The 60,948-nt window shown below is 41.4% G+C and overlaps 2 protein-coding genes across 3 annotated transcripts; both read left to right on the top strand.

Moving 5' to 3' along the window:
• Positions 1-758: 758 nt before the first annotated feature.
• On the top strand, positions 759-18,019 carry LOC148045620 (cytochrome P450 2K6-like). Of its 2 annotated transcripts, XM_087716759.1 has the most exons (9): positions 759-1,054; positions 5,620-5,782; positions 9,303-9,452; positions 10,312-10,472; positions 10,667-10,840; positions 11,333-11,480; positions 14,012-14,196; positions 15,541-15,682; positions 17,485-18,019. In XM_087716759.1, exons 1-9 carry the CDS (start codon positions 866-868, stop codon positions 17,667-17,669), a joined length of 1,497 nt encoding a protein of 498 aa, XP_087572885.1. In that variant the 5' UTR covers positions 759-865; the 3' UTR covers positions 17,670-18,019. The 2 variants fall into 2 exon arrangements, with proteins under 2 accessions (XP_087572885.1, XP_087572886.1); XM_087716760.1 differs by lacking the exons at positions 759-1,054; positions 5,620-5,782; positions 10,312-10,472 and having other exon boundaries at positions 9,329-9,452.
• A 14,127-nt stretch (positions 18,020-32,146) lies between these two features.
• On the top strand, positions 32,147-47,926 carry LOC148045619 (cytochrome P450 2K1-like). Its single transcript, XM_087716761.1, has 9 exons — positions 32,147-32,424; positions 36,640-36,802; positions 38,804-38,953; positions 39,813-39,973; positions 40,168-40,341; positions 40,834-40,981; positions 43,513-43,697; positions 45,715-45,856; positions 47,645-47,926. The coding sequence occupies exons 1-9, from the start codon at positions 32,236-32,238 to the stop codon at positions 47,827-47,829; spliced, it is 1,497 nt and encodes a 498-aa protein (XP_087572887.1). The 5' UTR covers positions 32,147-32,235; the 3' UTR covers positions 47,830-47,926.
• Positions 47,927-60,948: the final 13,022 nt, after the last annotated feature.

Raw genomic sequence — 60,948 nt, 5'->3', positions numbered from 1 at the left:
AGCTGGTGGACTCAATTGGCAAGCCCAATTCATCAAGTAGCAATAGCACAGATGCTTTTTCAACATGTAAAATTTCAGCATGAAATGAAGGGTTTTAACAATGTGACAGGAATCACTTACAACAGATCTTCCAGTCCTCAAAAACAGAAAGGTCTTCATAACGTTCAATACTTCTGTCCCACAAGTAACGGAAACATCTGTCACAGAAACCTGCTTGGCCTGAATAAGAGATCAGGCAAAAAATTAAAATATTTCCCTCTTCTTACTGACCTGAGAGACACAGAAATTGTTTAACACCATGGGAAAACATTAGCTGAATGGTTTCTCCTTTAATAATGATTAATTTGATTTCATTTCTTTACCTATGTATATATGCATTTATTTATCAGTCATACACACACACACACACACACACACACACACACACACACACACACACACGTCTTTAACTAAAAAGTAAAATATTTATTCCAGAAGGTTTTGTTAGATATTACTTACAAGCATGAAAATTTTGCAATTCGTCCTGTAATCCATAATTTTAATAGATCATTTATATATTTTATATTGATCTTAAAAACCTGGGTTGTTATGTAATATAAATAAGTGAAAATGGTTTGGTATGTTTTTGAAGCTTTTACTATTTGTGTAACACGCGCCAGGAAAAAATCAAATTCCTGTTGGGAAAAAAACCAAGGGAAAAGTTCAAAAGTTGTTTATTGAACAGAGCAGCCTGAGGATTCAGTAGAAAGAGAGCAATGCAGTAGGCTGGGCTCTGCCTACTGCATTGCTTTCAAATACATGCTGGAATCATTTCAGTTTTCAAAATTCCTTATAAATTTTACTGAAGACTGCTTATTAAAAGGAAATGGGCTTGACTGGACTTGACTTAATTTTAATTGTACTGCTATTTATTCTTCCAATTATGTTCCTTTTGAAAAGGGGCAGTTCCAGGAATAACAGTTGCTCCAATCTCCCCCCGGGGCCCAGGACTATACCCATTTTGGGAAATCTGCACATGATGGATCTGAAGAGGCCTCACAAAACAATGATAAAGGTAAAGCCTGATAATGAACAAGTCTCTTTACCATTCTTTGCCAAAACTTGTTGGGATGGGACAAAAACTAATAACTTGTTTGTGTAAATCTGATGTGCTCCCTGATAGTGTTTATGGTATAGAGAAATGTTCAAAAAGTGTAGATTTTGCTGGTATCAAAATGCATTTAAATATTCTGAAAGCATTATTTCAAGAAAATCTATTTGTTAATCAATGTAAAATGTAATTGAATAAATAATTTTCTGATTATTTAGAATTGCAGAAATGTTCAAATCTCAAGAACCCTTTGAGGAAATATAAATTCTCTTAAGCTTGAATGACTGGATCAGGGGTGGGTTTCAAAAATGTTTATTGCTGGTTCGGTGGGTATGGCTAGGTGGGGGGGCATGTAGTGGGTGTGGCCAACTTGACATCACTCACAGTCACATGACCCCACCACCACCAAGCTACACCCACCAAAATGGTGCCAAAATGTTTTGACAAGGGGGTGGGGCTCTTCGCTATCTCACGTACTGTGCTTGTGGCTCCAGCTGCGCCTGGGCTGGAGGAGCACCCATAACTGCCCTCCCATCCACCAGGAAGACTGCTGGCACTGCCAGGTCCCTCCAGGTGAAGGGGACCATGCTTGCCTGGGCAGGGGGGGGGTCATGTGGCTTCAGGCCCAGAGCAGGCAAGCACAGCTGCCCCACCAAGAGGAGTGCTTGCCTCTGTTGCCTCCGAAGGTGGCAGATAGCGGCAGGGGCTGCTGCTGCAGGTGTGAATGGAAAGCGCTCGGCATTGGGGGATGCGCGTCTGCCTTGTAAAAGTTGCCCAGCTTCATCAAGTAGCTAAAGCGCACCATGGCGCATGGTCAGAGTCCAGTGGCAGCACTCAAGATTGGAACAGGCTGGCTGGGCTGGCTAGTTATATCCGCCAACCAATGGGCATCTTGTAGCCTCCTCCCCGGCCTGACAGTTCCTCCCTGTCCCATCTTTGGGAGGTGAGCATCCTTCCTGGTTTGCAGCAGCACCGAGAAAACTGCAACCCTAAAGGCACCCTCACTCCCTCGTACAAGCTGGGATCTCTTTACCCTCTTGGCTGAGACCTGCTGGGTGCCGACCACCCCAATAATAATAATAGCAGTAGTAGACTTATATACCGCTTCATAGGCCTTTCAGGCCTCTCTAAGCGGTTTACAGAGAGTCAGCATATTGCCCCCAACAATCTGGGTCCTCATTTTACCCACCTCGGAAGGATGGAAGGCTGAGTCAACCCTGAGCCCTTGACCTGGTCTTCTGAAAGCCAGGAGGGGCATAAAGGTGCTCTGGCCCTCTACCATACCACAAAGGGAAAATTTCTGGATGGGACACCTCAACCACCTCTCACAATCGTTCTCCAGCAGGCATCATTAAAGCTTCCTCCCCTCCGATTGGTCTCCTGCAGCCATCTCATGGCGTGCAAGTGAAAGACTGCCTAGTTCGCTTCTCAGGCCCCGCAGACCCCCTACTTAAGAAGGTGACCCCCAGGAGCGTGTCAGCAGGTGGGGACAGAAAGTTGCCACCATTTTTCCACATGTGCATGCCTTGGACTTGCAAGTCCAAAGGATGCATATGAATGAAGATGAGGGCAATGGCAGTTCTTTCTTCTTGCCGGCCAACCAGAGCTGAAAAGTGCTTTGTCCTCATGTTGCCCAACTCCTGGAAAGCCATCCTGGTGATCTGGAGGGCAGGGGGAACTGGCTGTCACCTCCTAGCTTGGGATCCAGCTGGGGGCAAGCCGGGCAGGGGTGATGGCAATGGTGGAGTCTGGTGTTCAGGGAGGACAAAGTTGGCGCGCTCCCATCTGTGCCCTGCCTTGCCTCCACCAGCTCAGGGCAGCAGACTGAGGTGCATCCCATACGAGCTGAGGCTGGAGAGAGCCCCCTGCATGTTGCATCCCCCTCCCAGCCTTTGTCCATGCCTCCACACCATTTTCATGTGCCCAGCTTGCCAGGCTGCCTCCCATACCCATTTGTGGCTGTAACGGCAGAGGCTTCAGGAGATGCTGGCCAGCACAGAGGCCCAGGCAAAGGCTGCCCACACCTCTGCAAGATGCGGGAGGCTCCCCAAACTTTCTCGGTTCCTCCAGGTGCAGCTGACCCTGATGTCCTGAGCCATCAAGGGCATGACAGGGCGAGGCTCTGAGTGCACTAATCTTGTCTCCCCGCCGCCACTCACAGCTCAGGACAGCAGACCTAGCTGCAGCATAGAGGAACCAAGGAAGTATGAGGAGCTTCTTGCATGTTGTCGGGGGAGGGGGAAGACTTTGCACGCATGATAAAACAGCCTCCGCCACTAAAGGTGAAGGTGTGCACCCCTCCAGGCATCCTCTTGTCTCTATTATTGTGCACCTCTTTTCTTTCTCTCACCCCACTTCTTCCCTAGCTTGCCCTGACAGCACCCCAGTGATAGTGAGGGAAGGAGGCACTAAGAGCAAAGGAGCGTGTCACAACTAGCGAAGGTCACGCCGACCACAAACTGCCTGCATTCAAGTCAGCCCACCTTCTCTCTCCCTGCACAGGGTCTCTGGAGGTGGGGGGAAGGTTATTCCCAAGACCGGCTTATTTCCTGCCCTCATGCAACATCAGTCCACACATAGAGGCGACTGGGGGCTGCTCTTGACCTCAGGCAACAGCTCTGCCTCCCCACTCCTCAAGCCTGGCAAGGAAGCCCACTCCTCCAGCTCTCCTCCCATCACATACATGAGAGAGAGAGAGAGAGAGAGAGAGAGAGAGAGAGAGAGAGAGAGAGAGCGAGCAGGGGGAGGGAGGCTTGACCGATCTGTCTCCCCCTGAGCAAGAAGAAACAGTTAAGACTGTGGCATTCCCCAGCACGAGTGAGAAAATAAAGCTCCTTTTCACATGGGTGTGCTGTGGAGTTTAAGGCTAACCCAGAAAGGGTGGTCCCCTGGTGCTTGTTGCTTCTTCTGGCTTGGGGAGAAGCAGCTTGGTCAAGCTGCCGGGCTCTCTCTCTCTCCTTCCTTGGGTGGATAGATAGATAGATAGATAGATAGATAGATAGATAGATAGATAGATAGATAGATATTTTATTTGTATGCCGCCCTTTTCTCTGGGGGGACTCAGGACGGCTCACAGTTCAGGGGGAGGGAGGACAAACCATGTTAAACACATAAATAATACATCGTTAAAAGCACAACATTCATACAATTCGGGTGGGGTCAATATCTTTAACCCCAGGCCTGTCGGGACAGCCAGGTTTTAAGGGCTGTGCGGAAGGTCTGGAGGGTGGTGAGGGTACGAATCTCCACGGGGAATTCGTTCCATAGGGTCGGAGCTGCCAGGATTCAGGGATTTTCCCAGGGGAAGGGACTGACTGTGTCTCCTCCTCGCCAAATTGTCTCCCGCACATTCGGCGTACTCCACTCAGAGTTGCCGAAACAGGTGGGAGGGAGGCAGCCCCCCCACAGGTGTGAGGGGATCTAATTCCCTCAATGGTTTGTTTTCTTACCTCTAGGCAGCTATGCTGGCTTTGTCCTTAAATGCTGCTGCTCCATGCCTTTTGATCTTTCTTGGGCACAGAGAAAAGCCACCCTGCTGCCTGCTGGTAAACCTGGAAGCCGAGAGGCTTCTGTTCCATGCAGCCACTGTCATTGCTGCCATCTTCCCGCATGCACAGTATTCCTCTCACCAGCTGGAGGACATTTTGGTGCCCTGTGGCCAGTGGCTGGGTGGAAAAGAAGCCTCTGATCCTCCGGTACTCAAAGAGGTGGCTGAAAGCTTCCAAGCTCTGGACAGGTAGCTGTTTGATGGATGCAGGTTGGTGAATGAGTGGCGACTGGGGGACTGTTTTGGGGACGTGGCCTGCTTACTGGAACTACCAGTTTGGAGAGCCAGCCCCAATTTTTTGGCTGAAAGTGAGCCAAACCGGTAGTAACCCATCTCTGGACTGGATATGTACTTAGAGACACTCCCATGTTTGCACATTTTAAGCAGAATTATAAGTCATTAAATTGATTTCTACAGTGACCATTAAACAACAAGATGTAATGGGTGGAAACTTGTTAAACAGAGATACAACCTAGATATTAGGACATGTTTTCTGACAGTGAGAAATATTAATCAATGGAATAACTTGCCTCCTGGAGTTGTGGATACTCCCACTGGATGCTTTCAAAAATATACTGGACAACAATTTAACTGGGATGGTATAAGACTCCTGCCTTCAATAGAGGGTTGGAACAGAAGATCTCCAAGGTCCCTTCCAACCCTATGAGTCTATGATTCATAGTACGTCCTGCACAGATGATGTTGTTCTAACATGTTAGAAACCTTTTCTCAACTTGACAAGCATTTCTATTGTGAGGATCTTTTATTATATAAGCATTTTAAATGCTACATGTAGAGCATATCAAAATTTAAAAAAATATATAAAGAAGAATATACCATCACAATTCTCAAGAACAGAAAAAGGAAATAACATTATATGTGCCTCTGAATTTTGACATGTAGCTTCTTAAACATCTTCTATATATGTGATTCTAATTACTGATTTAATTCGTCTCTTTGATTCTCTTCTGCTGAATTTCAGTGGTCCAAAGAATACGGTCCCATTTTCCGCATCAAACTGGGATTGCAGGAGATGGTAGTGCTAACTGGTTATGAGACGGTGAAAGAGGCTCTAGTGAACCAGGCGGATGCCTTTGCAGATAGGCCCTCTATTCCTATTTTTGAAGATATAACAAAAGGGTTTGGTGAGTTATTTCCCTCTGGATTATAGGTGACAAATCTTTCAATTGTGTGATCAGTATAGATTCTTTTTTCATTTCAGACTTGCAGCAGAAGAATCTCAGGTGAGTGAAATAGCTTCAGCAAATCCAACTGGGTTGAAAATCCAACTAAAACCTTTCTTGTGCCACTGTGACTTTGTCCCTCAGTGCCAGTGGAGGTAACTGGCAAATAAAAAGCTGTGTCAATATTGCATCAAGCCCCTGAGCCTCACATGCTGCTCACCACTGCGTTTCATTCTGCATATTGGCAAATTTGGGTGTAGGAGATGGGTGTTTGAAGAATTCCATAGGAAGGATTTCTGCCTGTCTCTCTCTCCTTAAATCCATGGTTATACAAACCTTTTCTTTCTGCAATGTTTTTTCCAGTGGTGAATTTCTGCACCCTTAAAGCATGAAATCTTCTGTCTTTGTTGGAGGAAAGGTGGAGTACCGCAGGACATGAAGGATGCAAATATCGTCACACTGTATAAAAACCAAAGGCAACAGGGGTCACTATAACAACAACTGTTGCATCTCTCAGTGTTGTAGGGAAGCTGCTTCCCCATGTCATACTGAAAAGGCTCCAGGTGCTTGCAGAGAGAGTCTGCAATCAGCCTGAAAAAAACACAAGTCGTGGGTCAGGACATGGATTCACTTCCCTGTATTACAATCTTTGCACAAGACTACTTTAGCAAGGCCTGCCAAGACTTTGGACTAACAATCAGCCTGAAAAAAACACAAGTCATGGGTCAGGACATGGATTCATCTCCCTGTATTACAATCTTTGCACAAGAACTTGAGGTCATCCATGACTTTGTGTACCTTGGCTCAACTATTTCTGATCCTCTCTCTTTAGATACTAAGCTGAATAAACACATTGGTAAAGCGTCCACCACTTTTTCCAGACTTACAAAGAGAATATGGTTTAATAAGAAGCTGATGGAACATACAAAGATCCAGATCTATAGAGTGTCAGGGTTCCAAACAACATCCAAAATTAAATCAGAGTTCAAGGCAAATTATTGCTCAAAGTTCCAATCTATTAAGACAGTCATGTCGGCACATCTGGGGAAAACCTGAATCTGACAACTTCCCGGTTTTCCCCACCCAGGTGAAAGTTCAAGATCCTGCCCCTACACCCACATGGTCCAATCTTCCACTCCATGCTGGCAGTTCCACCCATCAAGTTCCGGTCAAATTTCATTTCATTTCATTTCATTTCATTTCATTTATTTGTATGCCGCCCTTTTCCCTGGGGCGGCTCAGGGCGGCTCACAATTCAAAAAGGGAGGGGGGGAAGACAAACAGTATTCCAATATGGAAACAATACAACATATTAAAAGAGAGCACAACAGTCACACAATTCGGGTGGGATTGGAATCTTAACCCCAGGCCAGCCGGGACAGCCAGATCTTCAAAGCGGCGCGGAAGGATTGGAGGGTGGTGAGGGTCCGAATCTCCATGGGGAGTTCGTTCCAGAGGGTCGGAGCAGCCACCGAGAAGGCTCTCCTCCAGGTAGTTGCCAGTTTGCACTGGCTAGTAGATGGAATTTGGAGGAGGCCTAATCGATGCGATCGTATCGGTCTAGTGGAGGTAATTGGCAGTAGGCGGTCTCTCAAATACCCAGGCCCACTACCATGAAGGGCTTTATAGGTGATAAGTAGCACCTTGAAGCGCACCTGGAGATCGACAGGCAGCCAGTGTAGCTTGCGGAGGATAGGTGTAACGTGGGTGAAGCGAGGTGCACCCACAATCGCTCGCGCGGCCGCATTCTGGACTAGCTGAAGTCGCTGAATGCTCTTCAAGGGCAGCCCCATGTAGAGCACATTGCAGTATTCCAGCCTAAAGGTCACAAGGGCACGAGTGACTGTTGTGAGGGCCTCCCGGTTCAGGTAGGGACGCAACTGGTGTACCAGGCGAACCTGGGCAAATGCCCCCCTGGTCACAGCTGACAAATGATGTTCGAAGGTCAGCTGTGGGTCCAGGAGGACTCCCAAGTTGCGAACTCTGTCTGAGGGGCGTATAATTTGACCCCCCAGCCTGAGAGATGGAACACTTGGCCAATTCGCGGGAGGGAAACACAGCAGCCACTCGGTCTTTTCTGGATTGAGCACAAGCTTGTTGACCCCCATCCAGTCTTTAAGAGCCTCCAGACCCTGGCTCATCACATCCATCGCTTCGTTGAGTTGGCACGGGGCGGACAGATACAACTGAGTATCATCCGCATATTGGTGGTATTTTATCCCGTGCCGTCGAATGATCTCACCCAGCGGTTTCATGTAGATGTTGAAAAGTAAGGGGGACAGGACCGAACCCTGTGGCACCCCACACGTTAGGAGCCTAGGGGTCGATCTCTGCTCCCCAACTAACACCGACTGGGACCTGTCTGAGAGGTAGGAGGAGAACCACTGTAGAACAGCGCCTCCCATCCTTTGTAGAGACAAAGGATGACCTGGATTCTAGAAAGGAATTTTATTTTGACAATATCACATTCTATTCCTAACTATTCTCCCTCCCATTTCCCCACTAATGAAACAGCATAGTAGAATAGAATATTAGTGTGGCATGCCAAAGATCCCAAAAGGAACCAGCTGGAGGACTGACGTAGAGGCTGCATCCTGAGCACACTCTTGTACTGCAGTGAGTCTTGGTCCCTTTATGCACAGTATGAGAGAAAGCTGAACACTTTTCATATGCGCTGTCTCCGACGTATCCTTGGCATCACCTGATATGACAAAGTTCCAAATAGCACAGTGTTGGAACATACTGGAATTTCTAGCATGTATACGCTATTGAAAAAGTGACATCTACTCTGGCTTGGGCATGTCGTGAGAATGGCTGATAGTCTCCAATTTGAAGAGAGACCTGTTTGGCAGGCTGAGGCAAAGAGGCAGTCCTGGAACCAGCAAAATTTGGGGGCTGGGCAGGGGACGGAACGTATCTGCCCTCAGTGTGGAAAAGATTGCCATTCTCAAATTGGCCTTTTTAGCCACACCAGATGATGCATTAGGATCTCTTTCCAGAGCACGATCCCATAGTCTTTTGAGACTGAAGGATGCCAATGTAAAGGATATTGTAAATTTAATTTTAAAAGTATTTGAAATATATGATTTTTGGACTATACAACAAAAAAAATGTATATAGTGTAGGAATTTTTGAAAAATACTAATGTAATTTTGAATTATAGTTTTGACCTATAGTTTTGAATCATTTAGAAGATATTTGCATGTGGAGAAACGATGATTGCTTTCATTTTTGCTTTGTTTTGTTTCTTTTGTTTTGATAAGGAGATGCTGAAGGTTAGATACCAAAGGCAGAGGATGAAGAAAATGGAGAGGAAATCTTTAACACAAACTTTGAAATATCTTTCAACCAAGTTCTTGGACAGACTAGAGACAACACTTGATCAAATTGATAGAACATGTTTTAATGAAGATGTAAAACAGGAATGAGCAAGAAAGGATAATAAAATTATATTTCATTATCTTACCCTTTTTCTCTTCAGGTCTTGTTTTTGCTCGTGGGGAGCACTGGGCTGTGATGCGACGGTTTACATTATCCACATTACGGGACTATGGAATGGGCAAGAGGACCATTGAAGACAAAATCACAGAAGAGTGTAGTGTCTTAACAAAGACAATGGAGACTTATGCAGGTGGGTCAGTGTCAGAGGTGGGTTCCTACCAGTTTGTACCAGTTCGGTAGAACCGGTTTGTCAAATCTACCGAACCGGTTAGAAGAGGTTCCACCAGTGGACCCAGAAAGCAGGCCACACATACAGAAGAGGTTCCAAAAAAATTTGAAACCCACCACTGGTAGTGCATTGTAATGGAACATCTTCTGGGATAAATGTAGAAAGGGAAATAATTTCTGCAGATTTTATCAAATGACCAATGAGTGTGTTGGGACTTAAACAATTCTTAAACCCATTGATTTTTTCCTATAAAAATTCTTCCTTGTCCAATTTATGCTAAGTTTATTTACAGAAAGGTGACTTGTTGTTTGCAAAATGGTTCCAGAGGACATGAATTGTTAGTTCAGTGTAATCCAACAGTCTCTCATAAAACACACTTCTAGACTTATTCTTCTTTAGAGACCCCTTTAAATTCTCTATTTAGAGCGGCTTGCACATCCTTCCTCTAAGCATGAAAATATGTTGCAAACTGGAGTTCCTGCTCCTCCCTGCCTTCGGTCAAGATGTATGATATTTAAAACTGCACTAATTTAATGAGGAGGCATTGCAATAACTTTGCCAAATATTTTATCCTCAAGGAGTTCCTCAGTTCCAAAGAAATATCACTGATACATAGTCAGATAGTACAGTTCTGATTCTGGGAAAATGAATTACCATTAAAATATTTTTAATATAAATACTTCCAATGTTATCAGCAATAGCTTCAGCTTTCAGTGGGTAATGCTCCCTTTATGTAAGCTTATTTTGAGTATAAATGCAGTAGAAAACAGATTTAATTCTAGCTTCATTTACAATTTTTTAATCTATTGTTTTTGTCCAGGAAAACCCTTTGATATCACCAGAATTCTCACTGCTGCTGTTTCCAACATCACAGTTTCCATTCTATTTGGGAAACGCTATGAATATGAAGATGCCACATTTTTACAACTACTGAAGATAATTAAGGACAATATTCAGCTTCTGGGAAGCCCTGCTGTGTTGGTAATCTAATTTCATATTTGGCAAAAATAAAATGCCACGAAAAACAGGCAACAGAATGTGTGTTTCAACTTTGTTGAAAAGCAAAGCATGTTCCTTCTCATAGCATTGTTTTGATAAAAATGTTTGAGATTTCCACCTAAAATATTCAAAATATTCAACTTCCATAATGTGTGTTTTCCTTTATCTTTTTTTAGCTATATAATTTGTTTCCCAAGTTGGGGTTTCTTTTGGGTGCTCATAAAATAATAATGAAGAATCAAAAGGAGCTCCATGATTTTATACAGACTACCTTCATAGAATATCTCCAAGACCTTGATGAAAATGACCAGAGAAATTTTATTGAATCATTTCTTGTTCGGCAAAAACAGGTAATAGTATATGTTATAAGTGTCTATAATTATTGATTTTTTAAAATATAAAGCATATTTTTAAAATATATTAAAAATATGCTTCCATATAAATTACTTCCTAAGACCCTTGTTTTGAAAATATGGAAGGAAACAAATTTCTAAAGCAATTTTAATCATTCGCTCTTCATTACTTTATTTCAGAATCTGCAGCTACTTAAAACTACACCCAGATTGATTTCTCTCTCCATTAAAAATGCCATAAATATTGATCTCTTTCTGGAGGAGTTGGTCCAAGTGGGGATGGGAATGGATGAATCCTTTGTGCCAATTTTTTTCTCTTTTTTATGCAACTGTTTGATTTTACAGTTTTCCTTCGAGAAATCCAGTAGTGTTGGAACAACTATAATTTCTCAGGCTATTACCCACACATAAAGTGTCAACTGAAATTTCAGGAATATGTGTTACTTGGATAGGGAGAGTTTCCTTACTAATATTTTTTATACACTTCAGGAGACTATGAAGATGACACACGGTGGATATTTCCATAATGGAAACCTTATAGGTCTTGTAAATGATTTATTTGTTGCTGGTGCCGACACAACGGCAAGCACTCTGCGCTGGGCCATACTCCAAATGATGAAATACCCAGAAATTCAGAGTAAGCACTTTCATTTCATTGACTTGCAATAAAAATTAAAAATGTCTGAAAAAGAATGGTTGGTATTTCACATGCTACATGAATGAAGGCAAAGTGATGAGCCAAGAATTAAGTTGCCTTTCAAATAAGAATAAGAATGGAAGGGAAAGGAAAGGAAGGGAAGGGAACGGAACAGAACAGAACAGAACAGAACAGAACAGAACAGAACAGAATATAATAGTTTTATTGGCCAAGATGTGATTTTGTATCCGGTTCATAAGGTCTCAGTACACATACAAATAACAAGATACTAATAACTGTGAAATACCAATGGATTAGGTAGTAGAAAAGATGGGAAGGATAATAATAATAATGCAGCCATACTACATGGATAGTATGATAGTATAGACAGTACTATGATAATTGGATATTAAGCAGAGTGTTGGCATGAGGGAAAAAATCTGTCTGTGTCTAGTTGTTTTGCCATGCAAGGTCCTATAGTTGCATCCTGAGGGGAGGAGTTGAAACAGTTTATGTCCAGGATGTGAGGGATCTGTAGATATTATCTCAGCCCTCTTTGTGGGCAGTGCAATATGCAGGTCCTCAGTGTATGGAGGTTGGTTCCACCCTCCCAAAAATACAGACAAGGCAACTTTGATCTCATGGAAGGTAAATAAGCTAAACTTACATCACAAATGAAAATGAGTTTTAATAAACTCAAAACATTTATACCTGAGAATGTTAATCTGCAAGAAAAGAAAACCTTGTCAACTTGGGGAAACATAGAAAACTAGTTCAGGAACATCCAGCATCGGGGAAAAAGAAAGAAAAATGGAATATTAATTTATAGCAAACCACCTTCCTGAGAAGTACTAGAACAATTAAAAGATAAAGAAGGAAGAACATTAATTTTGAAATTAAGAGAAGAAGGCAAGATTTTAACACTGATATCCAAGTAAGCTCCAAATACAGATTAGGAACAATTATATGGAAGCTTCTTTCGGACATTAATAAGAAATTTCAGAGAAGGAAGTTTTCATAAAAAATATGGACAAATGCTATACCTGAGCTTAGTCACATCATCTCTAGAAGAAGAAAAAATTTCAACAAAGTTTTTTCATGATATTGATATTTGACCAATGATGGGAGATTGAAAATCCAATGGATGAGAATATTGGAGAATATTGGAAAATCTGATAGAGGTTGAAAATACAACAGCAAGAGATTATGTTTCTTTCTGCAAGATGCCAAGTGTATTCAAGAATTCATATGTGCTAAGGTTCTCACTATCAAAGAAATGCAGATTTCCTCTGTGACATGGCCACGTGATTTCAAAAAGAACATTAAAACATGCCAACCAAAATCATTTTGGAAATGCAAACAAAGCAGGGAACCTTATAATAGCACATCAGAAAACAGAATGAAAGAAGGATGATGACAGCAAAAGATTAAAGGAACAAACTGTTACATTCATGATTAACAAAATGTAATATTTGAATAATTTGCAAAATGTTCAAGGAATTAAATATTAAGAACAAAATAAATGGAGGAAATAAGTGGAGGAATATCTCTTCTCTAAATGGAAATATTCTTACAAGGAGAAAGAAGAAGAAAAGTGTGAATACATGAAATTACAGATTAATATCATGAAATATCAAGCACAAATATACTTGGCTTCATGATCTTATTTTCTAATAGTGCAGTTGAAATATTTTTGTATGTATTCATGCAATTTTTGAACTTACAGAATATGACTTTTACAATTACCACTAATAATATTTTCTATATCTTTGTAATATTTCTCTCATATATGAATTTGTTCTCTGTATCCTTCTGATATTTCCTCTAATATCTGACAAAGTTCCTCTCTGGTTTAGCACCAGTTCTTCAAAAAAAATATTATTTTATTTTGGAGATTACATGACTCTTGGTGGTTCTGAGTTGCTTACATTTTACAAAGATCAGTAGAAAAAGGGGAAAAAATCATAAATGACCTAAAGATCTAGAAAAACTAAAAGTCATTTAATCAGGGCTCCAACCTCAGCCCAAAGTCCAGGGGAAAGCCAGGTCTTCAATAGTTTTCTGAATGACATCAGAGTGCCAGCAATCTGGACCTCTGGGTGATAGCTTTCCAGAGGACAAGCATCAGTTCCAAGAAGGCACGCTCCCTGGAGACACACTAGATGCTTTTAATTTATGGACCCAAAGTGTGCCCACTTGCTCAATCTCACCAGCACTCACATTGCACTCAGAAGCCTATTACAAGTTGTCCAATAGGCTCACATGGGCATAATGAGGCATGCAAATCACTATCTATCCTGTCACATACTATGTTGAATATAATCCCTGAATGGCCTGCAAGAGTTCCAGGTATACAGTAGTACATTTGTAAAGAGAATAATATATGAATGACCACCTGAAGGGCATTCATCCAAGGATCACCATCAGTGTCTATTGTATCATTCAGAATTTAGCATTTATGCATTAACTCCCATTTAAAACAAAATTCAAAAAATGAATCATCTTGATAATTCATAATTTTGTTCTCCCAGGTAAGATCCAAGCAGAAATTGCAAGAGAGATTGGTGATATTCAACCAAGGACTGAGCACCGAGTCAAAATGCCTTACACAGATGCTGTAATTCATGAATTTCAAAGATTTGCTGATATTTCTCCCTCCAATGTGCCACGTGCAACCACCATGGATATAACATTCAAAGGGTTCTTTATCCCCAAGGTGATTAATCTGAAATCACTGTATTATATGACATCTAGTCTGTTGTGTTCAGTGGGTAGGAAAAAGTAGTCCTTAAGTGGATGGAATTGGCTAAATCAATTATAAGTCCGAAGACAGTTATCTTATTAGAACAATTTTCATAGAAGCATCTGTCAAGGCGCCAATGGGAGATGTTTTTCTTTGGTATCTGGCATTCTGAAAGTGTCCCACCTCTTCATTCATGGTACTTTCCTTTCTTGCTCTATTCTTTTATAGCAATAGCAATAGCAGTTAGACTTATATACCATTTCATAGGGCTTTCAGCCCCCTCTAAGCAGTTTACAGAGTCAGCATATTGCCCCCACAGTCTGGGTCCTCATTTTACCCACCTCGGAAGGATGGAAGGCTGAGTCAACCTTGAGCCGGTGAGATTTGAACCGCCGAACTGCAGCTAACAGTCAGCAGTGCAGTGGCTGCAGTACTGCACTCTAACCACTGCACCACCTCGGCTCTTTTATTTCTTCCTCATCTTGGTTTATTGCTTTATTTCCCCTCCTTGTCTTCAGCAAGCCTTTATTATTATTATTTTGGGCGGGGAGGGGGGGGTCTTCATTTTCTTGATACTTTTTCTTATTTTTATTTCCAAAAGTAAAAAGTATGAATTGTGCAAATTCAAAATTCTTGATTTATCATTGTTTTCATTTTTAATATAATCCAAATTTCTTTTATAGCCAGACTTTAACAACAAAACATTGGCAATACCTCTCAAGGACAAAAGAAGTAAATGTTTCATAACAAAATGATCACAGAAAAATTAAGATGTTTTCCACAATAGACAGTAAATAGAAATGGAAAATCCCCATTTCTTTGGAAAGAAAAAAAAAGATTAAAGATATAGACAAAAAAAAATGAAACAGCTATTTTAACAAAAAAAAAGCGTCTTCATTTGTTAAGTTGTCTAGAACAATAATAAAGCAATCTTTAAAAAATAAGTGTCATAATTTAACATTCTATAGGCATTTATATTGTTGACTTACCTCCTTGCAGCAAACAGCCTGATTAGCACAAGAAAAAAAAATCTGCCTCCCAGCAATTTGCCATCTGGAGTAAACAGCTAGTTTCACTTTCAATTTCTCCCAATCATCAACTGTTAGAGGCTGCTATAGCTTATTGAAGCCTCCAGAAGCCCCGTTTGCTGCAAAGAGATAAATTGCTGGGAGGCAGAGGCCAAAGAGTGGGGCCCCCTTCGTGTAAGACACACCCAAATTTTCACCCTCTTTTAGGGGGGAAATAGGTGTGTCTTATATTCTGAAAAATATGGTATTCCTTTCCATACCAACTTTTTATTCTTTCATATTCTTTTAGGGCACGCACATCATTCCCTTGCTGACTTCTGTGCTCCGTGATGAATCCCAGTGGGAGAAACCTCATGAATTCTACCCTGAGCATTTTCTTGACTCTGAAGGAAAATTTGTGAAGAGGGATGCATTCATGCCATTTTCTGCAGGTGAGATTCTCTGATGTCATAGATTATGTTCCATAAAAGGCAACCTTTAATACCTTGTTTGAAAAGAAAACAATATATACAGTCTTGATCTCATAGACCTTATTTTGACAAAGTTTATTCCTCATGGACAGGTTCATTCAGGACTAGGTGATTCCAAAGTCTCCCTTGGCCGTCACCAACCTGAGTTACTGTTATTCCTTATGTGCTCAGTATGAGCATTTCTGCATTTGGGCAGTCTGGAATGATTCCTGTCTTTCAGCCTTCCTGGCTGACTGGGACCTTCAGAGGGACACAGACTTTGGTTCTTCTTAGCTTGACCCCTTTATTAGCTTTTCTTAACCTTTTCTTATTAGATTATAGCAATATAGTAGAGCATAAAGTGCAACAAAGCAAAGTAAAATAAGATGGTAAAGAAAGTGTTAGAGAGAAGGGAAATTAAACCATGGCTACAATTAAATACATTAAAAAAATCTTTTTAAGTTTGAATGAGTGCAAAGTAAAAATAGAATCCTGAATTCTAGTCCTTTGAAACACATCTGAAAGAATCCAATACAGTCATTTGAAGTCCAAACCCTTGAATTCAACTACTGTCAGTAGTTTGTCCTGATTTCATTGTAAGCTGGGGAGTTGAGGACAGAGTGAATAATGTTTTCCCTTGACAGACTACATAGAGATAGAGATGCAATTCAACAAATCTCCCTTCAAGCTATGCCAAAGCCATGGTCTACTGCCAGTGGGACGTAAGCAAACTTCACAGTGTGGCACTGAGAATATTCATAACATTCTAGGAGAGGCTTCAGAGTTTTTATTGTATAGGTAGCCCTTGACTTACAGCCTCACTTGAGCCCAAAATTCCTGTTGCTAAATGATACATTTGTTAAGTGAATTTTGCCCCATTTTATATATTTTCTTGAAAGATTGTTAAGTGAATCATTGCAATTCTTACGTTAGAATCGCTTGTTAAGTGAATCTGGCTTCCCCGTTGCCTTTTTTTGTCACAAGGTCTCAGAAGGTGACTCAGGGACACTGCAACTATTATTAATATGAGTTAGTTGCCAAGCATTTGAATTTTGATCATGCGACCATGGGGATGCTGCAACACTAGTAAGAGTGTAACTTCAAAATTTCACTAAATGGAGTTTTGTAAATTGAAGATTGCCTGCAATGGCACCAGGATGAAAATATAGATGATTGCAGCACAATCGGATATTTATTAGCATCCTTTTCAAAAAGCCTTTCTCTGAAGTTTTCTCTATTCCAAGAATTAATCCCCCCCCCAAAAAAGCAGAGAATTAGATAAGCAGAAGGGATTCCATGAAAAGGCCTAAAATCTTCCCCATGCAGTTATTTTTGGATTATGTCCAACTGAGTAATAACCCACTAATCCAAATACATATCATTGCTCCAAAAATATCTGAACAAGCATCTTCCCCGACAATATTTTAATTGCTCTCTTCTGGAATCAAAAATCTTAAGGATAATATCCACACCTGTTTTCCATCTGCAGGACTAATGAAATGTGATACTTAGATAGATAAAGAAGGGGCATTACTGATGTTAGCATTAATTCTTTGACGTATCTTCAAATTCAGAAATTTTCTGCCATTTATTAGTTGGAAAAATTTTCTGTCTCCATTCCTTCACTACATTTTTACTTCTTCCCATATCTATTATTTCTTTTTCCTGTATCATGATCTCTCCATGACCAAAAAATATTAAGAAACCCTGTGAAATGGTTTAAGAAATCAATAAACACAAATATTTATCTTGCACTCTCTTTTGCCATCTATGCTTTCTTCCAGGTCGGAGAGCTTGTGCAGGCGAGAAACTTGCCAAAATGGAGCTCTTCCTCTTCTTTACGAGTCTCTTGCAGAAATTTACCTTCCAGCCACCCCCAGGAACATCTAAAGATGATCTGGACCTGACCCCTGTTCTTGGACTTACCTCCATTCCCAAGCCGTACAAGACCTGTGCTATGTTACGTTGATCTGACACACAAAAAAATAACAACATGTTTTCTCAATGTTGCGTTGCCTTCATTTTGAGAGGCACAATTTAATTAAAGAATCCAGTATTGTCTATGATTCATGTGTTGTTTGGAAGATGAATGGTAATAACCTATAAATTCATGAAATGTAGATTCTGATAGGAAAGAATATAATCAAGAAATTCTGATCAAAATATTAACTTGGGTAACAAATGAGATTCAGCAACATTCAAGAACTGTAATTGCTATCTAACAGGAGGAATCACCATAGTGATCCATTTTATTACATAAAAATACTCTATCTCCATTCCTGTCAGAACTGTCATCTCACATCTACCAGTCTGCCATGAAACCGCAGGGGGGGGGGGAAGGAGGTGAATGGGAAAGGGGGTGCTTGTGTATGTGTGTGTGTGTGGGAACAGTGAAAGTCACAACAGTGAAGGTGTCTCTCCAAGATAGCATTTTAAGGTTTCCTCACAATGTGAAGAATGCATTGGCAAGGCAGCCTACAACTAGAGTGGCCATCTTTTTTTAGATTGATTGGATGTAGGGGGGCAGCAATGTTAAGTGCCTAAGGGGGAAAGAGCGAATTGGCACAGAAATTTCAGTTCTGGGTTTGCTTTACTACAGTTCAAAGGCGTTTTTCCGGTTCCACCACAAAATCGTGGAGGACAAAATCGCGCTCGACGAAAGCACGCTGTGATCGAAAAATGTAAAAAAAAAAGCGAAAACCTTACCCTAACCCCCCCAAACCTAACCCTAAACCTAACCCTAAATCTAACCCTAAACCTAACCGTTAACGTAATACTAAACCTAACGCTAACCCTTAACCTAACGCTAAACGTAACCCTAACGCTCTAAACCTAACCCTAACCCTTAACCTAACCCTAACCCTAAACCTAACCCTTACCTTTATGTGAATCGGCTTGCTTTAATTTTAATTTTATTTCAATTTTTAATTTTTTTCGTCGAGCTGTGATGACGTCACATGCGCGCTTTCGTCGAGCGCAATTTTGTCCTCCGTGGTTTTGATGGGTCACGGTTTTTCCAAGAGGCAGCTGGACTTTCTGGTTTTTCTTTCAAAGAAAAAGTCCAGTTGCCTCTTGAAAAAGCCCCTTTTAGATCATCATGACCTGGATTACCGAGAATCTCCATAGACATTACTGCAGTTCACTTGACTTCTAATAAAACTCTACCTTTTGCACAAAAATAGAGCCAAGGATCATTTCTATTTAGAAGTGAAAGCCGAGGCAGGACCGATAATTCTTTTATTACATTTTTATTTCTATCCATATATGTTCATACTTATGCCTGTTACCTTGTACATGTTTGACAAATAAATAAATAAAATAAATAAAATAAGAGTGGTTGAGGAAAAGAAGTTGCACAAGTTGCTAGAGCTAGTTCAAATAAGACCTGTCCACAACTGCACTCTTCCATAAACTGTGTGCGATCTTCAGCCAGTGACACAATTGTATATGGTAAGGTAAGGAGAATAAAAAGTGATGGATAGCTAAATATGAACCATCACATTCATATTTTGCCCTTTCTCAACATCATCTTCCTAACAATCATATGAATGAAGCTAGACTAAGGACAAGTGAGATCATCCAGATGACTTTTCGACTGCACATCCAGAATGTCCTATTTGCCCAATTAGATCGTTATTGCTGACACTGTTTTGCTATCTTTTCCTTTTACATTTTTATTCTACAGAAAATGTTTTCGATTTCAGGTGTCAATCCAACATAATTCTTCTTGGTGGGTGATTTTTTGTGTGTGATGCTCATGTCCAAGCAAATGAATTAACTCCTTAATAATTAATATTCAATTGTACTTCTCTCCCTTCAGAGCTGATTTGATCCATTGGCTAGCATCCAAAAGGGTTTTGTTGTGCTTAGAGTAGAAACATTAATAAAGTGTGTCAGAATTTATAAATCACTAGCAAGGTTCATCTTTGTCTTTCTGAGGAGTTTTGTGTTTTCTTCAGCTGCAGAACCTGTACATCGTTCTGTACATGCGGTGGTTAGAATGCAGTATTACAGGCTAATTCTGCCAACTGCCAGCAGTTCAATTCTCACCAGTTCAAGGTTGATTTGGCCTTCTGCCCTTCCAAGATCAGTAAAATAGGGACCCATATTGTTGGGGGCAATATGCTGACTCTGTAAACTGCTTAGGGAGAGCTGTGAAAGCACTGTGACGTGGTATATAAGTCTAAAGTACTATTGCTACATGTTCGGATGTAATAGGGAAGGGTCTTTTGGATGGCAAACAAGGGCACTCTTGGATTGATCAGTTAAACAGCACATATACCAGCAATCGTTCTTACAAGAGTAAGTGAAACAGAATGGCATGGATCCCAGATGATTCTGTACAATGGTTAGGGTTAGTGGTTATATTTGAATAATGATATGAGTTTCTTGTCCGGAAAATTTATAACTGGCACAAAAACTGCTTGAATGATGGCCAGATTAAAGTTGTCCCTGGTATCAGCTAAACACCATGTTCCATCCATCCATTTAGGCTTTGTTTCCCCCACTCCCAATCTGGGAGCTCCACTCATCACTCAGGAAATGCTGGGTACAGACTAATATAAAAGGTAAAGGTTTCCCCTGTTCCTTCATGTCCTAATCTAGGGAGTGATGCTCATCTCTTAGCTGAGGGAGTCAGCCTTGTCCAAAGACCCTTTCCATGGTCATGTGGCCACATGAATATACACCAAAGGTGCATGGAACACTGTTATCTTCCCATTGAAGTGCTACTATTTCTTTTCTTGTATTTGCATGGTTTCAAACTATATTAGTTTGGCAGGAAGCGAACTAATATACATGTGTGCAATGCATCCTGTAGTCCAGCAGTTCTCAACCTGTGGGTCGCAGCCCCTTTTGGGGTCAAACGATCATTTCACAGGGGTCACTGACACCACTGCAACTCTAAAGTTTAAACTCCATCTCGCATTCCTTGAAATCCCCGTGGATGGGCTCCAGAGTGGCTGCGTAGAGCGTCGCTGCGGCACCACGCCATAAAAAAGATAGGTGCGTGCCAGGGGTGGGTTTCAAAAATTGTTCGAACCTACTCTGTGGGTGTGGCCTCCTTTGTGGGAGTGGCTTGCCACCCATGTGACCAGATGGGAGTGGCTTGCCACCCATGTGACCGGATGGGAGTGGCTTGCCATCCATGTGACCAGATGGGAGTGGCCTGCCAGGCTGCCACCCATGTGACCTGTTGGGAGTGGCCAAGACGATGTTATTACTAGATATTACTAATTACTAGATATTATTAACATTACAAGATCATTATTAATGCGTAGATAACTGCGAGACATTACACACCCACCCTCACACACACAAACTATCACAGTGCCAGGAAAACACCAAAAAATAAGAATCCCCCCCCCCAAAAAAAAGACTGCCAATGAAACCAGTTTTTTTCCTAACCCTAAGGACAGGAAAGATAAAGTCACAGGAATAAAAACCATCAAGGCAATGTGAAAAATTATAAAGGACAGGCGCTCACAGAACCATCAACCACCTCAGAATTACCTAAACAACGAGGGTGAAATACACTAAATTTGGCAAAGCTGCCTTGCAAGAAACATGGCCTGCCCATAGAAAAGCAGCCACTTTGAGACACATAAACTTGGTCTGAACACTTAAAAGCAACATATTGCATCACAAAGAAAACATTTGCAAAAAGGAATAACATTTCTTGTAATAAATATATTTTATAAACAATTAAAAAATAAAATTTCCCCAAAAATAATTTTAAAAAAATTCTATAAATAAAAGAAATCCTTAAAAACCATTGTTAAGTATTACATCAGCAATAATTTACACTGTAACAATTTTAAGGTATTGTACCAGCCATAGTATACTGTAACCATTAGTTCAATCCACCAGAAATAATTTACACTGTAACAATTTCAAACTATTCCACACATAATAACTTAAAATGAAACCATTAATAATATTCCATACACAATAAATTACAATAAAACTATTATAAAAAATTCTATGCACAATACATTGCAAAGTATTGAGTGTAGAATATTTTAAAATGGTTTATTTTAATTTATTTTGGATAGAATCTTTTTTTAAATAGTCTAAGACAAGATACAAAAAGAAGGGAAACCACTCAGACCGATAGTCAGCTCCATAGACTCACGTCTAAAGAATCTTGCCAAAATCCTCGCCAAACAACTCCAACCCTACGTAGAATCTATCACCTCACACCAGGGGTGGGTTTCGACCGGTTCGCACCGGTCCCTGCGATCCGGTTGGTCGCCGAACCCGGAAGTAACTTCTGGGAACGGCGAAGCCCCCCCCACGCCCGCTCGCGCCCGCAAACCCGCGCCCGCTCCTTACCCGGTTTTTACGAATTCTGCGCTTCCACGCTTGCGCAGAACGCATACAGCGCCTGCGCGATCCTCCAGGAGCAGCTGGAGCATCGCGCAGACGCTAGTATGCATGCACGCGCTGCGTGCGTGCGCGAGGACGCCGCATGCGTGCGTGAGGACGCCGTGTGCGTGCGCGAGGACGCCGCCGGCCTCGTTCCAACAGAACCGATTGGAACGGGGCGAGAAACCCACCCCTGCCTCACACGTACAAAAATTACTCCACTTCATAGAAACAATAAAGAAACAAAACCTACAACCCAACGACCTACTTGTGAGTTTCGATGTCATATCCTTCTTCACCCAAGTGCCTATAAAAGAAACCTTGACAGCTATCCAGAACAAACACAACCCCCATAAACACATCCTGGACCTGATCAACCACTACCTAACCAACACATACTTCATCCATAATGGACAAAGATACAAACAGATAGAAGGAGCACCCATGGGATCACCCCTCTCACCCGTCATCGCAAACTTATACATGGAACATTTTGAAACTAATGCCTTAGATAAATCTGAACACAAACACAAACTTTGGCTTGGATTTGTTGATGACACTTTCATGATTTGGCCACACAGGAAAGAAAAACTGGACAACTTCCTCACACATCTCAACAGCCTACACCCCTTCTTCAATTGTTTCTTCGGGGGTGGGATTCCCCCTTTTAATTGTTTTTTGTATCACTGTTAATCCCAGTAAAACCACCTAACTTTTTTTTTATTTTCAGTTCCAACGTCATCTTCTCTCTCTTCAATTAAACTCTCTTCTTCCATCTTGTCTTCTTGGTCCTCATTTAAGCCCTCCTTTACCCCTGTTTTCCTATCTGCTGCCTAGTGTCCTGGTCTGAGTACTCTATCTGCATTTCTGAATTTTTTAAAGTTTCACACACATTTTTAACACCTCAAATAATTCTGACTGCACTTTCTCTTTTGCCCATCTCTAAGTTATTGTAATGATCTCTTCTCACCAGCAGATGACCTCACTGAGCTGTGCACTCCAATGCGTTAATTGTCAATAACTGTTCAAAACCACATTTATTTTTTAAAAAAGGAACTTTACTCCCAAATTCTTTCTTTTTATCAATTTTAGTATTTTCCAATTCAAATAAAATATAAATCCTTTGAGCTTTAGCCTCCATTTCAACTTTCATTCTCCATGGAATTTCCAAAGTGCTAAATAGCCACTAATTCCACACCAGGATCCTTTTTAAATCCAGGTTTAAAAGTTCTTTTACCTGTGAGTTAGCCAATCACTCACCCGGTTCCAATACTTTGCTCAAACACCACTCCAGGTCAAAACTCTTAGTCCAGTTGTCCAGTCATTAAATATGGCCACTACCCCTGCTGTCAATTTGAAGAGTTTCCCTCTGACTTACCGAGGAACTTGCTGGTTCCTCTTGGTCATTTGAGGCACTTCTCCTTCTTCCCAGTCCTTAGAGAACATTTCCAGCCCATAGACCCCCCCCAACAGCGGTTTGTCTGGTTGGATTTCACGATACCCGCTCTTAGCTTGCTAATTTCCAATCTGTGTTACCGCGATACTTTTGGTTTCTCCAATATAGACACTACATTTGTGGGACCATTCAATGTTCTCAAACAAATCAAGTTTTCTTCCACCTCCAAATATCACATTCAATGAATGTGCATCCAATATTTCATCGAGCATTCCTTTTCAGAGATGCTTCCCCTAGCACAATATGGCAATGGAATACTTGGGTATCCTTGCCAAGTATTGGGGATATTTTGCTCCACATTTCATAAGGGGGAGCAAACACAAATCCCTCGATTGATTCCATCTAAAATATTTTCTGGAGTTTACTGGAAGAATTGGTGACTTGGCAGCTGGTGGACTCAATTGCCAAGTCAAATTCAGCAAGTAGCAAAAGCAACCATGCTTTTTCAGCATGTAAAATTTTAGCATGAAATAAAGGGTTTTAACTATGTGACAACAATCACCTACAACAGATCTTCTGGTCCTCAAATATAGAAAGGCCTCCATAACCCTTCAATACTGCTGTCCCAGTATGCCCCTGGAAAAATCTGTCATAAAGTTCTGTTAGATATTGCTTACAGGCATGAAGATTTTGCAATTCGTCCTGTATTCCATAATTTTAATACATTATTTATATACTTTATATTGATCTTAGAAAGCTGGGTTGTTATATAATACAAATAAGTGAAAATGGTTTGGTATGTTTTTTTTTAAAAAAAGAAAAATACTTTCCTTTATTATTCTGTAAGTAATATTTTTTACAACTTTTCTATTTTTATTAGACAAACAACACACACAAAAAATAATCATCTTACATTACATCTTGTAGAAAGTGTGTCAATTGGTTATTATTAGCTTTCGTGCATCTCTTCCACAGTCATTACTTACATTTATATCAAATGTCAAAGTTCTTAATGAGTCTTACTTTCAACCAGGGACGTGCAGTCACTAGAGGCAAGGGAGGCGGAGCCTCACCACTCTCCTCAGGAAAAGAAAATAAATTTAATTTTTTTTTAATAATGAAAGCCAAGATAGTTGCTACCAGATTCCAGGTCACAGTGGCTTGGTGTCTGCTTAGTGTTAACCAAAGCAGGAGGCGAGAGAACTCGGGGCCTCCTTTCCATAAGGAATTTTTCGCCTTCTAAAAGTTAAGAAAGAGTTAAAAGGCAAAAAAGTTCAGATGGAAAAGAGGCACTAATTCTCCCGCCTCCTGATCTGGAAGCAGCGAATCATGTCTTCTTGAGCACGCTTACGTTGGGCGGGTTATTTCGGAGGGCGCGCTTCAGAGGAGAAAGGAGTGGGGGAGAAGGAGCAGGCTCGCTCTTCACCCCTCCCCAACCTTCCCAGGGTCCAGATTCCCTTCGCTGCAAGCCTTGCTGTCTCTTGCATCCCAAAGGTGGGTGGGTTTGGGAGCTTTGGTGGCCCCAATTCTTCTCTGGGGGGTGGGGGGTGTCTCCTGGGGCTGCTGGTTAGATAGACTCCCGAGGAGCGACTCCTTCCCTCCTAGTCCCCCTGTGGGTGGCTGGAAATGTCCGCGCATTTCAGCCAGCCACAAAACGCTTAGCCGGGGGCTTCCTTACAAGAGCCAGGCAGGAGAAGCCCACGCTTCTTTCTTGTGGAGACAGGCACTTTGCATTGCGGGAGCTGCCAAGCGCCTTTACTGCAGACCTGGGCGCTTGGCAGCTCTCACGATGCAAAGTGCCCCGCCACCCACCCGTTGACCGGCCTGCGGCCGCTGCTTCTTCAACCTCCACCGCTGGAAGTCTCGGATCGCCTCTGGGGGAAGGCTGAGTGAGAAGTGAAGCGAAGCTTCTCCGCAGCCTCCCGGAGCTGCGCAGAGGCTCTTGCAGGAGCGCGTGCGGGGCCGCTCCGGGCCGCTGGCACACACTCCTGCAAGAGCCTCTGCGCAGTGCCGGGAGGCCACGGAGAAGCTTCACTCCGCTTCTCACTCAGCTTTCCCCCAGAGGCTATCCGAGACTTCCAGCGGCCGAGCTTGGAGAAGCAGCGGCCGCAGGCCAGGTCAGTGGGTGGGCGGCGGCATTGGGGGCAGTGGGGCACTTTGCATCATGGGAGCCGCCAAGCGCCTTTGCTGCAGACCCGGGCGCTTGGCGGCTCCCGCGATGCAAATTCCCCCCCCCACCGCCGAGGCCGAACGCTGTCCTGCTTCGCAAAAGGATGCCCAGCTGAGCCTCACCAGGCATAAACCTCACCGCACGTCACTGCTTTCAACATATCATAGTTCTCATTTGACTGAAATTGTTTTAGTGTCCTTTTGCCTAGAGTAATCTATAGTTAAAAAACACAACCACCTAATGGCATTTCATTAATTATTACAGAATCATCCAATAGCCTCAAACCTTTATAACATATTCTAAATAAAAAAAAAATTGAAAAAAATTCTAAGCCCCCCCCCATCACTGTTTACAATTTGTGTCCAGATTCCTTTTGTTATGGTAGTATGTATGTGTATACATACATACATACATACATACATACATACATACATACATACATACATACATACATCATTAACTGTATCCCTTATTCTTATTCCATTGTTAGTTGTTATAATTAATATTGGTTAACAAAAAATCCTTTACTATTATATCTATTTTCTTCTCATCAAACCAACATATATGTATACCTTATTGTCCTTATCAATTATTTATTTAACATAACCATCTATAAGTTACTAAATTACTACTTACTAATAATAAAACTCAGTTAATTTTTTGTTATCTGCTTTCATATATCAAATAACATTACACCTTTATAACATATTCAAAATAAGAATTAATTAATTACATTTCTAAACCTTTTTTCCCCAAATCATTGTTGGCAATTTATATCCAAATTCCTTATATTAAACCAGTACATATATATGCCATTAATTATAACTCTTATCATTACATTATTATTATTATTATTATTATTATTATTATTATTATTATTATTATTATTATTATTAATATTTGTAATGAAATCATTTATTACTTATATACAGCTGCCTCACCTCCAGCCAACATAGAAATATACCTTGCTACCATTATCAACTATTTATTTAAGCAAGCAATCTAAAGAATTACTAAATTTCTATTTACTAATAATCAAACTTAGCTATTATTTTTTTTATTATTATTATCAATTTTCATATATCAACCTGTGTTTTTCCAGAAGGCATGTAATCTTATTTTTTTGCCATTTGTGGAGTTAATTTTCTATTTATTTCCTTGATAAAGTTTTTATGGACATCTTTCCTCACCTTGTTGTATGTTGGATCTCTCAGGTAATCTCGGCGCCCTTTTGCTACTTTAATTGATTTATCTTTGATTGTCAATACTGTTTCTGATGAAAATTTTCTCTTTAAAACCATCACTGGCTGCTCGCATCTCAGCCAATCAGAAGCCAGCAATGTAACTTGGTAGACTCCAGTACTTAACACCCCTCTCCTCCCAGTTAGCACATGCATAGTCGGCCAAGTACACCGGCCGGTGTTGGCTCCACCCAGATCGTCTCAGTTCAAGGGCGGTGGCCAAAGGAGGACCCGCTGCTGGAGTGTCCTGTGGAACTTCAGGAGACTGTGTGGCCAAATCCCATGACTGTCCTGACTACCAGGTAGGGCAGGCGACAAGAACGTGTCGGAGAAAGGTGCTGGAGCGTCTTCTGTCTGTGTTAGTTCCCCAGGACAGGATTGGGCTTGACCTGGTTGTTGATCTGTTGCACTGGTAGCCCACCGACAGAGCTGATTGATGTGCCAGTGTCACTCTTGCCCATCGTCAAGCTGGATCCTATAAGAGTAGGGTCCAGTTAGTTGCATTATTTGTCCGGGAAACCTTGGTTTAGCCCCATAGTTTTGGGCATTGACAAGGTCTCCCACATTAAAGGGTCGAATTGGGTCACCTATATTGGGGCTTTTCTCTGCTGCATAGCCGGGGTGCAGCCGGTCCAGAGTTGTCCGGAGCCGGTGCCCCATAATTCGTTCTACGGGACTCTGGTTGGTAACCGGGCATGGGGTTGTATGCTGCGCCAGGAGATATTGAGAAAATTTGTCGTGCCAATTTCCTGGCCCCAAGCAGCCCAATGCCATGGAGCCCAGGGCATGTACCACTACCTAATGGGCATTTACAGGGGAGGCAGTCTTGACTGCTGGCAATGTTGACAGGCTTTTGACCCAGTGTTCTATCTCTTGGTCAATTTTGGGCCACCACACGTAGCTCCAGCCCAGTGCCTTCATGCGCACAATGCCCGGGTGAGTAGTGTGCAGGCAACTCAAAATTGGCGCTCTAAGCTTGGGGGAAGGTACCACCCGGTTGCCCCACAGCAGGTATCTATTGAGAACAGACAGCTCATGCTGTCGTACATAAAAAGGTTGGAACTCCTGACCTACTGGCCCTTGAGGCTACCCCCTGTGCACCTGTTGCAGATTGCCTGGCATTATCCTGGGTGGATACTGGCATGGCTAACTTTTCGATCAGGAGAATTGAGGCAGCGGGGGCAGGGACCAAAACAAGCGCTGGCAGAGGGCAGCGACTGAGGGCATCTGCATGCCCCAATTTTTTTCCTGGCCTATACAGAAGCTGGTAATTATAAGCCACCAGAAAAATGGTCCATCTGGACATCCTAGGGGACAAAATTTGAGGGGTCTGACGGTCTCCCACTAAAAGATCCAACAGGGGCTTATGGTCGGTAACTAATTGAAAGGAACGACCATAAACGTAGTCATGAAAACGCTTCACCCCTGCTACAGCAGCTAGGGCCTCCTTATCTAGATGACTGTAGTTTCTCTCAGCTGCTGAGAGCATGCAGGAATAATAGGCAATTGGGGCTTCAGAGCCATTAGGTAGGATGTGGCTCAGAACAGCCCCAATGCCATAAGGTGATGCATTGCACGCCAAAACCAAGGGAAAGTGATCACTGTATTGGACCAGCAATGACTGGGACATGATGAAGTCCTTAAGTTCCCGAAAGGCAAGGGCTTCCTTAGGACCCCAATGTCAGGGCGTCTTTGAGTCCAGGAGCCTGTGCAAAGACTCGGCCAAAGACGCCTTATGGGGCAAAAAATCTCCTGCTTGAGTTTCAGCCCTGCTTAGCAAAAATGCCCTTAATTTGTCGATGAGTTTGGCTTGATCCAAAGAGGATACAAGCATGTCGTCAAAATAGGGTACTACCCCTAGGAACCCCTGGAGCATTTGCTCCATTAGGCTCTGAAAAATACCCGGGGCTACGCTAACCCCAAACTGTAAATGTTTGCACTTAAAAGCTCCCAGGTGTGTTACAATGGTCTGAGCCATGACAGTGGCTTCATCCACTGGGAGCTGTTGATAGGCTTCTGACAAATCTAACTTGGCAAAAATGTTTCCCTGCCCCAGCAAATGGAGCAGGTGTTGTACCACACAAGGTAAGGGTTGTCTTGCAACCCTTTATTGATGGTGCATTTAAAATCCCTGCAGATCCTAATACTCCCATCTTGCTTGATAGGTATAACAATGGGAGTTTCCCAAGGAGAGTGGTCCACTGCTTCTAGCACCCCCTGCGCTATTAATTTATCCAACTGTAGATCTACTTTGCCCCGAAGGGCAAAAGGCACTCTCCTAGGCTTAAGGCATATTGTACCACCTGAGGGTCCAAATTAAATGAAATGTTTACACATTTTAAGCAGAATTATAAGTCCTTCAATATGTTTCTACAGTGACTAATATACAACAAGAAGTAATGGGTGGAAACTTTTTAAAGAGAGATACAACTTAGACATTAGGGGTCGGACACAGCTGTGGGGCGCGGGACACCTCTATTTTGGACATAGCTGCTGCGGGGCGGGCAAAAGCTGTTTTTTTCTTTTTGCCTCACCAGCCATAAGCTTCACCGCATGTCACTGAATACAATTATATTTTTTCCACCAGAAGGTTTCCCCCAGCAAACAGTGGAGTGTTATAATTAAAATGGAGAGGAAAGGGAAAAAAGCAAATTGTGTAAAAAGTAGAAGAAAAAGCAAAAAAAAAAAGAGAGGGGGGAGGGCGGACAACAATTAAAAAATAAAAATAAATTGTTAATCTACCTTGTTCCCTCCAGCTCCAGCAGAAAAAAACAAGTGAGTGGAGAGAGAAAAGAAGAAAAAACAAAGGAAAAATTAGCTTTAAAAGATATCTACCAAAAAGTAAATCCAAGTAAAAAAAAAAAAAAAGAAATCCAAATGTAAGCAAAAACCCAACAGTTCCAAGACTCCAAAATTATAGGTAAAAAAGCAAAGGAAGAAAAAAGAAAAACAAAAGAAATAGCTGGTGTTTCTTCTTTAGGAGACTATTGTTATCACCACTCTGTTTACCAAGTCTTAAGACATTGTCCAAGGTCATTCCCTTCCAACCTCCTTCTTTGTTTTTTGGGCTGGTATATTTCCTCTAGTACCACTAGATGGTTCTTCCCACTGTTCAGTTAGTGGGGAAAAAGGAAGAGAAAAAAAATCCAAAAGCAAATCTCAGAATTTCAAGCCTAGAATCTTTCAGTATAGGAGTATGAAAGTTTCAATAAAAATCAACTCTGTCCAAACTGCTTTACACTATCAAATGAATCCTCAAAAACATTTAATAAGTCATTCATTTATTTTGGCATTTGCTTCTTCGCTGCTACTTCTGAAGGTGGAGAGATAGCAAATCCATTCTCCCACCCCCGTCCCTTTTGCTGTTCTCTTTCTAATGTTATTCAATCAGAGAGTAAACCCTAACCCTAACCTGCCCCAACTTTGACAGCTCGCAATGGCTGTCTTCCTTGCCGCTGAGTTGGGGGCTATTGCTAGCACTCCAGGGGGTTTGCGGCATCCCAATTCATGTCTGCACATGCCCCCATTCCTCACGGTCGCTACAAGACAGTTCAAACCCCCAATGGGATCCCCAAAACAGCAGGAACATTGCCACATTTTGGAGCCCCGAAGTTTGTGTGCGTACCGCTGTGATGCTGGCCATGCCTTCTGCACTCACCAACTTAAATGACACCATTTCAATCCATGTATGGCACACATCCTTGCCACAGGTTTTCCTGGATCGTGTCTTTCACTATCATAGAATGGTCTCAGCATTTCTTTCAGACAGAAGGATGCAATTTTAATCTAGATTTTGGAAAGCATTTTTCCAGTTACTAAATGTCAAGGTCACCCTCTCATCAGCTCACCAACCTGCACGAATGGGGAAGTTGAAAAAAAAGAATCTCCAACAGTACTTGAGGTGCTACTGCATCTAAGGTAAAGACAACTGACTGTCGATGTTGCCATTTGAAGAATTTTCATACAACAATTCACTGCACTCACTAACTTCAATGACATCATTTGAATCCATGTATGGCACACATCCTAAAATATAGTGAGACCAGCCTGCACTAGATTCAATTTTCCCAGCAGACTCAACTTACAGGAACAACTTGCTGCCCAATACCTTTTGGAAAAGCAACTCAAACAAGTGAAATACACTTACAAGAAGGCAGCAGATGCCCATGAGCAGGAAGTTCCACCCATAGGAGTGGGAGACAAAGCTTGATTCTCTACCAAGATTTTAGAGCCACTTCAAGACCTTCCAAGAAGCTAGACCCTACATTTGTGGGACCATTCAATGTTCTCCAACAAATCAAGTATTCTTCCACCTCTTATTACCATGTTCAATGAAGGTGCATCCAATATTTCATCGAGCATTCCTCTTCAGAGATACTTCCTCTAGCACAATATGACAATGGAATACTTGGGAATCCAAGCCTTTCATAATGGGGAGCAAACAAAAATCCCTTGATTGATTCCATCTAGAATATTTTCTGGAGTTTACTTGAGGAATTGGTGAATTGGCAGCTGGTGGACTCAATTGGCAAGCCCAATTCATCAAGTAGCAATAGCACAGATGCTTTTTCAACATGTAAAATTTCAGCATGAAATGAAGGGTTTTAACAATGTGACAGGAATCACTTACAACAGATCTTCCAGTCCTCAAAAACAGAAAGGTCTTCATAACCTTCAATACTTCTGTCCCACAAGTAACGGAAACATCTATCACAGAAACCTGCTTGGCCTGAATAAGAGATCAGGCAAAACATTAAAATATTTCCCTCTTCTTACTGACCTGAGAGACACAGAAATTGTTTAACACCATGGGAAAACATTAGCTGAATGGTTTCTCCTTTAATAATGATTAATTTGATTTCATTTCTTTACCTATGTATATATGCATTTATTTATCAGTCATACACACACACACACACACACACACACACACACACACACACACACACGTCTTTAACTAAAAAGTAAAATATTTATTCCAGAAGGTTTTGTTAGATATTACTTACAAGCATGAAAATTTTGCAATTCGTCCTGTAATCCATAATTATAATATATTATTTATATATTTTATATTGATCTTAAAAACCTGGGTTGTTATGTAATACAAATAAGTGAAAATGGTTTGGTATGTTTTTGAAGCTTTCACTATTTGTGTAACAAGTGCCAGGGAAAAAACAAATTCCTGTTGGGAAAAAAAACAAGGGAAAAGTTCAAAAGTTGTTTATTGAACAGAGCAGTCTGAGGATTCAGTAGAAAGAGAAGCTGTGCTCTGCCTACTGCATTGCTTTCAAATACATGCTGGAATCATTTCAGTTTTCAAAATTCCTTATAATTTTTACTGAAGACTGCTTATTAAAAGGAAATGGGCTTGACTGGACTTGACTTAATTTTAATTGTACTGCTATTTATTCTTGCAATTATGTTCCTTTTGAAAAGGGGCAGTTCCAGGAATAACAGTTGCCCCAATCTCCCCCCGGGGCCCAGGACTATACCCATTTTGGGAAATCTGCACATGATGGATCTGAAGAGGCCTCACAAAACAATGATAGAGGTAAGGCCTGATAATGAACAAGTCTCTTTACCATTCTTTGCCAAAACGTGTTGGGATGGGACAAAAACCTAATAACTTGTTTGGATAAATCTGATGTGCTCCCTGATGGTATTTATGGTATTGATGGTATGGTATTTATGGTATTGATGCTCCCTGATGGTATGATGGTATTGTTTGCCAAAACGTGTTGGGATGGGACAAAAACCTAATAACTTGTTTGGATAAATCTGATGTGCTCCCTGATGGTGTTTATGGTATATGGAAATGTTCAAAAAGTGTAGATTTTGCTGGAATCAAAATGCATTTAAATATTCTGAAAGCATTATTTCAAGAAAATCTATTTGTTAAACAATGTAAAATGTAATTGAATAAATAATTTTCTGATTATTTAGAATTGCAGAAATGTTCAAATCCCAAGAATCCTTTGAGGAAATATAAATTCTCTTAAGCTTGAATGACTGGATCAGGGGTGGGTTTCAAAAATGTTTATTGCTGGTTCGGTGGGTATGGCTAGGTGGGGGGGCATGTGGCGGGTGTGGCCAACTTGACATTACTCACAGTCACATGACCCCACCACCACCAAGCTATACCCACCAAAATGGTGCCAAAATGTTTTGACAAGGGGGTGGGGCTCTTTGCTATCTCATGTACTGTGCTTGTGGCTCCAGCTGCGCCTGGGCTGGAGGAACACCCATAACCGCCCTCCCATCCACCAGGAAGACTGCTGGCACTGCCAGGTCCCTCCAGGTGAAGGAGAGCCATGCTTGGCTGGGCAGGGGGGTCATGTGGCTTCAGGCCCAGAGCAGGCAAGCACAGCTGCCCCACCAAGAGGAGTGCTTGCCTCTGTTGCCTCCGAAGGTGGCAGATAGCGGCAGGGGCTGCTGCTGCAGGTGCGAATGGAAAGCGCTGGGCATTGGGGGATGCGCGTCTGCCTTGTAAAAGTTGCCCAGCTTCATCAAGTAGCTAAAGCGCACCATGGTGCATGGTCAGAGTCCAGTGGCAGCACTCAAGATTGGAACAGGCTGGCTGGGCTGGCTATTTATACCCGCCAACCAATGGGCATCTTGTAGCCTCCTCCCCGGCCTGACAGTTCCTTCCTGTCCCATCTTTGGGAGGTGAGCATCCTTCCCTGGTTTGCAGCAGCACCGAGAAAACTGCAACCCTAAAGGCACCCTCACTCCCTCGTCCAAGCTGGGATCTCTTTACCCTCTTGGCTGAGACCTGCTGGGTGCCGACCACCCCAATGAGCCCTTGACCTGGTCTTCTGAAAGCCAGGAGGGGCATAAAGGTGCTCTGGCCCTCTACCATACCACAAAGGGAAAATTTCTGGATGGGACACCTCAACCACCTCTCACAGTCATTCTCCAGCAGGCATCATTAAAGCTTCCTCCCCTCCGATTGGTCTCCTGCAGCCATCTCATGGCGTGCAAGTGACAGACTGCCTAGTTCGCTTCTCAGGCCCCCGCAGACCTTAAGAAGGTGACCCCCAGGAGCGTGTCAGCAGGTGGGGACAGAAAGTTGCCACCATTTTTCCACATGTGCATGCCTTGGACTTACAAGTCCAAAGGATGCATATGAATGAAGATGAGGGCAATGGCAGTTCTTTCTTCTTGCCGGCCAACCGGAGCTGAAAAGTGCTTTGTCCTCATGTTGCCCAACTCCTGGAAAGCCATCCTGGTGATCTGGAGGGCAGGGGGAACTGGCTGTCACCTCCTAGCTTGGGATCCAGCTGGGGGCAAGCCGGGCAGGGGTGATGGCAATGGTGGAGTCTGGTGCTCAGGGAGGACAAAGTTGGCGCGCTCCCATCTGTGCCCTGCCTTGCCTCCACCAGCTCAGGGCAGCAGACTGAGGTGCATCCCATACGAGCTGAGGCTGGAGAGAGCCCCCTGCATGTTGCATCCCCCTCCCAGCCTTTGTCCATGCCTCCACACCATTTTCATGTGCCCAGTTTGCCAGGCTGCCTCCGGTACCCATTTGTGGCTGTAACGGCAGAGGCTTCAGGAGATGCTGGCCAGCACAGAGGCACAGGCAAAGGCTGCCCACACCTCTGCAAGATGCGGGAGGCTCCCCAAACTTTCTCGGTTCCTCCAGGTGCAGCTGACCCTGATGTCCTGAGTCGTCAAGGGCATGACAGGGCGAGTCTCTGAGTGCACTAATCTTGCCTCCCCGCCACCACTCACAGCTCAGGACAGCAGACCTAGCTGCAGCATAGAGGAACCAAGGAAGTATGAGGAGCTTCTTGCATGTTGTCGGGGGAGGGGGAAGACTTTGCACGCATGATAAAGCAGCCTCCGCCACTAAAGGTGAAGGTGTGCACCCCTCCAGGCATCCTCTTGTCTCTATTATTGTGCACCTCTTTTCTTTCTCTCACCCCTCTTCTTCCCTTGCTTGCCCTGACAGCACCCCAGTGATAGTGAGGGAAGGAGGCACTAAGGGCAAAGGAGCGTGTCACAACTAGCGAAGGTCACGCCGACCACAAACTGCCTGCATTCAAGTCAGCCCACCTTCTCTCTCCCTGCACAGGGTCTCTGGAGGTGGGGGGAAGGTTATTCCCAAGACCGGCTTATTTCCTGCCCTCATGCAACATCAGTCCACAGATAGAGGCGACTGGGGGCTGCTCTTGACCTCAGGCAACAGCTCTGCCTCCCCGCTCCTCAAGCCTGGCAAGGAAGCCCACTCCTCCAGCTCTCCTCCCATCACATACATGAGAGAGAGAGAGAGAGAGAGCGGGGGGAGGGAGGCTTGACCGATCTGTCTCCCCCTGAGCAAGAAGAAACAGTTAAGACTGTGGCATTCCCCAGCACGAGTGAGAAAATAAAGCTCCTTTTCACAGGAGTGTGCTGTGGAGTTTAAGGCTAACCCAGAAAGGGTGGTCCCCTGGTGCTTGTTGCTTCTTCTGGCTTGGGGAGAGGCAGCTTGGTCAAGCTGCCGGGCTCTCTCTCTCTCCTTCCTTGGGTGGATCTGGCAGGATTCAGGGATTTTCCCAGGGGAAGGGACTGACTGTGTCTCCTCCTCGCCAAATTGTCTCCCGCACATTCGGCGTACTCCACTCAGAGTTGCCGAAACAGGTGGGAGGGAGGCAGCCCCCCCACAGGTGTGAGGGGATCTAATTCCCTCAATGGTTTGTTTTCTTACCTCTAGACAGCTATGCTGGCTTTGTCCTTAAATGCTGCTGCTCCATGCCTTTTGATCTTTCTTGGGCACAGAGAAAAGCCACCCTGCTGCCTGCTGGTAAACCTGGAAGCCGAGAGGCTTCTGTTCCATGCAGCCACTGTCATTGCTGCCATCTTCCCGCATGCACAGTATTCCTCTCACCAGCTGGAGGACATTTTGGTGCCCTGTGGCCAGTGGCTGGGTGGAAAAGAAGCCTCCGATCCTCCGGTACTCAAAGAGGTGGCTGAAAGCTTCCAAGCTCTGGACAGGTAGCTGTTTGATGGATGCAGGTTGGTGAATGAGTGGCGACTGGGGGACTGTTTTGGGGACGTGGCCTGCTTACTGGAACTACCAGTTTGGAGAGCCAGCCCCAATTTTTTGGCTGAAAGTGAGCCAAACCGGTAGTAACCCATCTCTGGACTGGATATGTACTTAGAGACACTCCCATGTTTGCACATTTTAAGCAGAATTATAAGTCATTAAATTGATTTCTACAGTGACCATTAAACAACAAGATGTAATGGGTGGAAACTTGTTAAACAGAGATACAACCTAGATATTAGGACATGTTTTCTGACAGTGAGAAATATTAATCAATGGAATAACTTGCCTCCTGGAGTTGTGGATACTCCCACTGGATGCTTTCAAAAATATACTGGACAACAATTTAACTGGGATGGTATAAGACTCCTGCCTTGAATAGAGGGTTGGAACAGAAGATCTCCAAGGTCCCTTCCAACCCTATGAGTCTATGATTCATAGTACGTCCTGCACAGATGATGTTGTTCCAACATGTTAGAAACCTTTTCTCAACTTGACAAGCATTTCTATTGTGAGGATCTTTTATTATATAAGCATTTTAAATGCTACATGTAGAGCATATCAAAATTTAAAAAAATATATAAAGAAGAATATACCATCACAATTCTCAAGAACAGAAAAAGGAAATAACATTATATGTGCCTCTGAATTTTGACATGTAGCTTCTTAAACATCTTCTATATATGTGATTCTAATTACTGATTTAATTCGTCTCTTTGATTCTCTTCTGCTGAATTCCAGTGGTCCAAAGAATACGGTCCCATTTTCCGCATCAAACTGGGATTGCAGGAGATGGTAGTGCTAACTGGTTATGAGACGGTGAAAGAGGCTCTAGTGAACCAGGCGGATGCCTTTGCAGATAGGCCCTCTATTCCTATTTTTGAAGATATAACAAAAGGGTTTGGTGAGTTATTTCCCTCTGGATTATAGGTGACAAATCTTTCAATTGTGTGATCAGTATAGATTCTTTTTTCATTTCAGACTTGCAGCAGAAGAATCTCAGGTGAGTGAAATAGCTTCAGCAAATCCAACTGGGTTGAAAATCCAACTAAAACCTTTCTTGTGCCACTGTGACTTTGTCCCTCAGTGCCAGTGGAGGTAACTGGCAAATAAAAAGCTGTGTCAATATTGCATCAAGCCCCTGAGCCTCACATGCTGCTCACCACTGCGTTTCATTCTGCATATTGGCAAATTTGGGTGTAGGAGATGGGTGTTTGAAGAATTCCATAGGAAGGATTTCTGCCTGTCTCTCTCTCCTTAAATCCATGGTTATACAAACCTTTTCTTTCTGCAATGTTTTTTCCAGTGGTGAATTTCTGCACCCTTAAAGCATGAAATCTTCTGTCTTTGTTGGAGGAAAGGTGGAGTACCGCAGGACATGAAGGATGCAAATATCGTCACACTGTATAAAAACCAAAGGCAACAGGGGTCACTATAACAACAACTGTTGCATCTCTCAGTGTTGTAGGGAAGCTGCTTCCCCATGTCATACTGAAAAGGCTCCAGGTGCTTGCAGAGAGAGTCTGCAATCAGCCTGAAAAAAACACAAGTCGTGGGTCAGGACATGGATTCACTTCCCTGTATTACAATCTTTGCACAAGACTACTTTAGCAAGGCCTGCCAAGACTTTGGACTAACAATCAGCCTGAAAAAAACACAAGTCATGGGTCAAGACATGGATTCATCTCCCTGTATTACAATCTTTGCACAAGAACTTGAGGTCATCCATGACTTTGTGTACCTTGGCTCAACTATTTCTGATCCTCTCTCTTTAGATACTAAGCTGAATAAACACATTGGTAAAGCGTCCACCACTTTTTCCAGACTTACAAAGAGAACATGGTTTAATAAGAAGCTGATGGAACATACAAAGATCCAGATCTATAGAGTGTCAGGGTTCCAAACAACATCCAAAATTAAATCAGAGTTCAAGGCTAATTATTGCTCAAAGTTCCAATCTATTAAGACAGTCATGTCGGCACATCTGGGGAAAACCTGAATCTGACAACTTCCCGGTTTTCCCCACCCAGGTGAAAGTTCAAGATCCTGCCCCTACACCCACATGGTCCAATCTTCCACTCCATGCTGGCAGTTCCACCCATCAAGTTCCGGTCAAATTTCATTTCATTTCATTTCATTTCATTTATTTGTATGCCGCCCTTTTCCCTGGGGCGACTCAGGGCGGCTCACAATTCAAAAAGGGAGGGGGGGAAAGACAAACGGTATTCCAATATGAAAACAATACAACATATTAAAAGAGAGCACAACAGTCACACAATTCGGGTGCGATTGGAATCTTAACCCCAGGCCAGCCGGGACAGCCAGATCTGTCCGGAACGTATCTGCCCTCAGTGTGGAAAAGATTGCCATTCTCAAATTGGCCTTTTTAGCCACACCAGATGATGCATTAGGATCTCTTTCCAGAGCACGATGCCATAGTCTTTTGAGACTGAAGGATGCCAATGTAAAGGATATTGTAAATTTAATTTTAAAAGTATTTGAAATATATGATTTTTGGACTATACAACAAAAAAATGTATATAGTGTAGGAATTTTTGAAAAATACTAATGTAATTTTGAATTATAGTTTTGACCTATAGTTTTGAATCATTTAGAAGATATTTGCATGTGGAGAAACAATGATTGCTTTCATTTTTGCTTTGTTTTGTTGCTTTTGTTTTGATAAGGAGATGCTGAAGGTTAGATACCGAAGGCAGAGGATAAAGAAAATGGAGAGGAAATCTTTAACACAAACTTTGAAATATCTTTCAACCAAGTTCTTGGACAGACTAGAGACAACACTTGATCAAATTGATAGAACATGTTTTAATGAAGTTGCAAAACAAGAATGAGCAAGAAAGGATAATAAAATTATATTTCATTATCTTACTCTTTTTCTCTTCAGGTCTTGTTTTTGCTCATGGGGAGCACTGGACTGTGATGCGACGGTTTACATTATCCACATTACGGGACTATGGAATGGGCAAGAGGACCATTGAAGACAAAATCACAGAAGAGTGTAGTGTCTTAACAAAGACAATGGAGACTTATGCAGGTGGGTCAGTGTCAGAGGTGGGTTCCTACCAGTTTGTACCAGTTCGGTAGAACCGGTTTGTCAAATCTACCGAACCGGTTAGAAGAGGTTCCACCAGTGGACCCAGAAAGCAGGCCACACATACAGAAGAGGTTCCAAAAAAATTTGAAACCCACCACTGGTAGTGCATTGTAATGGAACATCTTCTGGGATAAATGTAGAAAGGGAAATAATTTCTGCAGATTTTATCAAATGACCAATGAGTGTGTTGGGACTTAAACAATTCTTAAACCCATTGATTTTTTCCTATAAAAATTCTTCCTTGTCCAATTTATGCTAAGTTTATTTACAGAAAGGTGACTTGTTGTTTGCAAAATGGTTCCAGAGGACATGAATTGTTAGTTCAGTGTAATCCAACAGTCTCTCATAAAACACACTTCTAGACTTATTCTTCTTTAGAGACCCCTTTAAATTCTCTATTTAGAGAAGCTTGCACATCCTTCCTCTAAGCATGAAAATATGTTGCAAACTGGAGTTCCTGCTCCTCCCTGCCTTCGGTCAAGATGTATGATATTTAAAACTGCACTAATTTAATGAGGAGGCATTGCAATAACTTTGCCAAATATTTTATCCTCAAGGAGTTCCTCAGTTCCAAAGAAATATCACTGATACATAGTCAGATAGTACAGTTCTGATTCTGGGAAAATGAATTACCATTAAAATATTTTTAATATAAATACTTCCAATGTTATCAGTAATAGCTTCAGCTTTCAGTGGGTAATGCTCCCTTTATGTAAGCTTATTTTGAGTATAAATGCAGTAGAAAACAGATTTAATTCTAGTTTCATTTACAATTTTTTAATCTATTGTTTTTGTCCAGGAAAACCCTTTGATATCACCAGAATTCTCACTGCTGCTGTTTCCAACATCACAGTTTCCATTCTATTTGGGAAACGCTATGAATATGAAGATGCCACATTTTTACAACTACTGAAGATAATTAAGGACAATATTCAGCTTCTGGGAAGCCCTGCTGTGTTGGTAATCTAATTTCATATTTGGCAAAAATAAAATGCCACGAAAAACAGGCAACAGAATGTGTGTTTCAACTTTGTTGAAAAGCAAAGCATGTTCCTTCTCATAGCATTGTTTTGATAAAAATGTTTGAGATTTCCACCTAAAATATTCAAAATATTCAACTTCCATAATGTGTGTTTTCCTTTATCTTTTTTTAGCTATATAATTTGTTTCCCAAGTTGGGGTTTCTTTTGGGTGCTCATAAAATAATAATGAAGAATCAAAAGGAGCTCCATGATTTTATACAGACTACCTTCATAGAATATCTCCAAGACCTTGATGAAAATGACCAGAGAAATTTTATTGAATCATTTCTTGTTCGGCAAAAACAGGTAATAGTATATGTTATAAGTGTCTATAATTATTGATTTTTTAAAATATAAAGCATATTTTTAAAATATATTAAAAATATGCTTCCATATAAATTACTTCCTAAGACCCTTGTTTTGAAAATATGGAAGGAAACAAATTTCTAAAGCAATTTTAATCATTCGCTCTTCATTACTTTATTTCAGAATCTGCAGCTACTTAAAACTACACCCAGATTGATTTCTCTCTCCATTAAAAATGCCATAAATATTGATCTCTTTCTGGAGGAGTTGGTCCAAGTGGGGATGGGAATGGATGAATCCTTTGTGCCAATTTTTTTCTCTTTTTTATGCAACTGTTTGATTTTACAGTTTTCCTTCGAGAAATCCAGTAGTGTTGGAACAACTATAATTTCTCAGGCTATTACCCACACATAAAGTATCAACTGAAATTTCAGGAATATGTGTTACTTGGATAGGGAGAGTTTCCTTACTAATATTTTTTATACACTTCAGGAGACTATGAAGATGACACACGGTGGATATTTCCATAATGGAAACCTTATAGGTCTTGTAAATGATTTATTTGTTGCTGGTGCTGACACAACGGCAAGCACTCTGCGCTGGGCCATACTCCAAATGATGAAATACCCAGAAATTCAGAGTAAGCACTTTCATTTCATTGACTTGCAATAAAAATTAAAAATGTCTGAAAAAGAATGGTTGGTATTTCACATGCTACATGAATGAAGGCAAAGTGATGAGCCAAGAATTAAGTTGCCTTTCAAATAAGAATAAGAATGGAAGGGAAAGGAAAGGAAGGGAAGGGAACGGAACAAAACAGAACAGAACAGAATAGAACAGAATATAATAGTTTTATTGGCCAAGATGTGATTTTGTATCCGGTTCATAAGGTCTCAGTACACATACAAATAACAAGATACTAATAACTGTGAAATACCAATGGATTAGGTAGTAGAAAAGATGGGAAGGATAATAATAATAATGCAGCCATACTACATGGATAGTATGATAGTATAGACAGTACTATGATAATTGGATATTAAGCAGAGTGTTGGCATGAGGGAAAAAATCTGTCTGTGTCTAGTTGTTTTGCCATGCAAGGTCCTATAGTTGCATCCTGAGGGGAGGAGTTGAAACAGTTTATGTCCAGGATGTGAGGGATCTGTAGATATTATCTCAGCCCTCTTTGTGGGCAGTGCAATATGCAGGTCCTCAGTGTATGGAGGTTGGTTCCACCCTCCCAAAAATACAGACAAGGCAACTTTGATCTCATGGAAGGTAAATAAGCTAAACTTACATCACAAATGAAAATGAGTTTTAATAAACTCAAAACATTTATACCTGAGAATGTTAATCTGCAAGAAAAGAAAACCTTGTCAACTTGGGGAAACATAGAAAACTAGTTCAGGAACATCCAGCATCGGGGAAAAAGAAAGAAAAATGGAATATTAATTTATAGCAAACCACCTTCCTGAGAAGTACTAGAACAATTAAAAGATAAAGAAGGAAGAACATTAATTTTGAAATTAAGAGAAGAAGGCAAGATTTTAAGATATCAAAGAACTGATATCCAAGTATGCTCCAAATACAGATTAGGAACAATTATATGGAAGCTTCTTTCGGACATTAATAAGAAATTTCAGAGAAGGAAGTTTTCATAAAAAATATGGACAAATGCTATACCTGAGCTTAGTCACATCATCTCTAGAAGAAGAAAAAATTTCAACAAAGTTTTTTCATGATATTGATATTTGACCAATGATGGGAGATTGAAAATCCAATGGATGAGAATATTGGAGAATATTGGAAAATCTGATAGAGGTTGAAAATACAACAGCAAGAGATTATGTTTCTTTCTGCAAGATGCCAAGTGTATTCAAGAATTCATATGTGCTAAGGTTCTCACTATCAAAGAAATGCAGATTTCCTCTGTGACATGGCCACGTGATTTCAAAAAGAACATTAAAACATGCCAACCAAAATCATTTTGGAAATGCAAACAAAGCAGGGAACCTTATAATAGCACATCAGAAAACAGAATGAAAGAAGGATGATGACAGCAAAAGATTAAAGGAACAAACTGTTACATTCATGATTAACAAAATGTAATATTTGAATAATTTGCAAAATGTTCAAGGAATTAAATATTAAGAACAAAATAAATGGAGGAAATAAGTGGAGGAATATCTCTTCTCTAAATGGAAATATTCTTACAAGGAGAAAGAAGAAGAAAAGTGTGAATACATGAAATTACAGATTAATATCATGAAATATCAAGCACAAATATACTTGGCTTCATGATCTTATTTTCTAATAGTGCAGTTGAAATATTTTTGTATATATTCATGCAATTTTTGAACTTACAGAATATGACTTTTACAATTACCACTAATAATATTTTCTATATCTTTGTAATATTTCTCTCATATATGAATTTGTTCTCTGTATCCTTCTGATATTTCCTCTAATATCTGACAAAGTTCCTCTCTGGTTTAGCACCAGTTCTTCAAAAAAAATATTATTTTATTTTGGAGATTACATGACTCTTGGTGGTTCTGAGTTGCTTACATTTTACAAAGATCAGTAGAAAAAGGGGAAAAAATCATAAATGACCTAAAGATCTAGAAAAACTAAAAGTCATTTAATCAGGGCTCCAACCTCAGCCCAAAGTCCAGGGGAAAGCCAGGTCTTCAATAGTTTTCTGAATGACATCAGAGTGCCAGCAATCTGGACCTCTGGGTGATACCTTTCCAGAGGACAAGCATCAGTTCCAAGAAGGCACGCTCCCTGGAGACACACTAGATGCTTTTAATTTATGGACCCAAAGTGTGCCCACTTGCTCAATCTCACCAGCACTCACATTGCACTCAGAAGCCTATTACAAGTTGTCCAATAGGCTCACATGGGCATAATGAGGCATGCAAATCACTATCTATCCTGTCACATACTATGTTGAATATAATCCCTGAATGGCCTGCAAGAGTTCCAGGTGTACAGTAGTACATTTGTAAAGAGAATAATATATGAATGACCACCTGAAGGGCATTCATCCAAGGATCACCATCAGTGTCTATTGTATCATTCAGAATTTAGCATTTATGCATTAACTCCCATTTAAACCAAAATTCAAAAAATGAATCATGTTGATAATTCATAATTTTGTTCTCCCAGGTAAGATCCAAGCAGAAATTGCAAGAGAGATTGGTGATATTCAACCAAGGACTGAGCACCGAGTCAAAATGCCTTACACAGATGCTGTAATTCATGAATTTCAAAGATTTGCTGATATTTCTCCCTCCAATGTGCCACGTGCAACCACCATGGATATAACATTCAAAGGGTTCTTTATCCCCAAGGTGATTAATCTGAAATCACTGTATTATATGACATCTAGTCTGTTGTGTTCAGTGGGTAGGAAAAAGTAGTCCTTAAGTGGATGGAATTGGCTAAATCAATTATAAGTCCGAAGACAGTTATCTTATTAGAACAATTTTCATAGAAGCATCTGTCAAGGCGCCAATGGGAGATGTTTTTCTTTGGTATCTGGCATTCTGAAAGTGTCCCCACCTCTTCATTCACGGTACTTTCCTTTCTTGCTCTATTCTTTTATAGCAATAGCAGTTAGACTTATATACCATTTCATAGGGCTTTCAGCCCCCTCTAAGCAGTTTACAGAGTCAGCATATTGCCCCCACAGTCTGGGTCCTCATTTTACCCACCTCGGAAGGATGGAAGGCTGAGTCAACCTTGAGCCGGTGAGATTTGAACCGCCGAACTGCAGCTAACAGTCAGCAGTGCAGTGGCTGCAGTACTGCACTCTAACCACTGCACCACCTCGGCTCTTTTATTTCTTCCTCATCTTGGTTTATTGCTTTATTTCCCCTCCTTGTCTTCAGCAAGCCTTTATTATTATTATTTTGGGCGGGGGGGTGTCTTCATTTTCTTGATACTTTTTCTTATTTTTATTTCCAAAAGTAAAAAGTATGAATTGTGCAAATTCAAAATTCTTGATTTATCATTGTTTTCATTTTTAATATAATCCAAATTTCTTTTATAGCCAGACTTTAACAACAAAACATTGGCAATACCTCTCAAGGACAAAAGAAGTAAATGTTCCATAACAAAATGATCACAGAAAAATTAAGATGTTTTCCACAATAGACAGTAAATAGAAATGGAAAATCCCCATTTCTTTGGAAAGAAAAAAAAAGATTAAAGATATAGACAAAAAAAATGAAACAGCTATTTTAAGAACTAGTAAAATACAAAAAGATTGCAATAGAAATCTGATGTAAATAGAAATTTAATATAATCAAGTTGGGAAATTATCAAGGAGAAAGTCTTTGCACGATAGGTTGTCATGCAGCAAAAGTGAAATTGTTTGATAACTCCAAAACAAAGCAGAGACAAAAAGTTCACATTTATAGTCCATCAAGGGTGCATAAAATAAATCAGTGATCGACCAGACAATTAATTAAAAATGTAAATCAAATGCATAAAAGTGATGCTTAAAAACCAAGATGTATCTAAAGAATACACTGACAGGAAAAGATGGAAATGAAAATATAGTTTTAATATATATTTTTAAATTGAATATTTCTCCTAGCCCAATACTTACTTCTCAACAAACATTTTACAAAATTAAAAGGACATACCGTATTTTTCAGAGTGTACGACGCTCCGAAGTATAAGATGCACCTAGATTTTGGGGAGGAAAACAAGGGAAAAATATCTGCCTCTGCCTTCCAGCAATTTGCCTTCTTGCAACAAATAGTACAGACAATATACACTGTTTGCAGTGTTATATTTCAGACTATACTTGTACAGATGCTGTTAAAATTGATGTGCTTTCTGGAAGTATAGTTATTCTCTGCCATTTAAAAGAATAGCACTTTTTAAAACAATAGCAATGAGCCTCTTCAGATCAAGCATTTATTTTAAAAAGCGTCTTCATTTGTTAAGTTGTCTAGAACAATAATAAAGCAATCTTTAAAAAATAAGTGTCATAATTTAACATTCTATAGGCATTTATATTGTTGACTTACCTCCTTGCAGCAAATAGCCTGATTAGCACAAGAAAAAAAAATCTGCCTCCCAGCAATTTGCCATCTGGAGTAAACAGCTAGTTTCACTTTCAATTTCTCCCTATCATCAACTGTTAGAGGCTGCTATAGCTTATTGAAGCCTCCAGAAGCCCCGTTTGCTGCAAAGAGATAAATTGCTGGGAGGCAGAGGCCAAAGAGTGGGGCCCCCTTCGTGTAAGACACACCCAAATTTTCACCCTCTTTTAGGGGGGAAATAGGTGTGTCTTATATCCCGAAAAATATGGTATTCCTTTCCATACCAACTTTTTATTCTTTCATATTCTTATAGGGCACGCACATCATTCCCTTGCTGACTTCTGTGCTCCGTGATGAATCCCAGTGGGAGAAACCTCATGAATTCTACCCTGAACATTTTCTTGACTCTGAAGGAAAATTTGTGAAGAGGGATGCATTCATGCCATTTTCTGCAGGTGAGATTCTCTGATGTCATAGATTATGTTCCATAAAAGGCAACCTTTAATACCTTGTTTGAAAAGAAAACAATATATACAGTCTTGATCTCATAGACCTTATTTTGACAAAGTTTAGTCCTCATGGACAGGTTCATTCAGGACTAGGTGATTCCAAAGTCTCCCTGGGCCGTCACCAACCTGAGTTACTGTTATTCCTGATGTGCTCAGTGCGAGCATTTCTGCATTTGGGCAGTCTGGAATGATTCCTGTCTTTCAGCCTTCCTGGCTGACTGGGACCTTCAGAGGGACACAGAGTTTGGTTCTTCTTAGCTTGACCCCTTTATTAGCTTTTCTTAAGCTTTTCTTATTAGATTATAGCAATATAGTAGAGCATAAAGTGCAACAAAGCAAAGTAAAATAAGACGGTAAAGAAAGTGTTAGAGAGAAGGGAAATTAAACCATGGCTACAATTAAATACATTAAAAAAATCTTTTTAAGTTTGAATGAGTGCAAAGTAAAAATAGAATCCTGAATTCTAGTGCTTTGAAACACATCTGAAAGAATCCAATACAGTCATTTGAAGTCCAAGCCCTTGAATTCAACTACCGTCAGTAGTTTGTCCTGATTTCATTGTAAGCTGGGGAGTGGAGGACAGGGTGAATAATGTTTTCCCCTTGACAGACTACATATAGATAGTGATGCAATTCAACAAATCTCCCTTCAAGCTATGCCAAAGCCATGGTCTACTGCCAGTGGGACGTAAGCAAACTTCACAGTGTGGCACTGAGAATATTCATAACATTCTAGGAGAGGCTTCAGAGTTTTTATTGTATAGGCTTACAGCCTCACTTGAGCCCAAAATTCCTGTTGCTAAATGATACATTTGTTAATTTTGCCCCATTTTATATCTTTTCTTGAAAGATTGTTAAGTGAATCATTGCAATTCTTACGTTAGAATCGCTTGTTAAGTGAATCTGGCTTCCCCGTTGCCTTTTTTTGTCACAAGGTCTCAGAAGGTGACTCAGGGACACTGCAACTGTTATTAATATGAGTTAGTTGCCAAGCATTTGAATTTTGATCATGCGACCATGGGGATGCTGCAACACTAGTAAGAGTGTAACTTCAAAATTTCACTAAATGAACTTTCGTAAATTGAAGATTGCCTGCAATGGCACCAGGATGAAAATATAGATGATTGCAGCACAATCGGATATTTATTAGCATCCTTTTCAAAAAGCCTTTCTCTGAAGTTTTCTCTATTCCAAGAATTAATCCCCCCCCCAAAAAAGCAGAGAATTAGATAAGCAGAAGGGATTCCATGAAAAGGCCTAAAATCTTCCCCATGCAGTTATTTTTGGATTATGTCCAACTGAGTAATAACCCACTAATCCAAATACATATCATGGCTCCAAAAATATCTGAACAAGCATCTTCCCCGACAATATTTTAATTGCTCTCTTCTGGAATCAAAAATCTTAAGGATAATATCCACACCTGTTTTCCATCTGCAGGACTAATGAAATGTGATACTTAGATAGATAAAGAAGGGGCATTACTGATGTTAGCATTAATTCTTTGACGTATCTTCAAATTCAGAAATTTTCTGCCATTTATTAGTTGGAAAAATTTTCTGCCTCCATTCCTTCACTACATTTTTACTTCTTCCCATATCTATTATTTCTTTTTCCTGTATCATGATCTCTCCATGACCAAAAAATATTAAGAAATCCTGTGAAATGGTTTAAGAAATCAATAAACACAAATATTTCTCTTGCTCTCTCTTTTGCCATCTATGCTTTCTTCCAGGTCGGAGAGTTTGTGCAGGCGAGAAACTTGCCAAAATGGAGCTCTTCCTCTTCTTTACGAGTCTCTTGCAGAAATTTACCTTCCAGCCACCCCCAGGAACATCTAAAGATGATCTGGACCTGACCCCTGTTGTTGGACTTACCTCCATTCCCAAGCCGTACAAGACCTGTGCTGTGTTACGTTGATCTGACACACAAAAAAATAACAACATACTTTCTCAATGTTGCATTGCCTTCATTTTGAGAGGCACGATTTAATTAAAGAATCCAGTATTGTCTATGATTCATGTGTTGTTTGGAAGATGAATGGTAATAACCTATAAATTCATGAAATGTAGATTCTGATAGGAAAGAGTATAATCAAGAAATTCTGATCAAAATATTAACTTGGGTAACAAATGAGATTCAGCAACATTCAAGAACTGTAATTGCTATCTAACAGGAGGAATCACCATAGTGACCCATTTTATTACATAAAAATACTCTATCTCCATTCCTATCAGAACTGTTATCTCACATCTACCAGTCTGCTATGAAACCGGGGGGGAAGGGGGTGAATGGGAGAGGGGGTGCTTGTGTATGTGTGTGTGTGGGAACAGTGAAAGTCACAACAGTGAAGGTGCCTCTCCAAGATAGCATTTTAAGGTTTCCTCACAATGTGAAGAATGTATTGGCAAGGCAGCCTACAACTAGAGTGGCCATCTTTTTGATTGATTGGATGTAGGAGGGGCAACAATGTTAAGTGCCTAAGGGGGAAAGAGCAAATTGGCACGGAAATTTCAGTTCTGGGTTTGCTTTACTACAGTTCAAAGGCGTTTTTCCAAGAGGCAACTGGACTTTCTGGTTTTTCTTTCAAAGAAAAAGTCCAGTTGCCTCTTGAAAAAGCCCCTTTTGGATCATCATGACCTGGATTACCGAGAATCTCCATAGACATTACTGCAGTTCACTTGACTTCTAATAAAACTGTACCTTTTGCACAAAAATAGAGCCAAGGATCATTTCTATTTAGAAGTGAAAGCCGAGGCAGGAACGACAATTCTTTTATTACATTTTTATTTCTATCCATATATGTTCATACTTATGCCTGTTACCTTGTACATGTTTGACAAATAAATAAATAAAATAAGAGTGGTTGAGGAAAAGAAGTTGCGCAAGTTGCTAGAGCTAGTTCAAATAAGACCTGTCCACAACTGCACCCTTCCATAAACTGTGTGCGATCTTCAGCCAGTGACACAATTGTATATGGTAAGGTAAGGAGAATAAAAAGTGATGGATAGCTAAATATGAACCATCACATTCATATTTTGCCCTTTCTCAACATCATCTTCCTAACAATCATATGAAAGAAGCTAGACTAAGGACAAGTGAGATCATCCAGATGACTTTTCGACTGCACAGCCAGAATGTCCTATTTGCCCAATTAGATCGTTATTGCTGACACTGTTTTGCTATCTTTTCCTTTTACATTTTTATTCTACAGAAAATGTGTTCGATTTCAGGTGTCAATCCAACATAATTCTTCTTGGGTGATTTTTTGTGTGTGATGCTCATGTCCAAGCAAATGAATTAACTCCTTAATAATTAATATTCAATTGTACGTCTCTCCCTTCAGAGCTGATTTGATCCATTGGCTAGCATCCCAAAAGGTTTTGTTGTGCTTAGAGTAGAAACATTAATAAAGTGTGTCAGAATTTATAAATTACTAGCAAGGTTCATCTTTGTCTTTCTGAGGAGTTTTGTGTTTTCTTCAGCTGCAGAACCTGTACATCATTCTGTACATGCGGTGGTTAGAATGCAGTATTACAGGCTAATTCTGCCAACTGCCAGCAGTTCAATTCTCACCAGTTCAAGGTTGATTCGGCCTTCTGCCCTTCCAAGATCAGTAAAACAGGGACCCATATTGTTGGGGGCAATATGCGGACTCTGTAAACTGCTTAGAGAGAGCTGTGAAAGCACTGTGACGTGGTATATAAGTCTAAAGTACTATTGCTACATGTTCAGATGTAATGGGGAAGGGTCTTCTGGATGGCAAACAAGGGCACTCTTGGATTGATCAGTTAATCAGCACATATGCCAGCAATCCTTCTTACAAGAGTAAGTGAAACAGAATGGCATGGATCCCAGATCATTCTGTACAGTGGTTAGGGTTAGTGGTTACATTTGAATAATGATATGAGTTTCTTGTCCGGAAAATTTATAACTGGCACAAAAACTGCTTGAATGATGGCCAGATTAAAGTTGACCCTGGTATCAGCTAAACACCATGTTCCATCCATTTAGGCTTCGTTTCCCCCACTCCCAATCTGGGAGCTCCACTCATCACTCAGTAAATGCTGGGTACAGCTCCATAGGCTCCTTAGTCACTTCAACTTTCATTCTCCATGGAATTTCCAAAGTGCTAAATAGCCGCTAATTCCACACCAGGATCCTTTTTAAATCCAGGTTTAAAAATTCTTTTACCTGTGAGTTAACCAATCACTCACCCGGTTCCAATACTTTGCTCAAACACCACTCCAGGTCAAAACTCTTAGTCCAGTTGCCCAGTCATTAGATATGGCCACCACCCCTGCTGTCAATTTGAAGAGTTTCCCTCTGACTTACCAAGGAACTTGCTGGTTCCTCTTGGTCATTTGAAGCACTTCTCCTTCTTCCCCGTCCTTAGAGAACATTTCCAGTCCATAGACACCCCCCCCCAACAGTGGTTTGTCTGGTTGGATTTCACGATACCCGCTCTTAGCTTGCTAATTTCCAATCGGTCTTGCCGCGATACTTTTGGTTTCTCCAATATAGACACTACATTTGTGGGACATTCAATATTCTCCAACAAATCAAGTTTTCTTCCACCTCCAAATATCACGTTCAATGAATGTGCATCCAATATTTCATCAAGCATTCCTCTTCAGAGATGCTTCCCCTAGCACAATATGGCAATGGAATACTTGGGTATCCTTGCCAAGTATTGGGGATATTTTGCTCCACATTTCATAAGGGGGAGCAAACACAAATCCCTTGATTGATTCCATCTAAAATATTTTCTGGAGTTTACTGGAAGAATTGGTGACCTGGCAGCTGGTGGACTCAATTGCCAAGTCAAATTCAGCAAGTAGCAAAAGCAACCATGCTTTTTCAGCATGTAAAATTTTAGCATGAAATAAAGGGTTTTAACTATGTGACAACAATCACCTACAACAGATCTTCTGGTCCTCAAATATAGAAAGGCCTCCATAACCCTTCAATACTGCTGTCCCAGTATGCCCCTGGAAAAATCTGTCATAAAGTTCTGTTAGATATTGCTTACAGGCATGAAGATTTTGCAATTCGTCCTGTATTCCATAATTTTAATACATTATTTATATACTTTATATTGATCTTAAAAAGCTGGGTTGTTATGTAATACAAATAAGTGAAAATGGTTTGGTATGTTTTTTTTTTAAAGAAAAAATACTTTCCTTTATTATTCTGCAAGTAATACTTTTTACAACTTTTTTATTTTTATTAAGCAAACAACACGCACAAAAAATAATCATCTTACATTAAATCTTGTAGAAAGTGTGCCAATTGGTTATTATTAGCTTTCATGCATCTCTTCCACAGTCATTACTTACATTTATATCAAATGTCAAAGTTCTTAATGAGTCTTACTTTCAACATATCATAGTTCTCATTTAACTGAAATTGTTTTAGTGTCCTTTTATCTAGAATAATCCATAGTTAAAAAACACAACCACCTAATGACATTTCATTAATTATTACAGAGTCATCCAATAGCCTTAAACCTTTATAACATATTCTAAATATTTGGCCAAAGGAGGACCCGCTGCTGGAGTGTCCTGTGGAACTTCAGGAGACTGTGCGGCCAAATCCCATGACTGTCCTGACTACCAGGTAGGGCAGGCGACAAGAACGTGTCGGAGAAAGGTGCTGGAGCGTCTTCTGTCTGTGTTAGTTCCCCAGGACAGGATTGGGCTTGACCTGGTTGTTGATCTGTTGCACTGGTAGCCCACCGAAAGAGCTGATCGATGTGCCAGCGCCACTCTTGCCCATCGTCGAGCTGGATCCTATAAGAGTAGGGTCCAGTTAGTTGCATTATTTGTCCGGGAAGCCTTGGTTTAGCCCCATAGTTTTGGGCATTGACAAGGTCTCCCACATTAAAGGGTTGAATTGGGTCGCCTATGTTGGGGCTTTTCTCTGCTGCATAGCCGGGGTGCAGCCGGTCCAGAGTTGTCTGGAGCCGGTGCCCCATAATTCGTTCTACGGGACTCTGGTTGGTAACCGGGCACGGGGTTGTATGCTGCACCAGGAGATATTGAGAAAATTTGTCGTGCCAATTTCCTGGCCCCAAGCAGCCCAATGCCATGGAGCCCAGAGCATGTACCACTCCCTGATGGGCATTGACAGGGGAGGCAGTCTTGACTGCTGGCAATGTTGTCAGGCTTTTGACCCAGTGTTCTATCTCTTGGTCAATTTTGGGCCACTACATGTAGCTCCAGCCCAGTGCCTTCATGCGCACAATGCCCGGGTGAGTAGTGTGCAGGCAACTCAAAATTGGCGCCCTAAGCTTGGGGGAAGGTACCACCCGGTTGCCCCACAGCAGGTATCTATTCAGAACAGACAGCTCATGCTGTCGTACATAAAAAAGTTGGAACTCCTGACCTACTGGCCCTTGAGGCTACCCCCTGTGCACCTGTTGCAGATAGCCTGGCATTATCCTGGGTGGATACTGGCATGGCTAACTTCTCGATCAGGAGAACTGAGGCAGCGGGGGCAGGGACCAAAACAAGCGCTGGCAGAAGGCAGCGACTGAGGGCATCTGCATGCCCCAATTTTTTTTTCCTGGCCTATACAGTAGCTGGTAATTATAAGCCACCAGAAAAACGGTCCATCTGGACATCCTAGGGGACAAAATTTGAGGGGTCTGACGGTCTCCCACCAAAAGATCCAACAGGGGCTTATGGTCAGTAACTAATTGAAAGGAACGACCATAAACGTAGTCATGAAAACGCTTCACCCCTGCTACAGCAGCTAGGGCCTCCTTATCTAGATGACTGTAGTTTCTCTCAGCTGCTGAGAGCATGCAGGAATAATAGGCAATTGGGGCTTCAGAGCCATTAGGTAGGATGTGGCTCAGAACAGCCCCAATTCCATAAGGTGATGCATTGCATGCCAAAACCAAGGGAAGGTGATCACTGTATTGGACCAGCAATGACTGGGACAAGAGGAAGTCCTTAACTTCCCGAAAGGCAAGGGCTTCGTTAGGACCCCAATGCCAGGGCGTCTTTGAGTCCAGGAGCCTGCGCAAAGGCTCGGCCAAAGACGCCTTATGGGGCAAAAAATCACGTAAAAATTAAGCAGCCCGAGAAAGGCTTGCAGTTCAGCATTAGACGAGGCCGTAGGGGCTTTCTTGATGGCCTCTACCTTGGATGGGGTAGGGTGGATGCCTTTGGCATCCACAAGATACCCCAAAAATTCCATGTGGGAGCCATATCCTGCATTTCTCCTACTTGAGTTTCAGCCCTGCTTAGCAAAAATGCCCTTAATTTGTCGACGAGCTTGGCTTGATCCAAAGAGGATACAAGCATGTCGTCAAAATAGGGTACTACCCCTAGCAACCCCTGGAGCATTCGCTCCATTGGGCTCTGAAAAATACCCAGGGCTACGCTAACCCCAAACTGTAAACGTTTGCACTTAAAAGCTCCCAGGTGTGTTACAATGGTCTGAGCCATGACAGTGGCTTCATCCACTGGGAGCTGTTGGTAGGCTTGTGACAAATCTAACTTGGCAAAAATGTTTCCCTGCCCCAGCGAATGGAGCAGGTGTTGCACCACACAAGGTAAGGGTTGTCTTGCAACCCTTCATTGATGGTGCATTTAAAATCCCTGCAGATCCCAATACTCCCATCTTGCTTGATAGGTATAACAATGGGAGTTTCCCAAGGAGAGTGGTCCACTGCTTCTAGCACCCCCTGCGCTATTAATTTATCCAACTGTAGATCTACTTTGCCCCGAAGAGCAAAAGGCACTCTCCTAGGCTTAAGGCACATTGTACCACCTGGGGGTCCAAATTAAATGAAATGGGTGTCCTTGTATATTTACCGAGCTGGTCATCAAATATGTCCATGAACTCACTGGCCAGTATGGCGAAGGAGTCTGGAACAATGGAGTGGACGCCGGAGACGTTGAGCCCCAATGCGGAGAACCAATCGAGCCTCAGAAGGCTGGGCAAATGGCCATCAATGATGATGAGGGGAAGAGGTCCCTGGAAATTGCAGCTGGCAATCTGGAACGTACCACAACCTACAATAGGAATTAGCTGCCCTTGATAGTCTCTGAGGCAAAGAGGGCACTACCTGAATTTAGCCTTAGTAAAGCTGAGCACTATTCTTTTGAGAGTAGACCACAAGACAAGGGATTTGGGAGAGCCAGTGTCCACCTCCATCTGTTCTATGTGAACAGTCAAATATATTTTGTGGGCTGGCTTCATTGGGGACGCGTGGCTGATGGCCCACTCAGAGAGCAGTGGCTCGTCGCATCTCAGCCAATCAGGAGCCAGCAATGTAAGTCAATGGCATGGTAGACTCCAGTACTTAATATTTATGGTGTATGGAAATATTCAAAAAGTGGAGATTTAGCTAGTATCTGAATAAATTTAAATATTCTGGAAGGATTATGGCAAGAAAATCTTTTTGTTAATCAATGTAAAATGTAGTAATTGAATAAATAATTTTCGGATTATTTAGATTTTCAGAATGTCAAATCCCAAGGACCTCTGGGAAAATATAAATGCTCTTAATGTGTAAACATGAGAGTGTCTCTAAGTACATTTTAAGCAGAATTATAAGTCCTTCAATATATTTCTACAGTGACTAATATACAACAAGAAGTAATGGGTGGAAACTTGTTAAAGAGAGATACAACTTAGACATTAGGATACATTTTCTGACAATGAGAACAATCAATCAATGGAATAGGTTGCCTCCTGGAGTTATGGGCACTCCACCACTGGAGGCTTTCAAAAATATATTGGACAACAATTTGCTTGGGATGATATAAGGCTTCTGACTTGAATAGAAGTTGGAACAGAAGACCTCCAAGGTCCCTTCCAGCCTTATGATTCACAGTATGTCCTGCACAGATGATGTTGTTCCAACATATTAGAAACCTTTTCTTAACTTGACAAACATTTCTATTGGGAGGATCTTTTATCGTATAAGCATTTTAAATGCTAAATGTAGAGCATATCAAAATTAAAAAAATATAAAGAATAATATACCACCACAATTCTCAAGGAAAGGAAATAACATTATATGTGCTTCTGAATTTTGACATGTAGTTTCTTATACATCTTCTATATACGTGATTCTAATTATTGATTAAAATTGTCTCTTTCATTCCCTTCTGCTGAATTCCATTGGTCAAAATAATATGGTCCCATTTTCCACATCAAACTGGGATTGCAGGAGATGATAGTGCTAACTGGTTATGAGATGGTGAAAAAGGCTCTAATGAACCTCTTGAAGATAGGCCTTTATTCCTATTTTTGAAGATGCAACAAAAGGGTTTGGTGAGTTATTTCCCTCTGGATTATAGGTGACAAACCTTTCAGATATGTGATCTGTATTTTTTTTTTTCGCTTGAGGCTTGCAGCAGAAGAATCTCAGGTGAGTGAAATAGCTTCAGCAAATCGGTGGTGGGTTCCAGGCGATATGGCCTGGTACACACGTACTGGAACCAGTCCGGAGCACTGGATACCATTCCATTCAGGTGTTCCAGAGGGCCCACCCGTCTGCCCGAACTCCTTACCAGAGTTTAAAGGAGCATCGTGGAGGTGCTTGAACGCATGCGTGCGTACCGGTTGGAACTGGATTTGCAACCTACTACTGCAGCAAATCCAACTGGGTTGAAAATCCAACTAAAACCTTTCTTGTGCCACTGTGACTTTGTCCCTCAGTGCCAATGGAGGTAACTGGCAAATAAAAAGCTCTGTCAATATTGCATCAAGCCCCTGAGCCTCACATGCTGCTCACCACTGCGTTTCATTCTGCATATTGGCAAATTTGGGTGTAGGAGATGGGTGTTTGAAGAATTCCATAGGAAGGATTTCTGCCTGTCTCTCTCCTCAAATCCATGGTTATACAAACCTTTTCTTTGTGCAATGTTTTTGCCAATGTGTCTCAGAGATTAAGACCCTTTTAACCAACTAGTACTCAATGGTAAATTTATGCATCCTTAAAAGATAAATTTGATTTTAAGTTTTTAAAATGTATGATGTTTGGACTATGCAAAAAAAGTGTTTGGTATATGAATTTTTGAAAAATAATAATGTATTAAGACACCTGATAATTTGAAATTATATTTTGAATCATTTAGAAGATATTTGCATATGGGGAAATCATGATTGCCTTCATTTTTGCTTTGCTTTTTTGTTTTGTTTTGTTGAAGGCTGGATACCAAAAGCAGAGGATAAAGAAATGGAGTAGAAGTCTTTAATCCAAACTTTGAAATACCTTTCTGCCAAGTTTTTGGACAGACTGGATACTGAAGAGGGTGTTTACTACAAAAGAAACCAGATAATTACCATCGATAGACCATTATTAATGAAATCCCAATATTTCTTGCACCAATGCAATTCCTCTCATGCCATCAACAGAGAGCCAAAGTAGTGGCCAGGAGGAAACGCCATGGAATGTGTTCACACAGTGGCTGCTTTCATTGGGCAAGTTTTAGGGCCTTTCAAAGCCCTTCAATCTACACAACAAAGATTATGAAGATTACATATGAGACAAGATTAACTATGTTGCTAACTGTACCCTGTGAAATTACTTTTCACTTCCTGTAAGTTCCATGGCAGTCCGATACCTTGTGGGTTTTTGTTGGCTAATAAGCCAGCATTTGTGAATGGATTTGCTGCTGAATGCTGGATAAAACCTGAAGTAATCTAGTTGAGATTATTCATGTCACCCCACTCCTCATGAATAGACCATTAATACTGCCATTTTTATCATTAGTTTAGTAGCAAGCAGAATAGCTGAGATTTGAGACTACATTAGGGTGACCAGACGTCCCGCATTTGGTGGGACAGACACGCCTTTTCATAATTTTTCCCGCATCCCGGGCCGTTCTAAAAAAAAACCGCTTTATTTTGGCGCTCGCAATTCGCTCGCTCCCCCACCCATCAGCTGCTAGCTCGCGCGCTCATTCAGTTCTACACTAAAAATCTAAGCCAACCCAGCCTGCCACTCACTGATTGGCCTGGACTCCAGCCAATCAGTGAGCTTGCTGGGATGGAAAATTTTAAGCATGCTTAGCACGCCACGCGAGTCTCCATTTCATTTTGTCTTCGCTGTTTGCTTGCTGCTTAACTGGTGAGGAACGGCACCACTTCGGGTGGGCGGCGGCAGCCTTTAGCAAGGGAAGGCCTTCCCTTGCGAAGGCCTTCCCTAGGGAGGCCGCAGTCTGGCTTTCCCCCCCGCCCCACCTCCTCCACTAGCCTTTGTCCCTCCACAGTAGGGCAGCTGGGGGGAGGAGACACCCCTCCTCTCCTTCTCCCCCTTTGCGGAGTTTCCCTGTGTCTCGCAGGTCACACCCGTTCCCTCTCAAAAGGATTCGGCTCCCTGTGTGCGAGAAAGGCGCCCACTCGCCAGCCCGCCACCCTTGGGCTCCGGGGGCAGCACCTTCCCAACGCTGCCGCACTGGTTCCTTCAAGCCCTGTGGAGTTTCCCTGTGTCTCCCAGGTCACGCCCATCCTGTGTGCGAGAAACTCCGCAGGGCGCGAAGGAACCAGTGCAGCAGTGGCGGCGTTGGGAAGGTGCTGCCCCTGGAGCCCAAGGGTGAGTGCGCGCCTTTCCCTGTGTCCCCCAGGTGCAGTTGGGAGGGAAAAGCGCTTGGCGCAAAGAAGGACTTTCTTCCAACCAGTGGAACCCCCAATAGCCAGGGGCATCGGACTCCAAATCCCATCACAGGAATCCCCACTCGCCAAGATCGTAGGACTCCAAGTCCCATCTCCTCCACCCGTCCCCGCCAGCGCAGCCCCTGGCACAATCGGGCTGCGATTGGCGGCCGTCCCTGCTGCAATCTGCGCCGCCCGCCACATCGGCCGAAATCTAATTTAAGAGATCTTAATCTTGACAGCGTTGTTGGGGTCTGCGGGTGAAGAAATTACTTTAATCAGTGGGCTAAAGTTCTTTCTTTCGCTCGCCCGAGCTCTGATGTGGGGGAAAGAAAGGACTTTTCTTTCATCCGCATCAGAGCTGGGGGGGAAGAGAAAGTTTCATATAGATGTTAAAAAAGAGTGGAGAGAGGACTAAGCACTGAGGCTCACCACAATGGAGCAACTATGGCCTGGATCTTCTTCTCACTTCTTATCAATTTGGACCAATCTTGAGGGAAGGAGTCAAATCACTGCAAGATTGCATCACCTAGCTCTAAATCCTGCAGCTGACCCAAAAGGATACAATGGTCAATAGTATTGAAGGCCACTGTGGTTCAAAAAGAGCAAGGATGCACCATCTTCATCCTACTCTCACCAGAGATCATCAACAAATACAAATAATGCTGTTTCTGTTCGATAGTGGGCTGGAAATCTCACTGGAAGGAATCCAGATAATCCATTTCATCAACACAAGCTGCCATACAACCCTTATTCAATCATCTTTCCTGAAAGGGGAAGGTGAAAGACTGGATGAAAATTGTCTAGATGGTATCAAGAGATGGTTTTTTTGAGAAAGGAGCAGACAAGGGTCTGCATGAAAGTCATGAGAATGACTACATGAACCCATGATTCATACTGGGAATACCTTATTTTTCTACATTCTTGAATAGTTAGTTTCCTATAATCTAACGATCTCTTTTAAATGAAAGTCCTGGACTTCTAGTTGACATCACAGTGTATTTCAGACACAAGAGTATCTGGAACTCATCTAGGGTCCTGAATTCTTCCAGTTTGTGGGCTCGGTGAGGGACCAAAGCCACCGTGGAGAGGTGGTGAAGCAAAGAGGGGAACCTGTGAGGTCGAGGAGAGTCGCAACTCTTCTGGAACCTCAGGGTTCACTTTCCCTCTCAGCCATAGCAAGAAGAAGAGGCAACTAAAAATGGCTGCCACAAAACTGTGACAACCAATGTCACAATGTCTAAGACTGGTGCTGGAGTGAAGTAGATGAACAGTGGCTGGATCTGGGGGAGATGATTTTCTTTAGATTTAACTCCAAGGAACAATTTAGGACCATTTGCTCAGAACTATCTGTAAAAACTGTGTCCAAGCATTCTAAGAAACTACCAGACTGGAAGTGAGGGGTGTGGGAGAGAAAAATAATAAATTTTGAAAGATACTGAAATTTGGATTCTTAGATTGGGAGAAGTGGTACTGGGAAGGCATTTTAAAATGCTGGAATAATTTATTTACAAAACTTCTTCTGCTTCCACAATCATTCCACCAAAAGAAAAGAACACTTGACTAGTGGCAATAGTGAAACCTAAGCTGAGAGTGCCACCTCCTGAAGAAAAAGAAAATTACAAGCCTGGAGGACCGGCAGGAAAATACCTATTGGATTGTTTTTAATTACTCTATGACTATTGGAAACCCTGATATAATAATAATAAGGAAGTTTTCCTTCAACTAACAACCTCCCGTATATCATTAGTCCTTTTCTTATATTTTCATGTTTCTAACTGTTTTATTAGCTAACCACTGATGAAATAAGTCCTCTGTAAAAAATTATTCAGTTTCTTTCTTTTCCTTAATTGTGTTAGTCTATCCATTTCTGTATATTCTAATATTTTTAATTACATTTTCATCGTGGATTTCTCTTCACTTTTTCATTGTTGTGTACATACAATTCTAACTGCAATTAATCCATGTAAAATCAAATATGTACATTATTTTCCATTCTACTTCCTCAAATGTAGAAATTCAAGGAGGTAATAATGATTAATAAGAACTTATGGGTGTAATACCTATGGGAATGTGGGAATCAATTAAATAAAGAAAGTAACATCATGTAGCTTTTGATCCACCCATTGCTGTTTTGGAAATCACAGCCATTTGCCAAGATCTGAGACAGAGTTCCCTGATCTTGGGTGTTACAAAATCTTTCTTGTTTTGAGTAGAACTTGCACTGTATCAATCACAGCCAGAGAATAGAATCAAGGACTGGGAACAAGAGAGGAACCTGTAACACCCAGAGAGCTAAATATCTATGTTTTTCATGAGTAAAAGACAGAAAAAAAGCTGAAAATGTACAGAATTTTCCAAAAGGCTCTGAACTAAAGATAGCCTGTCTTCTGAAAGTATTCAATCTCACAACTATTTCGTTCTGCAAAAATGAGAAGTATTTCCTTAATTAATGCTTGACCAATAGGCAGATGTTTGGGGTGTAAACTTTTGCATTTATTGGAAGCTTTTGTAACTGCAATTTGTAGTTCTTTCCAGGAAAATAACTTGGCAAGGATGTGATATCCTTGGGCCTAGAAGTTGGAAAGGAGCTTTGAAGGTAACAAAAACATATACAGTGCCCTTGTTGACACCTTCTAGAAGCTGCAGCTTTTGCAGGGCTCATGTGTTGGCCATGCATTCCCAAATAGTTTCATGTTTAATGACCTGCTTAAAATGCATCAGTGCCCACTTCAGTTACACACCCTCTTTGAAGCCAGAGGCCTATATAATAGGCATAGTAAAGGTTTCAAGCTTTCACTTTAGCTGTTGCAGCAGAGAAGAATGTCTCTTGCTCTGTCTTGGGCATAATTGATGGATATGTTGCATCCAAGGTGCCAGCAAAGGGAACCAGATGCTTTTGACTTTAGAGATAAAAAGCCTGTGAAAGAAAAGCTTCTAATCTTAGAAGAAACTATGCAGACATTTAAAATCTCAGAACAAATTAATTGTCAGATTCAGCATTAGGGAAACTCAAAGAGGTTGCTAAAAGACATATATGTAAATATTAAAAGCAAAGGAAAAAAGACACAAGCAAAGTTATTTGAATCAATACAATGAAGGATTGCTCTGGGACATGAAATATCCAACTTAACACAAGGAATGCCTTACATGCAACAAATTTGAAGAAATTGATTGCTTTGCAGTTGTGTGTCATACTCAAGAGCTGAGAAAAGTTACAAAGCATAGAGATTCCCAATCATCTTATTTATTCACAAATTTTTCATGCCATCTCAATTATCATAACTCTAGGTACTTTACTAAAAGAGAAATCTGGAGAACCAATGCCAGCAAAGCCAATAGCCCAACATCTTCCTGGTGGTCTCTTCTGGCATTTCATCCACCAGAGAGATCCTTGGGATTGATTAACAATCACAAGTG

Source organism: Thamnophis sirtalis, unplaced genomic scaffold (assembly GCF_051295495.1).
Source record: "Thamnophis sirtalis isolate CommonGarterSnake01/CBP01778 unplaced genomic scaffold, rThaSir2_p1.2 scaffold_5, whole genome shotgun sequence".
In the NCBI taxonomy this organism is placed as follows: domain Eukaryota; kingdom Metazoa; phylum Chordata; class Lepidosauria; order Squamata; family Natricidae; genus Thamnophis; species Thamnophis sirtalis.
Note: the sequence above shows the minus strand (reverse complement) of the source record. Positions and strands in the feature narration are given on the sequence as shown.

Excerpts from the sequence above, each read along its gene's own strand:
- LOC148045620 (XM_087716759.1), top strand. The coding sequence starts at position 866 with ATGGGCTTGACTGGACTTGACTTAATTTTAATTGTACTGCTATTTATT. Across the intron at positions 9,453-10,311 it reads GACAATGGAGACTTATGCAG|GAAAACCCTTTGATATCACC; the intron begins GTGGGTCAGTGT and ends GTTTTTGTCCAG. Across the intron at positions 14,197-15,540 it reads AAGGGTTCTTTATCCCCAAG|GGCACGCACATCATTCCCTT; the intron begins GTGATTAATCTG and ends ATATTCTTTTAG.
- LOC148045619 (XM_087716761.1), top strand. The coding sequence starts at position 32,236 with ATGGGCTTGACTGGACTTGACTTAATTTTAATTGTACTGCTATTTATT. Across the intron at positions 38,954-39,812 it reads GACAATGGAGACTTATGCAG|GAAAACCCTTTGATATCACC; the intron begins GTGGGTCAGTGT and ends GTTTTTGTCCAG. Across the intron at positions 40,982-43,512 it reads GAAATACCCAGAAATTCAGA|GTAAGATCCAAGCAGAAATT; the intron begins GTAAGCACTTTC and ends TTGTTCTCCCAG.